Here is a 72,089-nt window from a genome sequence, read left to right as displayed (position 1 = left end):
TCTTATTTGCCACTTCTTTCAAGACCTGAATGTGAAGTTAATCCAGATTTGGGATTTGCCAAACGGCAGACTTGACAATTTGCTCAGTCCCACTTCCCTGCTGGTTATAATTTTTCTGACTTCCTCCCCCCGTCCATTTCCTGATGTGAGCAGTTTCTCGGATGTTACCTGTTTCCGCTGTGGTGAAGACTGATGAAAAATACCTGTTTAATCCACCTGTCATCTGCCTTGATCAATTTCCCAGACACACTTTCTCTCGGAACAAGCCTCACCTTTCTTATTTTAACTATCTTTCCAAGCGCTTACTATCCATCTGTTCATGTTTTTGTGTTAAACTGTTGCAATGTTTTGAGCTAATGGTGCATTCACTTCACACTCTAGACTTTAGCAGCACGGAGGCAGCTGAGATATCTGACCACAGTGGCAATTTCTAAACGTTTCTCTCCACTGCGGATTGCCATTTCTCATGTCTGTCAGTACAATGCAGCACAGAGTTTTCTCAATGAACCTTCTGCATTGCTGGGAAGGTCAGTAACATGCAGACGCCAGCTCCAGCATCACTGTCCGTTGCTCAGTTGCTGTGGAATCCGAAAACAAAAGGGTATCACAGAATCCTTTGCTGTTTAAAGCAGTTCTGTAATCACATTTCCATGTGAGATTACTGCAGTGCAAAGCAGAATGTGATCGGAATGGTAAGCGTGGTCACCGTCGTGGTTTACAAATGGAGGACTCAAATTTCCAAAAATACAAAGTCAGTTTCTAGATATCTGGAATCCAATCTCAGGATGAAACCAGGGAGGAAGATAAGTGACAGGCTCAAAAACCTCTTCATTTAGGCACTGCATTCACATTCCTGTTCCAGTCCAAATACAGAACACACTTCTAAGCAGCATTTAAATTACTCTGAAGTCATAAAATCAAACCTTTTCATTAAGTCCCTAATTGTAACAATATATTGGTCTGGATTTTCTCCCATTTTTCACCTTTACAGCAGATTTGAGAGTCCCCCCCGTCCCTTTCCCTCATATTCCCATTCCTCCCTCCCCTCCCTGAATCCCGACCCTTTCATTCTTTCCTACAGGTTACCCCCTGCAGTCTTTGATTCTTTCTGACACAATTCTTGCAGATGATGCATTGCTGCCACATCACCACATTTGCCACAGGAATGACAAACTATGGGTTGTCTGACATGAACAAAATGTGGAGATGCCGGCGTTGGACTGGGGTGGACACAATAAGAAGTCTCACAACACCAGGTTAAAGTCCAACAGGTTTATTTGTTAACAAAAGCCACTATCTTACAGAGCGCTGCCCCTTCATCAGGTGAGTGGAAGTTCTGTTCACAAACAGGGCATATAAAGACACAAACTCAATTTACAAAATAATGATTGGAAATCACATTCACTTTTCACAACAACGCGAGTGTTACCCACCAGTGGTGGGACTCCAATGGTTGCAGCCATCAACTCTTTAGGTTCTTTTTTTCAATGGTAGGAACTGAAGCCCCACAAAAGGAGAACAAACAACCACAGAGGAGCTTCCAATTCTGACAGACTAGTGGGACTGATGGTGGACAAGTCCCCGGGACCGGATGGAATGCATCCCAGGGTTCTGAAGGAAATGGCAGAAGCGATAGTGGATGCCTTAGTGATTATTTTCCAAACTTCGCTGGATTCCGGGGAAGTGCCGGAAGATTGGAAAACGGCTAATGTTACACCACTGTTTAAAAAGGGTAGCAGACAAAAGGCAGGGAATTATAGGCCGGTTAGTTTAACATCTGTTGTAGGAAAAATGCTTGAATCCATCATCAAAGAATAAATAGCAAGGCATCTTGAGAAGAATTATTTGATACAGCAGACGCAGCACGGAGTCGTTAAGGGGAAGTCGTGTCTGACGAATTTATTGGAATTCTATGAGGATGTGTCTAGTGCGGTGGACGGAGGGGAACCGGTGGATGTGGTGTTTCTCGGTTTTCAGAAGGCGTTTGATAAGGTGCCGCACAAAAGGTTGTTACAGAAGGGTCGGGGGCATAGAGTTGGGGGTAGGGTGTTAGCGTGGACAGAGGATTGGCTGTCAAATAGGAGGCAGAGAGTGGGTGTCAATGGGTGCTATTCGGATCGGCGGTTGGTGACTAGTGGAGTGCCCCAGGGATCGGTGCTGGGGCCTTAGCTGTTTACCATTTATATAGATGACCTGGAGGAGGGGGCTGAGTGTAGGGTGTCGAAATTTGCTGATGACACGAAGATGAGTGGAAAAGCAAATTGTGCGAAGGGTGTAGAAAGTCTGCAGAGGGATCTGGATAGGCTGAGCGAGTGGGCGAGGACCTGGCAGATGGAGTGCAATGTTGGCAAGTGTGAGGTTTTCCACTTTGGTAGGAATAATAGTAGGAAGGACTACTACTTAAAGAGTGAAAAGCTGCAGCATGCTACGGTGCAGAGGGACCTCGGGGTCCTTGTGCATGAGTCACAAAAACACAGCCTGAAGGTGCAGCAGGTGGTCAGGAAGGCGAATGGGATGCTGGCCTTCATAGCGAGGGGAATTGAATATAAAAGCAGAGAGGTCTTGCTGCAGCTGTATAGGGCACTGGTGAGGCCGCAGCTGGAGTACTGTGTGCAGTTTTGGTCGCCGTACTTACACAAGGATGTTTTGGCCTTGGAGGGAGTGCAGAGGAGGTTCACTAGGCTGATACCGGAGTTGAGGGGGTTGAGCTATGAGGAGAGGCTGAATAGACTGGGTTTGTACTCGTTGGAGTTTAGAAGGATGAGGGGGGATCTTATAGAGACGTATGAGATGATGAAGGGGATGGATAGGGTAGAGGTGGAGAGGCTCTTCCCGCTCAGAAAGGACAGTAGGACTAGAGGGCACAGCCTCAAGATAAAGGGGGGGCAGTTTAGAACGGAGTTGAGGAGGAACTTCTTCACTCAAAGGGTGGTGAATCTCTGGAATTCTCTGCCTGTTGAAGTGGTGGAGGCTGCCTCGCTAAACATATTTAAGACGCGGGTTGATAGGTTTTTGACAGACAAAGGGATTAAGGGTTATGGGGAGAGGGCGGGAAAGTGGAACTGATCCACTTCAGATCAGCCATGATCTTATTGAATGGCGGGGCAGGCTCGAGGGGCTAGATGGCCTACTCCTGCTCCTATTTCTTATGTTCTTATGTTCTGACGGGCAGAGCCTTCATTGTACCCTCTCTAGAAGTAAATACAACCCACCAACAGAACCCCAAATGTACACATGGCCAGGAGGAATCATAATCGCGGTCTCTCCCCCGCATTTAGCACAGATATCTAAAACATTTCCAAAACACGTATCTCGCAATCACAAACTGACTCGTCAGGAAGCTTCTGGGAAATGTGCTGCACATTCACACTGGGGTCTGTTGAATCTTGGTCTGATGCATGGATGGGAGAAGGCAAGCAAACTTTTCCAAAAATACTCTCAAAAGTAGCCTCTCCTCTAGAAAGGTTCTTTGTTTATTTACTGTGTCATCACCGCCTCCAATTGCCTTGTTCCATCATCGTCATCATCCCTTAACCTCTCCCCTAACCAATCATAGACCTTCCCTTTCATACCTGCCTCTCTCCCCACCCCCATCCCTCAGCCACTGCCTCTCTGGCCTCTGTCCAGTGTTCACTTATAAACTGTTTAATCTCAAGCTTTTCCCAGTTTTGATGAAATGTCATGAACCTGAATGTTTATTCCTGTTTCTCTCTCTATAGATACTGTCAGACCCACTGAGTTCTTCCAGCATTTTCTGTTTTTATTTTAATACTAACTTCTTCAGTTCTCTTACACTTATCTAAAGTTGACACAGTCTTCACATTGCCTGAAATTTGAACCAGCTTCACGGAGCTGCCACAATAATTCATGATGCACCTCATTATCCCATTCATACAAATCCCAAACTCGGATTCGTCCAGCTGTGTTTGTCAATTGGGATTGGCTCCTGGTAAGTGACACCCAAACCTCGGCCACCAACTGCTGATTTCAAACTGTAGCAGATTCTTCCTATCGTGTTTTAGAAGTGGAGTGCTTTGGTAATTTTACTTATTTTAATTTCCGTGTCCATTTCACCTTCAGAGATGGCAGTCAAACCTCTTTGCGAATTAAACCCTCTGCTGCCCTGCCACTAGAGGCCTCTGGAGTTCTTCCATTGGCCCCAGTGACTGGATTAGAAAACGGTTCCTCACTGCTTGTTGACAAAAATATCCAGCAAATTCTCAATGAGGTTTCACTCAATCCCTACCCCAAATGTCTGAGTGCCTTAATCCCAATCAGGCACATCTTTAATTTGCTTCATTCTCACATAAACTACAGCCACAATTTTCAAATATCCCTTCAATGTTCTCCATCCTTCCAAATTCATTAATGCAAATATCCACAACTAACTGAAAGGAATCTGCAGAGACAGGAAGTCAACAGATTTAAATATATTCCACCAAATGGAAGTGCAGTGTTTCGGTCTTCATACTGACCAATCACTCTAACTAGTTATCAGATTCAGCATCAAGATTTAATTTTTGTATCTTTGTGAAAACTGGGTGGCCAATTAAGATCCCTCATATTGATTGTTCTGTGATTGGACCAGTTGTTTCACCTCCTCCCTGTCATTGGTGAATTTTCTCCAATTCAAACTAATTGCCTAAAAACCAAATGTGCTGATTCTGAAAATTCTCAACTCACCCCATCCCAGATCCAAACAGCAAACTTTATCGTCAGCTAAAACTGTCACCAGCCAGCCTGCTGAGACCATCTTGTCAGTGCTGGTTAGCAGGGCTAAGGCTGTTTCAAATGGATAATCTGTCCACCTTGAAATGACAGAATGTTGCCTATCTGTTCTTTTCTGTCACCATAAATTATCTGAAATCAGTAGTCATAGATCAATAAATAATGAATAATAATTAATGGTCATAGATTAATAAACTCCATTTGCTGTAAATTAGTGAAATACTTGTTGTCACAGGAAGGACTGGGATATTATAGGGCTAGTCGCTGTACATTTTGCCAAATGTTTTATCACCACAATTTCTCGTGATTCTGGTGGAGGCCCAGCTGAAGATCTCTGGAATCCTCAGACAAGACACGAAAGGGGAATGAGCGCTGGTGTTCTGGAGCAATGCCATTGGCAGGGAACCTCAAGAGCTGGACTGACTTTGGAGGAAACTGTTGATGTTTAATCCATGATTGCCAATTTCTGTGTGACAGGCCTCGTGGAAAAACAAATTAAAACTGGTACAAGTCTCCCTACCTTCTGTTCCAAAACCACACAAATTTGGCTAATGATGTTAGTTTCCTGGATATTTCAAGACGAAATTCAGAATTGTGCGAATGTGGGACATGGTGCTAATGGGAATGCTGGGAATTCCCGAGCCATCCATGTGGATCCACGACAGTGAATAAGAAGGAGCTCCGGGAAATTTCTGATGTAGGTTTCCATTAAAAAAAGCTTCATCAAGTTCCAAAATAACTGTTCCAACTTACCCTTGGAATGTGCAATAGTATCAGTTGCTCTAGTGATACATCGTTAAAGTAATTCTTGAACAAGTCATGAACATAACCTCCTGAAAAATTTATGATGAGGAAGAATTTGTGGTCTTGCAAGTCAGCTTTTCAGATATTTATTTATTAATCATGTTTTTGAAGGCAGATTCAGAATCCACAACCAAGAGAAATACTCTCCGCGTTATTGACCACATAAAGACCCACAAGGAATGTTCTGAAACAAAGGTAGTTTTTAATAAGTTATATTCGTATTTTGTGAAATTTGGGCAGAAGCTTTAAGTTTAAGCTTAATTTATATTTCAGCAGTTGTGAGTTTTAGGGAAACTGGAATTTTGGTTTCATTCTAAAAGATGCCTGCATTTCAATGAGGTTTTATAACATTTAAATTAGGAAATGTATACTGTTTCTTGGAACCAGGCCCACAGAGGCAGCATAAACAGTTAGTTCAGTTTAAAAGAGTGTGACCCAGAAGGAGGCAACTTTTCACAAAACTGTCTGGGAGATAGAAAACAGAGAGTAGCAGTGGAAGGTGACTGTGACAAGCGGTGATCCACAAGGATCAGTGCCGGGGCCCCTGTTGTTTGTAATATCTATAAATGATTTGGAGGAAAATGTCGGTGGTCTGATTAGTAAATTTGAAGCTGATACAGAAATTGGGGGTGTAGCGGATAGTGAGGAAAATTGTCAGAGGATACAGCAGGATATAAACCTGCTGGAGACCTGGGCTGAAAGATGGCAGATGGAATTAGCCCAGACAAATGCGAGGTGATGTGATTTGGAAGGTCTACTGCAGATGGAAAGTATACAGTAAATGGTTTCCAAGATTATGACAGGCTTGGACGGAATGAATAGCCAGAGTATTTTTCCCAAGGTTGAAGGGTCAATTACTCAGAGGCACAGATTGAAAGTGAGAGGGGGAAGTTTAAAAGAGATCTAAGGAGCAGGCTTTTCACATAGAGGGCGGTGAATGCCTGGAACACACTGCCAGAGGAGGTGGTGGAAGTAGATTCTATAACAACGTTCAAGAGGCATCTGGACAGATAGATCACAAGACAGACAGTAGAGAGGTACGGACCACGTAGAGGCAAGAAAATATTAGATTAGTGAGGTATCTGTATCGGCACAGACTTGCTGGGCTGAAGAACCTGTTCCTGTGCTGTACTGTTCTTTGTTCTTTACCAGAACAGGTAATGGAGAGAGCAAATCCCAAATTAAAGAACAGAAAGGACCCAAACCAGGATGGAACGCTGTCCCAAGGGGGTTTTCTAGTCAAAGGGAAAGAACAGGAATCTGGGAAAAGATCCTGTTCAGTGAAGTTAAGAGTGAGGAGTGGAGGAAGATTCCAAGTTAAAAGACAAAACTACAGGAAGAAGACGTAAAGCCTTATAGGCTTGCGAGAAGCCAGAGATGCAAAGAGGCCTAAAGATTATGATGACTCCTTAGTGCAGGTTTGTGAAGCAGAGGAGTTCTGTGGGCATGGTTAGATATCTGAGAGCTTGCATGAGAGATGACACTTGAATCTATATGGTGCTCCAGGGAAGAGGAACGTCAGAAGGAGAGGTTGAAAATTGAAAAGTATGTTGTTTGAAGGCAGAGACTGTCCGTGTGGAGTTTGTACATTCTCCTTGTGTCTGCATGGGTTTCCTGCGGGTGCTCCAGTTTCCTCCCACAGTCCAAAGATGTGTGAGTTAGGTTAATAGGCCATGCTAAATTGACCCTAGTATCAGGGAGATTAGCAGCGTAAATGAGGGTTACAGGAATAGGGTCTGGGTGGGATTGATACAGACTTGATGGGCTCAATGGCCTCCTCTGTACTGTAGGGATTCTATGATTCCATGATCGGAAACCCCCACATAAAATACAGAGAATCAGACAGATCAGTCACCAAATGTCTGGGAGGAATTGATGAGAAATTCATAGATGTTAGTTTGACTGGTATTGGTCACATGGTTTCAGAGTGTGGTGTGTTTGACCACAGGTTGTCTTTTGATTTATAAAATTTGTGTACAAGCTGAGAACATTGGGTAAGGAGATAAATCTTGTAATTTGTGTGTCCTTACGAATCTGTTTTTGTCTAATGATATGCTTGGGGTGAATGAGATATGTTGTTTAATCAACGTTTTATTCTTTTGATTCCCATGACATTGTTCAGGAACGACATCCCAAATTTCTAAACAAAAATTAAAAGTTAGGATCTATTAAGAACACAAAAAATAGAAACAGGAAATGGCCACCAGATCCTTTGAGCCTGCCCCGCCATTCAATAAGGGGCTCAATCCATCACACAAACCAGTTTCCCATCCATTGATTCTGTCTACATTTCCCACTGCCTCGACAAAGCGGCTGGCATAACTAAGGACCCCACGCACCCCGGGCATTCTCCTTCCACCTTCTTCTGTAAGGAAAAAGATACAAAAGTCTGAGCGATTAGAAGATTGGGGAAGATTTAAAAATCAACAAAGAATGACTAAGAAGGTGATAAAGAAAGAAAAGATAGACTATGAAGCTAAACTAGCTCTAAATATAAAAAAAGACAGTAAAAGTTTTTACAAATATATAAAGAAGAGAAGGCTGGCTAGAGTGAATGTTGGACCCTTAGAGGATGAGAGGGGGATTTAGTGGTGGGAGATGAGGAAATGGCTGAGGCTTTAAATAAGTTTTTTGCCTCGGTCTTCACAGAGGAGGACGCGAATAGTTTGCCGGATATTAAAGATAGAAGGATGGTAGGAGTTGAGGGCCTGAATGCGATTACTGTCACTAGAGAGGTAGTGCTTGATAGACTAACGGGACTGAAGGTGGACAAGTCCCCAGGACCGGATGGAATGCATCCCAGGGTTCTGAAGGAAATGGCAGAGGTGATAGTGGATGCCTTAGTGATTATTTACCAAAATTCACTGGACTCTGGGGAAGTGCCGGAAGATTGGAAAACGGCTAATGTTACGCCGCTGTTTAAAAAAGGTAGCAGACAAAAGGCAGGGAATTATAGGCCGGTTAGTTTAACGTCTGTAGTTGGAAAAATGCTAGAATCCATCATCAAAGAAGAAATAGCGAGGCACCTAGAAAAGAATGGTTTGATTGATCAGACGCAGCACGGATTCGTTAAGGGGAAGTCGTGTTTGACGAATTTATTGGATTTCTATGAGGATGTGTCTAGTGTGGTAGACAGGGGAACCGGTGGATGTGGTGTTTTCAGATTTCCAAAAGGCGTTTGATAAGGTGCCGCACACAAGGTTGCTTCAGAAGGTCAGGGGGCATGGAGTTGGGGGTAAGGTGTTAGCGTGGATTGAGGATTGGTTGTCTAATAGGAAGCAGAGAGTTGGTATCAATGGGTGCTACTCTGGTTGGCAGTTGGTGACTAGTGGAGTGCCGCAGGGATCGGTGCTGGGGCCTCAACTGTTTACCATTTATATAGACGATCTGGAGGAGGGGGCTGAGTGTAGGGTGACGAAATTTGCTGATGACACAAAGATAAGTGGAAAAGCAAATTGTGCGGAGGGTGTGGAAAGTCTGCAGAGGGATCTGGATAGGCTGAGCAAGTGGGCGAGGACCTGGCAGATGGAGTATAATGTTAGCAAGTGTGAGGTTATCCACTTTGGCAGGAGTAATAGTAGGAGGGATTATTGTTTAAAAGGCGAAAAGCTGCAGCATGCTACGGTGCAGAGGGACCTGGGGGTCCTTGTGCACGAATCGCAAAAGCCCAAAAGCAGGTGCAGCAGGTAATCAAGAAGGTGAATGGGATGTTGGCCTTTATAGCGAGGGGGATAGAATATAAAAGCAGGGAGGTCTTGCTGCAACTGTACAGGGCACTGGTGAGGCCACAGCTGGAGTACTGTGTGCAGTTTTGGTCACCGCACTTGTGCAAGGATATTTTGGCCTTGGAGGGAGTGCAGAGGAGGTTCACCAGGCTGATACTGGAGATGAGGGGGTTAGCTTATGTGGAGAGATTGAATAGACTGGGTCTGTACTCGTTGGAGTTTAGAAGGTTGAGGGGGGATCTTATTGAGACGTATAAGATAATGAAAGGGATGGATAGGGTAGAGGTAGAGAGATTCTTCCCGCTCAGAAAGGACAGCAGGACTAGAGGGCACAGCCTCAAGATAAGCGGGGGGGGCAGTTTAGATCGGAGTTGAGGAGGAACTTCTTCACTCAAAGGGTGGTGAATCTCTGAAATTCTTTGCCTGTTGAAGTGGTGGAGGCTACCTCGTTAAATATTTTTAAGTCATGGATAGATAGGTTTCTGATAGACAAGGGAATTAAGGGTTATGGGGAGAAAGCGGGAAAGTGGAACTGATCCACTTCAGATCAGCCATGATCTTATTGAATGGTGGGGCCCACTCAAAGGGCTAGATGGCCTACTCCTGCTTCAATCTCTTATGTTCTTATGAGGTCACCTACCAATTGATTCAAGAACAGCTTCTTCCCTGCTGGTGTCAGACTTTTGAATGGACCTATCTTGCATTAAGTTGATTTTTCTCTACACCCGAGCTATGACTGTAACACTACATTCTGCACTCTCTCTTTTCCTTCTCTATGAACGGTATGCTCTGTCTGTATAGCACAAGAAACAATACTTTTCATGTATGTTCATACATGCGCCAATAATAAATCAAATCAAATCAATTAGGATCCTGGCTGATCAAAGCGGGTTCCACTCTGGGATCTGGTTTGTCCCGTGACATCATCAACTGGGATCATAACAGAAGCACACACATTCGAGAAGCTCTGAATTCCGATGTTTGTGGAGTTAGCAATTCTCTGAGTTATCAATCCAAGAGCAGGAACCTGGACCTGAGCGATACATCCAGAGTGCATCAGTGTCAGAATGGAGGTTTTGCAGAGGTGTCGTGGGCTATGGATGGAGGCTGCCAGATTCCATCACTCTTCAGAAACAAGCTGCAGGGGTTCACTTCACCCCTTCACAGGTGACCAATTTAGAAATGTTAAAATAGGACGCTGCAGTTTCTGAGGTGTAGGTACATCCAGAGTGCTGTTAGTGAGGGAGCTCAGGATTTTGACCCAGTGACAGTGAAGGAACAGAGTCAGGATGGTGAGTGATTTGGAGGGGAACCTCCACGTTGTGGTGTTCCCATGTATCTGCTGTCTTTGTCCTTTAAATGGTAGTGGTCAAAGGGAGTGCTTAGGCAGTGCCCAGGTATGACCTTCTCCTCACTGAGTGATGCACTCACCTGAGCTCCTCTCGGAGTTCTGCTTGCCAGGTGCCCGGGGTAAGGGACCATTTGGGATTGATCCTGTCTGTGTCACACTGATGTGAATGCTTTTTCTGATGGGTCAATGGGATAATTTCGGGCAAAGGGTCCTGATAATGAGATAGAACATAGAACAGTACAGCACAGAACAGGCCCTTTGGCATTCCATGTTGTGCCGAGCTATGTCCGAAGATCAGTCTATCCCACTCCCTATCATTCTGGAGTGCTCCATGTGCCTATCCAATAACCGCTTGAAAGTTCCTAAAGTGTCCGACTCCACTATCACAGCAGGCAGTGCATTCCACACCCCAACCACTCTCTGAGTGAAGAATCTACCTCGGACGTCCCTCCTATATCTCCCACCATGAACATTATAGTTATACCAAAGATCGCAATGCATTCACAAGATGCTCACAATGTGCCCATTAATGACGGACAGAGAGGCAATCATTCTGCATTTCTGTTGTATGAAATGTGATTTGAGAGTTCTTGCAGATTTTCCACTCTCATCACCAAACCGGCCGATGGGATCGGGAGCGGAAAGTCCGAGCCATTGTCACTAAACGTTTACCATAATTAACCTCAATAAAGCTCCAAAGTCAGAACAACTGTAACCAATCCCTGAACATTGAAGATAGATGTATTAAAATAATATACCATTATGAAGGAATCTCATTGGACTTGTGGAGGCGATGGCCCAGTGCTATTATTGCTGTGTGTGAGTGTGAATGTGTGTACAAGTGTGTTTGAGTATGAGTGTACATCAATGTGAATGTATGTATAAGGGGAGGTGATAGCAAGTGGTATTATCACTAGACTATTAATCTAGAAACTCAGCTAAGGTTCTGGGGACCCAGCTTCGAATCCCACCACAACTGGTGGTGGAATTTGAATTCAATCAAAAAATCTGGAATTCAGAATTGACTGACAACCATGAAACCATTGTCGATTATCGGAAACTCCATCTGGTTCAGTAATGTCCTTTAAGGAAGGAAACCTGCCGTCCTTATCCAGTCTGGCCAACACTGTAGGAAGGAACTTAAAAGGGAAATTAGGAGAGCCAGAAGGGGCCATGAGAAGACCTTGGCGGGTAAGATTAAGGAGAATCCCAAGGCCTTTTATAAATATGTGAAAGGTAAAAGGATGAGAAGAGAAGGGATAGGACCTATAAAAGGTGAAGGGGGTAAGGTCTGTGTGGAACCAGAAGAAATGGCAGGGGTGCTTAATGAGTACTTTGCCTCAGTATTCACAGTGGAAGCTGATCTGGGAGATTTTGCTACGGATTTGCAGCAGATGGGAAAGATTGAGTTTGTGGATATTAAGGTGGAGGATGTGTTAGAACTTTTGAATTCTATCAAGATTGATAAGTCGCCGGGACCAGATGGGATATACCCCAGGATACTGTGGGAGGCGAGGGAAGTGATTGCAGAGCCCCTGGCGATGATCTTTGCGTCGTCAATGGAGATGGGAGAGGTTCCGGAGGATTGGAGGATTGCGGATGTAGTTCCTATTTTCAAGAAAGGGAACAGAGATAGCCCGGGAAATTACCGACCAGTGAGTCTGACCTCAGTAGTTGGTAAGCTGATGGAGAGGCTTCTGAGGGACAAGATTTACGAACATTTGGAGAGGTTTGACATGATCAGGAATAGTCAGCATGGATTTGTCAAGGGCAGGTCGTGCCTTACAAGCCTAGTTGAGTTCTTCGATAATGTGACTGAACACATTGACGAAGGAAGTGCCGTGGACGTAGTGTACATGGACTTCAGCAAGGCGTTTGATAAGGTCCCCCATGCAAGACTTCTTGAGAAGGTGAGAGGGCATGGGATCCAAGGGCCTTTGGCCTTGTGGATCCAGAATTGGCTTGCCTGCAGAAGGCAGAGAGTGGTTGTGGATGGGGCTTTTTCTGAATGGAGGTCAGTCACCAGCGGAGTGCCTCAAGGATCTGTTCTGGGACCCTTGTTGTTTGTCATTTTCATAAATGACCTGGATGAGGAAGTGGAGGGATGGGTAAGTAAGTTCGCTGATGACACGAAGGTCGGTGGTGTTGTGGATGGTCTGGAAGGATGGCAAAAGTTGCAGCAGGACATAGATAGGATGCAGGACTGGGCGGAGAAGTGGCAGATGGACTTCAACGCAGATAAATGTGTAGTCGTCCATTTTGGCAGAACCAACGGGATGAACGAGTACACTATCAAGGGCAGAAGTCTGAGTAGTGTTGAAGAGCAGAAGGATCTTGGGGTCCGGGTCCACAGGACTCTTAAATCGGCCTCGCAGGTGGAGGAGGTGGTCAAGAAGGCGTATGGTGTACTGGCCTTCATTAATCGAGGGTTTGAGTTTAGGAGTCGGGAGGTAATGCTGCAACTTTATAAGACCCTTGTCAGGCCTCATTTAGAGTATTGTGCGCAGTTCTGGTCGCCTCACTATAGGAAAGATGTAGAAGCTATTGAGAGGGTACAGAGGAGATTTACAAGGATGTTGCCTGGACTGGGAGGCATGCCTTATGAAGTTAGGTTGAGGGAGCTGGGACTCTTTTCCCTGGAGAGACGAAGGTTGAGAGGCGACCTGATAGAAGTTTATAAAATGTTGAGAGGAATAGATAGGGTGGACTCTCAGAGGCTATTTCCCCGGGTTGAAATGGTCGCTACGAGAGGACACAGATTTAAGGTGCAAGGAGGGAAGTTCAGAAGTGATGTTAGGGGTAAGTTTTTCACTCAGAGGGTGGTGAGTGAATGGAATCGGCTGCCGTCAGTGGTGGTGGAGGCGAACTCGCTGGGGTCTTTTAAAAGACTTCTGGATGAGTATATGGGGTTTAATGAGATTGAGGGTTATAGATAGGTCTGTAGGTTGGTAGGTGTTGATGTGATCGGCGCAACTCGTGGGCCGAAGGGCCTGTTTGTGCTGTAGTGTTCTATGTTCTATGTTAACATGTGACTCCAGAGCCAATCAGTCCAAGGACAATTAGAGATGAGCAACAAATGCTATCCCAGCCAGCGACACCCATATCCTTTGAAAGAATAAAAAGACTTCTTCCATCAAAGATCAACTCCCATTTCCAGGAATTCAGTGGATCGATCCTGTCCATGTTCAGGAAGTTCTCCCATTATTGTTATGATTCAAATAATCTCAGCTTAAATTTTATCAGAAACATCTAACACAAAGTCTGAAAATTCTGGGATGTGTCAGGCTCCTGATGATTGGTTATTGTGATGTGAACAACATACTTGGCTTTGTCAAGGGCAGGTCGTGCCTTACGAGCCTGGTTGAGCTCTTTGAAAATGTGACTAAACACATTGACGGAGGAAGAGCGGTGGATGTGGTTTACACGGACTTCAGCAAGGCGTTTGATAAGGTCCCCCATGCAAGACTTCTTGAGAAAGTGAAAGGCCATGGGATCCAAGGGGCTGTTACCTTGTGGGTCCAGAACTGGCTTGCCTGCAGAAGGCAGAGAGTGGTTTTGGATGCTCTTTCTTCTGCATGGAGGTTGGTCACCAGTGGAGTGCCCCAGGGATCTGTTCTAGGACCCTTGCTGTTTGTCATTTTCATAAATGACCTGGATGAGGAAGTGGAGGGATGGGTTAGTAAGTTCACCGACGATACAAAGGTTGGTGGTGTTGTGGATGGTCTGGAGGGATGTCAGAATTTGCAGTAAGACACAGATAGGATGCAAGACTGGGCTGAGAAGTGGCAGATGGACTTCAACACGGATAAATGTGTAGTGGTCCATTTTGGCAGGACCAATGAGATGTAGGAGTACAATATCAAGGGTAGGAGTCTTAGCAGTGTGGAGGAGCAGAAGGATCTTGGGGTCCGGGTCCACAGGACTCTTAAATCGGCCTTGCAGGTGGAGGATGTGGTCAAGAAGGCGTATGGTGTACTGGCCTTCATTAATCGAGGGATTGAGTTTAGGAGTCGGGAGGTAATGCTGCAACTTTATAGGACCCTTGTCAGACCCCACTTGGAGTACTGTGCGCAGTACTGGTCGCCTCACTACAGAAATGATATGGAAGCTATTGAGAGGGTGCAGAGGAGATTTACAAGGATGTTGCCTGGATTGGGAGGCATGCCTTATGAGGATAGGTTGAGGGAGCTAGGTCTCTTCTCCCTGGAGAGACGAAGGTTGAGAGGCGACCTGATAGAGGTTTATAAAATGTTGAGAGGAATAGATAGGGTGGATTCTCGGAGGCTATTTCCCAGGGCTGAAATGGTCGCTACAAGAGGGCACAGGTTTAAGGTGCTGGGGAGCAGGTACAGAGGAGATGTCAGGGGTAAGTTTTTCACTCAGAGGGTGGTGAGTGAGTGGAATCGGCTGCCGTCGGTGGTGGTGGAGGCGAACTCGCTGGGGTCTTTTAAGACACTTCTGGATGAGTACATGGGATTTAATGGGATTGAGGGTTATAGATAGGCCTGGTAGATAGGGATATGTTCGGTGCAACTTGTGGGCCGAAGGGCCTGTTTGTGCTGTAACGTTCTATGTTCTATATCAATGCCACAAGAGTTCTGAATCCCAGAGGAAGCAGTGAGCACAACAGCTAGAGAAAACTGGCAAATTCCCATCATCCCAAAGGACTGGGTGTGTAACAGGGGGCCACCCAGAAGATTATCCTGCAGCTGGAATCATGCAGCCAAGGTCTACATCCTTGCCTAAACTGTGCAGCCCAACCACACCAAAGTGTTGGATTAATTGAGCGTGAGGCAAGATTGAAATCACAGAATCCAATTAGCAAACAAAAATGGAGTTATGAAGACTCAGCTGATTTGGAAGATTGTCACCATGGACACACAATTAGCTTAATCAAATTGTAAGAATTGTCTGCCCGTATATTCCTGTCTCTATTAACAATTTCTATCAGAGACCAATTTGTATTTGAACCAGAGCATGCCATCTGTTCCATTAAAATCAGCTCATTGTTATATTGGTCAAGATGCTCCAGGGTATTTATCTCATGCTGTTCTCGGAGGAATTCCAAGGTCAATTTCATGAAACATCTGTTTGCATTTTATTGCACCTGGACTCATAGTTCCATTTTATGATTGGTACAGACAGTACCTAATGGGATCTGGTCAGTGATTTTGGTAAGCTTGTGCCCAGGTGTACGAAGTGACTGGACAGTTAACTGGAGTGTTTGGCTCCTCAGTGAATCTACTTGTGACTCACGGCCACTCCCTTTTCCCACAGCAACCCTCACATTTCCATTTAAATGTTTTTGGAATCTTCTAACAACCCATTTGGCCAGATGCTGTGAAGACAGAGGCAAGTTCATTTGTTGATGTATCTCTAGTGCCTGCCTATCCAATGTCTCTGGAAACCCACCCTTGTGAAACTATTGAGGGAATGTTACCCAGACATTCATTCCCTCAACTGCCTCTTGGCTTCTTCAGCTGCAGAGTTGACCAGTCTGAACTGCTAACAAGGTGGATCTTTTATTCACTGAACAATTCTAGGCTGTGGACTATCCCCCTGAACAGGACGTATCAGGGACGTCGATATGTCCCCTCGCCTCAGTGGCAGTATTGGCTTTCTGCTAAGGATCAGGAATGACAACGTTTGTTCCTGGAGGTTTCCACCACAAAAACAGAACTTGTTCATTGTCTTTTCCCAATAGGATCACAATCAAAATCCAATTTTGGGGCTAATACTGAGAAGATGCTCAAAGATATCAGTGAGAATCTCACATCCTACAAAATCCTGTAACAGAGAGAAGCTCCAGATTTCATTCTCTTCACTCAGAAATGATCAACTTCTGCCGTGAGAATCAATCTGCAGAGTAAGGGTCACATGACTCTGATTGGGAGCCAATCAGAAAGCAGGGTGTGGGATCACCCTGGTGATCTGAAGGTTCCAGAACCTTCTCGGGAGCTGGCGGTGAGACTGTAAACCTCTCCATCACCTTCACCTGGGAATAAATGTTGCTGTTTTTCCCCAAACTGATGAACAAGAATTATTACAACCTCTCAGCAGTTATTGTTCACTGAGAGGCAATTTACCTTTTTTATAAATAATTTCCAACAGTGTGAAGGTGATGTTAAAGAACTTGATCCCAGATAATATCAGCTCACTTTCTCCTGCCTCATTGAGGTAGCAACTCGGTACAGAGAAATTGTTGACTAATCTCTTTATCGAAGAAAATGAATAAACTAATTGTACACACAAACCGGTATTCATATCAGAACCCCAATGATTCCTGGCATTGGATACGGATTAAAGCCCAATGTAAACCCCATCATGGGGTAAAGAGACGGCTGAATAACAGCTAGTCAATTATAATGCATTCCTGCCACATTCTCCTTCCATTATAGGATATCGATCAGTTGGAGACTTGGGCGGAGAGATGGCAGATGAAGTTTAATCCAGACAAATGTGATGTAATGCATTTTGGAAGGTCTAATACAGAATGGAAATATACAGTAAATGGCAGAACCCTTAGAGGTATTGATAGGCAGAGGGATCTGGGTGTACAGGTACACAGGTCACTGAAAGTGACAATGCAGGTGGAGAAGGTAGTCAGGAAGGTATACGGCATGCTTACCTTCATTGGCTGGGGCATTGAGTTTAAAAATTGGCAAGTCATGTTGCAGCTTTATAGAACCTTAGTGCGGCTGCACTTGGAATATAGTGTTCAATTCTGTTCACCACACTACCAGAAGGATGTGGAGGGTTTGGAGAGGGGACAGAAAAGATTTACCAGGATGTTGCCTGGTATGGAGAGCATTGGCTATGAGGAGAGAGTGGAGAAACTTGATTTGTTCCCATTACAATGATGGATGTTGAGGAGTGACCTGATAGAAGTCTACAAGATTATGAGAGGCACGGACAGAGTGGATAGTCAGAAGCTTTTTCCCAGGGCGGAAGAGTCAATTACTCGGGGGCACAGGTTTAAGGTGCGAGGGGCAAGGTTTAAAGGAGATGTACGAGGCAGATTTTTTACACAGAGGGTGGTGGGTGCCTGGAACTCGCTGCCGGGGGGAGGTAGCGAAAGCAGATACATAGCGAGTTTTAAGGAGCGTCTTGACAAATACATGAATAAGATGGGAATAGAGGGATATGGTGCCGGAAGGGTAGGGGGCAGCATGGTCGGTGCAGGCTTGGAGGGCCGAAGGGCCTGTTCCTGTGCTGGAATTTTCTTTGTTCTTTGTATCACTGTTTTATTAGAATTGCGTTTTCAACTATGTAGAGGCTTTGTTAATATTTAAATATCAGGTTCAAAACATCTAATTAGGATTCCACAGGGAGAGTAATGCTGAGAATGTCCAACAAGGTGACAGCAACTGAGCAAGAGACAGAGAGAGCGCATTTGAAAAGAGAGAAAGTATCAGTGAGAGGAAAGTGGTTAAGAGGTTTGGTGATTAATTCTCTTTGTGAATGACTGGGAGTTGCACCCAGCCGGTGTACTGTCTCCGTGGGGAGAGAGTAAAGGATGTGATGGAGAAGGTGCAGAATATTCTGCAGGGAGGAGATACCAGTAACATAATAGAATAGATATTGTGGTCCTAACATCAGCTTTTCAGGAGCTAGAAAGGATGTTAAAAATAAAGCCTCAAAGGTTTATTTGTCGCAAACACCACAAGCTTTCAGAACAGGCTCCATTCCAAAAGCTTGTGGTGTTGGCTACAAATAAACCTGTTGGACTTTAAGCTGGTGTTGTGAAACTTCTGTTATTCCCAGTGCCAACGCTGGTCAGAATTGAGATAGGAAAATGGGAGGGTCAATGTGTAGCTTGAAACGAGGGTCAGGAGAGGTTCTTCAGCACAGCGATCGGTCCTCGGACTTGGGGCACCTGTTCAGATGGAATGTGTTGGACCTCTGTGGGACGGGGAGGGAGATTCTCTGGTGTAGTTGGGGAGGGTTTAAACGAATCAGGTAGGGGAATGGACACTGGGATATCGCAGTAGAAAATGTAAGAAGATGCATAATTGGATGAGAATTTTGAATAATTCTGGAAAGGGAATTAGAAGAGATTGGACAGGATCAGATCAAACAGCGGTGAAGAGGGAGAAACTGGGCTGAGAGTCTGAGGACAGACTGATCCCAGAGACAATACTGCAATTAGAAAGACATGGGTAATAAAATTAAGAACATAAGAAATAAGAACAGGAGTAGGCCATCTAGCCCCTCGAGCCTGCCCCAGCATTCAGTAAGATCATGGCTGATCTGATAGTGGTTTACTTCCATTTACCTGCCTGCTCCCCATAACCCTTAATTCCCTTATTGATCAGAAATCTATCTACCTGTGACTTAAACACATTTAATGAGGTAGCCCCCACTGCTTCAACGGACAGAGAATCCCAGAGATTCACTACCCTCTGGGAGAAGAAGTTCCTCCTCAACTCTGTTCTAAACTGACTCCCCCTTATTTTGAGGCTGTGTCCTCTAGTTCTTGTTTCCTTTCTAAGTGGAAAGAATCTCTCTGCTCCTACCCTGTCTAACCCCTTCATTAGAAACGACCCCTTCAGAAGCTGGAGCCCCGAAATAGCCCTTTGCCGACACGTCTGTTTGTGCTGAATCTGGACACGTTATCGCGGTGGTGAAGGGGAAATGCTGGGTGGGCAGCAACTCTCAGGCCTTGGTAAAGTGACCATCAGCACAGGCGCCGATCACACTAATCACCCTCACAGCCGACTTTACCAAGTCTCTGTGCCCGAAAATGGGTGCCATGGAATCGGGCCCACAGACAGACACACACTCACACTCACACACAGACTGCACACACACACACACACACACACACAGACTGCACACACACACACACACTCACACACAGACTGCACACACACACACACACTCACACACAGACTGCACACACACACACACACACACACACACACAGACTGCACACACACACACACACACTCACACACAGACTGCACACACACACACACACTCACACACAGACTGCACACACACACACACACACACTCACACACAGACTGCACACACACACACACGCAGACTGCACACACACTCACACACACACACTCACACACTCACACACACACACAGACTGCACACACACACACACACACAGCACACACTCACACAGACTGCACACACACACACACCACACACACACAGACTGCACACACACACACACAGACTGCACGTGCACACACACACAGACTGCACACACACACACTCACACACACACACAGACTGCACACACACACACACAGACTGCACGTGCACACACACACAGACTGCACACACACACACTCACACACACACAGACTGCACACACACACACTCACACACACACAGACTGCACATGCACACACACAGACACACACACACACACAAACTGCACACACACACACACACACACACAGACTGCACACACACACACTCACACACACAGACTGCACGTGCACACACACACACACACTGCACACACACACACTCACACACACAGACTGCACACACACACAATCACACACACAGACTGCACACGCGCACACACACACACAGACTGCACGTGCACACACACAGACACACACACACACACACAGACTGCACCCGCACACACACACACACACTCACACACACAGACTGCACACGCGCACACGCACACACAGACTGCACGTGCACACACACAGACACACACACACACACACACACACAGACTGCACCCGCACACACACACAAACTGCACACACAGACTGCACCCGCACACACACACAAACTGCACACACAGACTGCACACACGCACACACACACAGACTGCATGTGCGCACACACACACACACACACACAGACTGCACACGCGCACACACGCACAGACTGCACGTGCACACACACAGACACACACACACAGACTGCACCTGCACACACACACAAACTGCACACATACACACACACACACACACACGGACTGCACACACTGACTGCACACGCACGTACAGACTGCACACCCACACACACAGACTGCACAAGCACACACAGACACACATACAGACTGCATATACACACGCAGACTGCACACTGTACACACAGACTACACATACACACACACACAGACAGCACACGAACACACAGACTGCGCACACACACACAACAGGAAAATAGTGAACACACTCGCATGTGATTCACACAAACAGACAATCCTCACTCTGGAGGATTTTAGTTACAATCTGTGTTAGCTTTGGCATCTGTGCTAATTGCACATTTTCAGTTGGTAGTTTTGTGACTTGATCTTGTTCTGACAGGTGAAATTAGTATTTGTCCATGGTCCTGAATTGGATTTATTTTTGATTCTATTCCTGGGAGTTGGGCATGGCTGGCTGGGCGAGCATCCCTGGAAGGGGCAGTTAGGCGTCAATCACATTGCTGTGGGTCAGGTTTCCTTCTCTAAAGTGCATTAACGAACCTTAAACAACCGACAATGGTTTCATGGTCATTATTTGACTTTTAGTTCCAGATTTTTATTGAATTTGAGTTTCACAATCTGCCATGGTGAGATTGGAACTCAGCTCCCCAAAGCTGAGTCCAGTGACAATATCATTATGCCACTGCCTCCCCATTTGTTCTGGGAACAAATCTTTCTTTAAAGAATAAGATTACCTAATATTAATGTGAGCTTTCTCTGAACACATTGGCCAACACTTTCTCTAAATTGCAACACAGATTACACCTTGAAAGCTCTTCATCCTGTAAAGGGTTTTGGAGGCTCTTGAAGACATGAAAGACACTATAGAAATCTTTCATCTCGACCCTATCACAAAAAGACATCTTCCTTTTAAGACTGGAACTAAAACATCAAAAGGGAGTGTGTGAGTTTCAGTTCTAAGGAGAGCAAAGTATCTCTGGGTAATATTGTGGAGCAGTGTGGCAATCTGATGCCTTGTGAACTGCCAACACATTTCGGGTGCTTGAGGACATTGTGCCCAGACAGTTTGAAAATTATCCACCTAAATTAATCAGTTTTTGTTGAAGACTTAGCCTGAAGTTTGCTCCTCTTCACTTTGGTGGATGAGGGATTTAAAATTAGCTTCACTCAGTGAAATCATTTCCCAGTTTAATTTGTTAAGTTATTGTAGCAATGATTTGCTTGGTTAACCGAGTTGTTTGCAGGAGGAGCCAGGTTATTTAGCGTGAGCACAATGGGCTATGAGATTTGGCCAAATGCAAGTGTTTTTGGCAACTTATTGAACTGAACAGATGGTTATTTAAATTCAGCTTCCTTCCAGTGAATCAATTTGGGCTTTTCACAAAAGAAAGGGAACAGAAAGAAAAGTTTCTGATTTCTCAAACACTTTTCCATTTCCCCAGGATGTCCCAAAGGGTTTCATTATCAAGGAGTTCTGTTTGGAAATGATTTCACTGTTAGGCAGATTCAACAGCCACTGCCCTGAATGCAAATGAATAAGTCATCAGTTAATTTGTTTTTGAGGTTGTTCGAGATGGAACTTCTTGAAACACTGCCGTGTTGGGATTATTTTGATCAGGAACTGAAAACAGATGCACAGTAGGTGCTGTGCAGATAAATGTGTCTGTTTTATAATCTGAGTTTAATAGTCTTGGCCGTAATGGCTGATCAACATAATTTCACAGAAAGCTGCAGGTTTTATACTCAAACACTGATCAGATGCAACTTTCATTGAGCAGAATCTGGACTCTAACATTGGCTGCCTTGAAACTGCAGATTTTGGGATGACTCTGAGCATTGCCTCACCTTCTCTCTCCCTCGAACCCACAGCAGCTGTCACTGCTCTGCCTGCCCCCCTCACACCCACCCTGCAGACCCCTGGTGATATTCATCACCAAGTTCACCCTGTCCCTGCTAAATCCAATAAGATGGATCAGAGCAGGAATTACTCCTTTTAGGTGAAGCCCTGAGAGACTTCCCAACATAAATATGGATGGTGCCTTTGTGATTCCTAGGCAAAACCTTTGAGAAACCTCATTGATGTTTTTTAGAGGCCCTCCTCACAGTTCTAGCAACAATGATCATGAAAAGGAGAACAGGACTTTAAGGAGCATTTGAAATTTACATCGATGCCTATTTATCCCTGTTCAGTGGGTCATTATTAGAACGAGACTTTAGATTGAATGCCAGACGCCAAGTGGCAAGAACTATAATTCTATTAGTTTTAAGATAGCTATGGAGAATGATAGGTCAGGCCCAAAAGTTAAAATTCTAAATTGGGCCAAGGCCAATTTTGATGGTATCAGGCAGGAACTTTCAAAAGTCAATTGGGGGAGTGTGTGGGAAGGCAAAGGTACGTCTGGTAAGTGCCGCGCTTTCAAAAGTGTGTTAACCTAGGGTTCAGGGTAAACACATTCCTCTTAGAGTGAAGAGCAAGGCTGGCAGAAGTAGGGAACCCTGGATGACTCGGGATATTGAGACCCTGGTCAAGAAGAAGAAAGAGGCACATGACATGCACAGGCAGCTGGGATCAAGTGAATTCCTTGAAGAGTATAGGGGGTGTAGGAGTAGAGTTAAGAGAGAAATCAGGAGGGCAATACGGGGACACGAGATTGTTTTGGCAGATAAGGCAAAGGAGAATCCAAAGAGCTTCTACAAATACATAAAGGGCAAAAGAGTAACAAGGGAGAGAGTAGGGCCTCTTAAGGATCAACAGGTCATTTATGTGCAGATCCACAAGAGATGGGTGAGATCCTAAATGAATACTCATCAATATTTACTGTTGAGAAAAGCATGGATGTTAGGGAACTTGGAGAAATAATTAGTGATGTCCTGAGGAGTGTACATATTACAGAGAAGGAGGTGCTGGAAGTCTTAAAGTGCATCAAGGTAGATAAATCCCCGGGACCTGATGAAGTGCATCCCAGGACGTTCTGGGAGGCTAGGGAGGAAATTGCGGATCCCCTAGCCGAGATACTTGAATCATCGATAGTCACGGATGAGGTGCCTGAAGATTGGAGGGTGGCAAATGTTGTGTGTTTGTTTAAAAAGGGCTGCAGGGGAAAAGCCTGGGAACCTCACCTGTGGAGGATAAATTATTGGAAGGTATTTTGAGAGACAGGATCTACAGACATTTAGAGACACAAGGACTGATTAGGAACAGTCAGCATGGCTTTGTGAGTGGAAAATCATGTCTCACAAATTTAACTGAGTCTTTTAAAGGGGTAATCAAGAAGGTAGATGAGGGCAGTGCAGTTGATGTTGTCTACATGGACTTTAGCAAGGCCTTTGACAAGGTACCACATGGCAGGTTGTTGCATAAAGTTAAATCTCACGGGATCCAGGGTGAGGTATCTAAATGGATACAAAATTGGCTTCTTGATAGAGGTTTATAAGATGTTGAGAGGAATAGATAGGGTGGATTCTCGGAGGCTATTTGCCAGGGCTGAAATGGTCGCTACAAGAGGGCACAGGTTTAAGGTGCTGGGGAGCAGGTACAGAGGAGATGTCAGGGGTAAGTTTTTCACTCAGAGGGTGGTGAGTGAATGGAATCGGCTGCCATCGGTGGTGGTAGAGGCGAACTTGCTGGGGTCTTTTAAAAGACTTCTGGATGAGTACATGGGATGTAATGGGATTGGGGGTTATAGATAGGTCTATGGCTTAGTAGGTATAGAAGTGATCGACGCAACTAGTGGGCCGAAGGGCCTGTTTGTGCTGTAGTGTTCTATGTTCTATGTTCTATATGTTCTTGACAGATGCCAGAGAGTGATTGTAGAGAGTTGTTTTTCAATCTGGAGGCCTGTGACTAGTAGTGTGCCTCAGGGATCAGTGCTGGGCCCACTGTTATTTGTCATTTATATTAATGATTTGGTTGAGAATATAGGAGGCATGATTAGTAGATGACACTAAGATTGGTGGCATAATGGACAGTGAAGAAAGTTATCTCTGATTGCAATAGGATCTTAATCAGTAGGCTGATAAATGGCAGATGGAGTTTAATTTAGATAAATGCAATGTTATGCATTTTGGTAGATTGGCAGGACTTACTCAGTTAATAGTAGGGCATTGGGGAGAGTTACAGAACAAAGAGATTTCGGGGTATATGTTCATAGCTCCTTGAAAGTGGAGTCACAGGTGGACAGAGTGGTGAAGAAGGCATTCGGCATGCTTGGTTTCATAGGTCAGAACATTGAATACAGGAGTTGGGACGTCTTGTTGAAGTTGTACAAGACATTGGTAAGGCCACACTTGGAATACTGTGTACAATTCTGGTCACCTATTATAGAAAGGATGTTATTGAACTAGAAAGAGTGCAGAAAAGATTTACTAGGATGCTACTGGGACTTGATGGATTGAGTTATAAGGAGAGGCTGGATAGACTGGGACTTTTTTCTGTGGAGTGTAGGAGGCTGACGGGTGATTTTATTGAGGTCTGTAAAATAATGAGGGGCATAGATCAGCGAGATAGTCAATAATTTTTCCCAAAGGTAGGGGAGTCTAAAACTAGAGGACATATGTTTAAGGTGAGGGGGAAGAGATACAAAACGGTCCAAGGGGCAGTTTTTTCACACAGAGGGTGGTGAGTGTCTGGAACAAGCTGCCAGAGGCAGTAGTAGAGGTGGGTACAATTTTGTCTTTTAAAAAGCATTTAGCTAATTACATGGGTATGATGGGTATAGAGGGATATGGGCCAAATCCGGGCAATTGGGATTAGCTTAGGGGTTTTAAAAAAAGGGTAGTATGGACAAGTTGGGCCGAAGGGCCTGTTTCCATTCGGTAAACCTCTATGACTCTAAGCTTAAACATCCAAGTGCCAATCTGCAGTTAATCTCCAGTCAGCCATTCCCAGCAAGTTACAACTCCTTTACCAAGATGGCACCTTGCACTAAACACAGGCTGAATTTTCATTTCAGCTGATCTGGGCAGCCTGTAAGGATGTTAGCACCTCAATGTATTTGAGGAAAATTGTCCCCTTTTCATTTGTATCAGCTGTGTAAACAATTGCCCCCTTCAAAAGACAGCAACATTGGCAGTGCAGAGCTTGGTCACTCTTTCAAATGTCACCATGGACAATGGCAGTGGATTTGGAATGGAAAGACAACTGGAAATGGAAAATGTATCCTTCAGTAAACCTGAAAAAGCTGCAGATTGTTAGTTTAACCTCATATTGCTGCAACCACTGAGAAAGTATAAAGAAGTGTATTGTATAAAAATTATTCGAATTTATCTTGGCATATATTTTTTTTTCTGAATGCTATAACATGTTACACTATTAGAATGAATAAGCATCGGGTGGTTTTCCCAGACTGTTGGGACTTATCATTTGTGTGCAGAAACTGTTGCTCTGTTGCAAATCCCTGTTTGGTAGCTGTGGTTCCAAGTGCATCCTTGGGCAGTGCAGCAAACCAATGAACATGACCAACTTTTCAATCCAAGTTACACTTGCCAGACAGATGAGCATTGGAATTTATTGCAAAGGGACTGGACTATAAAAGTAGAGAAGTGATGCTGCAATTGTACAGCCTGTTGGTGAGACCACATCTGGAGTATTGGGTCCAGTTTTAGTCTCCTTATTTGAGAAAGGATGTGGTGGCATTGGAGGCAGTTCAGAGGAGGTTCACCAGATTGATCCCGGGGCTAGAAGAGAGATTACACAGTTTGAGCTTGTACCCGTTGGAGATTAGAAGGATGAGAGGGGATCTGATTGACCTGTATAAAATTCTAAAAGAGATTCAAAGAGTAAACATAAACCAAATGTTTCCCGGGTGGAACAAGAGGTCCCAGGTAGAGGCTGAGAGCCAGCAGATTTAAAACTGAGATGAGGAGGAGCTACTTCTTGCAGAGGGGGGTGAATTTGTGGAACTCACTGTCCCATAGCGCAGTGGAGCCTGAATCATTGAACAGTTTCAAGAAGGAGATAGATATATTTCTATTAAAAAAGGGGTTTTGGGGAACAGGTGGGGAGGTGGATTTGAAACCAGGGAGAGATCAGCCATGATCTGATTGAGTGGCAGAGCAGGTTCGAAAGGCTGAACTTGCCAGCTGCTGCTCCTAATTCCTATTTTTAAAGTTTATTTACTAGTGTCACAAGTAGGCTTACATCAACAGTCAATGAAGTTACGTGAAAACTCTCAGTCACCTGTTTGGGTACACTGAGGGAGAATTTAGCACAGCCAATGCACCTAATCAGCACACCTTCAGACTGCGGGAAGAAATTGGAGTACCCAGAGGAAACCCACACAAACATGGGGAGAACATGACAGTGACCCAAGGCGGGGATCGAACCCAGGTCCCTGGCACTATGAGGCAGCAATGCTAACCCACCATGTCACCCTTCCTATGTTCCTTTGCCTTAGCTCATTATGAGTTCCACTAAAGCTAGTTTTTGTTCAGTGACTATCTGTACGTTATGTACCAGAATCAAATCCTCAGAAGATCAAAGCCAATTCCTTCCAACAGGAGATGAAGAAAGGATGTAATTCATCATACAACACAGGAGGACAGGGTAGAGAACCTCATTTAAACATCTAGACATGGAGTTAAAAAGGTGACACTGATTACCACTAAGCTAACCAATACATTGATGAGAATTTCTTTCGATATGTTTAGTACATAATCATGTCCATTTAACTCTGTACAACAATAACATGCTGAGACTGGAGTCGGTGTACATCGTTCTGTGTTCTTCTTTCATTTGTAATGGAGGCTGCCTCTGGGCTATAATGGAACAACAGCATTAACCGCACTTGTGTCATTCATAATCCCCTCATGAGTCTAAGGCCTCATATATTGATAGAATCATAGAATAATTGAATGATAGAATGGTTACAACACCACAACAGGCTTTTTGGCCGAGCGTGTCTGTGCTAGTCTCTGAATGAACAAATCACTGTGTGACATTCCCATCACTCCCCCCATAACACAATACTTCTTCCTTTTCAGGAACTGATTCAATTCCCTTTTCAAAGTTCCCATTGATCCCACGTTTCTCGAATACTCAGGCAGTGTATTCCCAATCTCACCACTTGCTGTGAAAAAGCATTTTCTGCAGTGCTTTTGCCTCTTTGAGCAATTACTTGAAATCTTTGTCCTCTTGTTACCAATGGGAACAATTTCCCCTCCCTACTCTATCCACACCTCTTATAATTTTCAATTCCTCAATCAAATCTCCTCGCAACCTTCTTTTCTCCATGAGAAATGATGGTAAATTTTCCATAGCTGAAGTTCCTCACTCTCAGAATCTTCTCTGCAATCTCTCCTATTCCTTCCCATCTTTTCTAAAGTGCAGTGCCCAGAACTGGGCTCCACACTGCAGCTGAGTCTGAGTTAGAGTTGTGTAAATGTTCAATATAAGCTGCTGTGTTCTAAGCCTTGATGCAGCACAGGAACAGGCCCTTCAGCCCAACAAACCCACCTCGTTTAGACTGACTACTTATTGCCCAAACGCAGTTCCTGTCCCTCTGGCCATCTCTCATTCGTGTGTCCAGGCTTCGAACATTGCTAATATGCCAGATTCCACCGGCAGTGCGTTCCAGGCATCCATCACTCTCTGTGTGAAAAACTTTCCCCAAGAATCTCCCCTAAACTTTCCTCCTCTCAACTTGAACCTAGGCCTTCTTGTACTTGACCTTTCCACTTTGGGAGAAAACTGCAAGTATCCACCCTGTCTATACCCCTCACACCTTTGTAGACCTCTACCTGGTCTCCCCTCAGCCTCCGTCTTTCCAATGAAAGGGATCTGAGTTTATTCAATCTCTGCTCCCCCTCCCCGATTCTCACTCCTATGAACAAATAAAGGATATAGAGAAGCTATTTTATCCAGTGGAGGAGTTCCGAACAAGGAGACACAACTGGTATTAAGCTCATCATTTGGCCCTTCAGGGAGAAATCAGGAAGCAGATTTTCACACAGAGAGTGGGGGAACTCTGGAATTTTCTCTCCAAAGAAGCTGTGGAGGCAGTGAGACAATTGGAGTCTCCAGAACTGAGGGTAATGAAACATCAAGGGATTTCAAAAGTGGGTTGCTGAAATTGAATATAGATCAGCCATGATCGAATAGAATGGTGCTCTCATTCGCACGTTCATACATATCCACACTCACACTCAAACACACTCACTTTTTAAATTTTTTTATATATTAATTTGTGGGACGTGGGTGCCGCTGGCTGGCCAGCATTTATTGCCCTTCCCTAGTTGCCTGAGGGCAGTTGAGGTTCAACCACATTGTTGTACCTCTGGAGTCACATGTAGGCCAGACCAAGTAAGGATGGCAGATTTCCTTCCCTAAAGCACATTAGTGAATTCGATGAGTTTGTCTGATAATTGACATGGTTTCATGGTCATCAGTGAATTCTTAATTTCAGATAATTTTTATTGAATTCAAATTCCACCATCTGCCATGGTGGGATTTGAACTCAGATCCCCAGGACATTAATAGTCTAGCGGTAATATCACTAAGCCATTGCCTTCCATTCTACACACACACACACACACTGACATACACACACTCGTACTCATGCTCACACTGACACACATGTTCACACATACTTGCACACACTCATATTCATACACCGACATGTACGTAAACACTCACTTACTTTAATTACTAAACAGCCCAGTAAGAGCTAAACAAATTATTTGCATAAAAGGTGTTGATTTGATTCAAGGGGGAAGTTGGAGGACGATAAGGGAAGATTGGACTAAACCAGGATTGATGGCAGCTGATATAGATGATGTGTGAAACATTCCATCACATTTCTACACTTAAAACTAAGACAGCCTATTTGCTTTGATGAGTAAATCAATAGCTGAGAGTTATTGTCCTGCCTGTACTTCCCTGATTTAACATTGAATGACACAGCTAACACTTCACCACATAACTCAAACTGTTAGCTACACAATGGAACCGTTTGGACAGTACCTCATCAATAATTAATCTCTCAATCAGGGCCCAAATTATCATCTTTTCCGAAGAGAGCAGTCATTGGGCAGGATTGACTTGTTGAAATCTAGGTTTCACTGTGATCTGAGCGATGGTCAGTTTGGTAAATATTGCGGCATGAGGCGGCAAACATGGAACTTGCTGGGGAGAAATGAGGAGGAAGAATCAGGTGACAACATCACTGTGGCAAAGACAAAGTGTTCTCGAAAAGTGGGACATGAAAATGCACATATTTTTCCATTTATTTTAAAAGTGCTCTTTATGATTTATAAGGAAATGTAAACGATGTGATGATATATCTTGAAGCATTTGGAATGGTCAACTCCTTTGTTAAATAGTTTTAATTAAATGTTGAAAACGACCTGTGCAGCTAGTAAAACCGTTGCCTAGCAACTCTTGCCTTAAAGATTCATCCATCACAATTAGGATTTATTGAGAGTGAGCTTGTACAGGACTAAATATTCCAATCAACAAGGCACCATTCTCTATATTTCACGGATTCTCATTCTGTTTGAAAAATAAACATTAACTCACTCCTAATAAATCCAAAAAGCTATTGACACAAATTCACTTGAGTAAAGTTCAATGAGTCCAATTCCAGTTTCAGGCAGAACATTCCAAATCCTTGGCTGAGGAACTTGGTTGAAGATACAGCAAAGTATTCTGGGGATTAGCCTACATTGAGGGTAAAACATTGGCTTCTTTCTGGAGGGTCGTCTTGGGGAGAGATGTTGGTGAGAGATAGGGTGCTGCCAATGCTGAGGTTGTGCTCCTTGGAGCAGGGAGACTGAAAGGGGATTTTAGATAGGGTTAGATTCATGAAAAGTTTAAATAGAGGTTCTTAAGGCTAAAGGATTAAGAATCAGAGGCGACACTGATTAAAGGTGAGTTGTCAAAGATATCAGAGGCGACATGAGGCGAACCTTGTAATACAATGATTGGTTGGCATTTGTAATTTGCCGCCTAATGGAGGAGTCTACCTTAATTCAATAGTAACTTTCAAGAAAGGAATTGAATAAAGACTTGAAGATGAAAAATGTTCTTGGGATTTAGGGAAAAAGTGGAAGACTGGAACCAACTGGATTGTTCTTCAAAAGAGCCAATGTAGACTCAAATGGACTTTTACTGCCTCGCTTGCCCGGGGATTAGAACATCCCATCTGAGGCCAACAGAGAATGCCAGTCTCACCCGCCCCGATTCTGGATGCCAGTCTCACCCGCCCCGATTCTGGATGCCAGTCTCACCCGCCCCGATTCTGGATGCCAGTCTCACCCGCCCCGATTCTGGATGCCAGTCTCACCCGCCCCGATTCTGGAATCAGGGTGGACGTGCTGATAAAATTCCAGCAAATGGATGGGATTTTCCAGTCACTCCAGAAGCAGAAAATCCTGCCCGAGGGTCATCGGACATTTGTCTGGTTTGATTCCCGTGGCAGGCGGGACGGAATAACTCTGCCCAGTGGGCCGAATGGTCTCTTTCAGTGTTATTTAATACTTTTTAATATTTCTCTCCTGACTGAGAAATCTTGTGTGGGTGAATTATAATTGCCTTTGTGGTCTTGGGGCAGTTGGCTGAGTTACATTGAAATCTAGGTTCATATTTAACTGGTGTTATTTAGTACACCATTTGTGAAAACCACTCCAGATTAGTACTCCAGATTGTTTATAACAGGGAATGAAAGAATCATAATGAATAGAATTAGTTTACACGACAATGTCTCCCTTTGTTAACCTGCCCTCGATTCCCTTCAGCCTCTGATTTGCTCTCTGTGAATGGTGTGCACCTTGTATTTATCTGATATTTTTCATTTTGCCTCTTATTGTCTCACCCTAATATCGTGCCTGTCAATTAACCAAATGTTACATTTCTCTCATCCTTCTTCATGGTATAGATAACTAGAGATATACAGAAATTCTTGTGCATCGTGTTACAAACATTTGACAATAACTTTCAGCAAAGAATATTCTGGATCGTTCTGGTTAGATGTATTTCTGTTTGTGGTGTTGAAAGGTTCCCAGTGATTCACACATCTTTCTCTGTCAAATTCTAAAAGTTCCTGATATCACTCCAATCATACACTGATTGGCTAAGCTTCATCCAACACAATGTGAAAACTGCTCCCATGAGGGAACTTGTTTGAGTTTCGTCTGGTGAGTATCGTCTGGTGAGTATCGTCTGGTGAGTATCGACTGGTGAGTATCGTCTGGTGAGTATCGGTTGAGAGTATCAACTGGTGAGTATCATCTGGTGAGTATCGTCTGGTGAGTATTGGCTGGTGAGTATCGACTGGTGAGTATCGTCTGGTGAGTATCGCCTGGTGAGTATCAGCTGGTGAGTATCGTCTGGTGAGTATCGTCTGGTGAGTATCGACTGGTGAGTATCGTCTGGTGAGTATCGTCTGGTGAGTATCGACTGGTGAGTATCGTCTGGTGAGTATCGACTGGTGAGTATCGACTGGTGAGTATCGTCTGGTGAGTATCGACTGGTGAGTATCGCCTGGTGAGTATCGGTTGAGAGTATCAACTGGTGAGTATCATCTAGTGAGTATCGTCTGGTGAGTATTGGCTGGTGAGTATTGACTGGTGAGTATCGTCTGGTGAGTATCGTCTGGTGAGTATCAGCTGGTGAGTATCGTCTGGTGAGTATCGTCTGGTGAGTATCGTCTGGTGAGTATCAGCTGGTGAGTATCGGCTGGTGAGTATCGTCTGGTGAGTGTCGTCTGGTGAGTATCGTCTGGTGAGTATCAACTGGTGAGTATCGTCTGGTGAGTATCATCTGGTGAGTATCGTCTGGTGAGTATCGGCTGGTGAGTATCGGCTGGTGAGTATCAGTTGGTGAGTATCGGCTGGTGAGTATCGTCTGGTGAGTATCGTCTGGTGAGTATCAGCTGGTGAGTATCGGCTGGTGAGTATCGTCTGGTGAGTATCGTCTTGTGAGTATCGTCTGGTGAGTATCGGCTGAGAGTATCAACTGGTGAGTATCGACTGGTGAGTATCAGCTGGTGAGTATCAGCTGGTGAGTATCAGTTGACACAATATGTGGATAAGCCGACAAGAGGTGGGGCCACATTGGACTTGGTACTGGGTAATGAACTGGGCCAAGTGTTAGATTTGTTTGTGGGAGAGCACTTTGGAGATAGTGACCACAATTCAGTGTCCTTCATTATTGCAATGGAGAGGGATAGGGTCACACAGCAGGGCAAGGTTTATAATTGGGGCAGGGGTAATTATCATGCAATTAGGCAAGAATTAGGGAACATAAGATAGGAGCAGAAACTGTCAGGTATGGGCACAAACGAAAAGTGGAACTTGTTCAAGGAACAAATACTGTGTGTCCTTAATAGGTATGTCCCTGTCAGGCAGGGAGGAAATGGCCAGGTGAGGGAACCATGGTTCATAAAGGAGGTTGAATGTCTTGCCAAGAGGAAAAAGGAAGCGTATGTAAGGATGAAAAAACAAGGCTCTTAAACTCAAACCCCCTGTTAATAAACGCTAACACACTATAAACCTTCTTCATGGCTCTATCCACTAGAGTGGCACCCTTCAGAGATCTGTGTATATGAACCTCAAGATCTCTCTATTCCTCCACATTCCTCAGAACCCTGTCGTTGACCCTGTAATCCGCATTCAAGTTTGTCCTACCAAAATGAATCACCTCACACTTATCAGGGTTAAACTCCATCTGCCACTTTTCAGCCCAGCTCTGCATCCTATCAATGTCTCTTTGCAGCCTGCAAGAGCCCTCCACCTCATCCACTACTCCACCAATCTTGGTGTCATCAGTAAATTTACTGACCCACCCTTCAGCCCCCTCTTCCAAGTCATTGATAAAAATCACAAATAGCAGAGAACCCAGCACTGACCCCTGTGATACACCGCTGGTAACTGGCCTCCAGTCTGAAAATTTTCCCTCCACCGCCACCCTCTGTCTTCTATGAGTTACGATGTGGAGATGCCGGCATTGGACTGGGGTAAACACAGTGAGTGGACCTCTCCACTCACCTGACAAAGGGGCAGAGGCCTGAAAGCTAGTGGCGTTTACTATCAAACAAACCCATTGGACCTTAATTTGGTGTCGTGAGACTTCTTTCTATGAGATAGCCAGTTATTTATCCAATCAGCCAAATTTGCCTCTATCCCACACTTCCTTACTTTCTTCATCAGCCTACCATGGGGAACTTTATCAAACGCTTTACTAAAATCCATGTATACGACATCAACTGCTCTACCTTCATCTACACACTTAGTTACCTCCTTAAAGAATTCAATCAAATTTGTGAGGCAAGACTTACCCCTCATGAATCCGTGCTGACTATCCCGGATTAAGCTGCATCTTTCCAAATGGTCATAAATCCTATCCCTCAGGACCTTTTCCATTAACTTACTGACCACCAAAGTAAGACTAACTGGCCTATAATTACCAGGGTCATTCCTATTTCCTTTTATGAACAAAAGAGCAACATTTGCCATTCTCCAGTCCTCTGGCACTATCCCCATGGACAGTGAGGACCCAAAGATCAAAGCTAAAGTCTCTACATTCTCATCTCTTGCCGCCCAAAGTATCCTAGGATGTATCCCATCTGGCCCAGGGGATTTATCAACCCTCAGGTTTTTCAAAATTGCTAATACATTTTCCCTCAGAACATCTATGCCCTCCATCCTATCAGCCTGTATCACGCTCTCATCCTCAAACACATGGCCCCTCTCCTTAGTGAACACTGAAGAAAAGTATTCATTCAACGCCTCACCTGTCTCTTCTGACTCCATGCACAAGTTCCCACTACTATCCTCGACTGGCCCTAACCTCACCCTGGTCATTCTTTTATTTCTCACATAAGAGTAAAAAGCCTTGGGGTTTTCCTTGATCCAACCCACCAAGGACTTCTCATGCCCCCTCCTAGCTCTCCTAAGCCCTTTCTTTAACTCATTGCTAGCTACCTTGGAACCCTCAACTTGAATGCGGATTACAGGGTCAACGGCAGGGTTCTGAGAATGTGGAGGAACAGAGAGATCTTGGGGTTCATATCCACAGATCTCTGAAGGTTGCCACTCAAGTGGATAGAGCCATGAAGAAGGCCAATAGTGTGTTAGTGTTTATTAACAAGGGGTTTGAGTTTAAGAGCCGTGGGGTTATACTGCAACTATACAGGACATTGGTGAGGCCACATTTGGAATATTGTGTTCAGTTCTGGTCACCTCACTATAAGAAGGATGTGGAAGCATTGGAGAGAGTGCAGAGGAGATTTACCAGGATGCTGCCTGGTTTGGAGGGTTGGTCTGATGAGGAAAGGTTGAGGGAGCTGGGGCTTTTCTCTTCAGAGCGGAGGAGGATGAGAGGCGACTTAATAGAGGTTTATAAGATGATGAGGGGGATAGAGTGCACGTGCAGAGACTCACCATTTTGAAACCCAGTGACCCGTAATCCATTTATGAGGAAACGGGTCTAAAAGCACAGAAAATGTGGGTAAACTACACGGAACCTTCCAGAGTTTCATGGTGCACAATCATCAGTTTCTTAATAAATTAAATGTTTATTGACAAGGAGAAGCTTTTTAAAGCTGGTTTCCATGGAGACCTGGCACAATTGAAACACTTTCTACAGCAAACACTGGAAAATCTGGCAACTCTAATGAGGCAGGCGGCTCGTTCCGGGAGCCATGCCTGATTCGGGAAAATTGAACTTTGAACCGTGGCTTTCAGTACAATTTGCTCACATTTTAAACTGAGATCTTTGAGAATGTGAGTAAGAGTAAAGGAAGGACTGATTACGAGGAAGGTTGTGATCGCACTGGAGGAGATCCCTCAGGATTCTGCCTGGGATGGAGCTTTTGAGCTTTAAGGAGAGATTGGATAGGCTTGGAGCAGAGAAGGCTGAGGGGACATGATTGAGTGTATAAGATTATGCTGGGTATGGACTGAATGAGTAGGAGGCAGCTGTTTCCGTGGTTGAGGGGTCAATCATGAGGGGGCGTAGATTCATAGAATCACAGAATCCCTACAGTGCAGAACAGGCCATTCAGTCCATTGAGTGTCTTACCCTGGCCTTCTTCCCCACTCTACCCCCATTACCCCACACATTCACCACGGCTAATTCATCTAACCTGCATATCTTTGGACTATGGGAGGAATAGAGGAAGAGGCTGGAGATTCAGCGGGCATTTCAGAAAAAAAATCATTCTGAGGTGGTGGGAACCTGGAATGCATTTCCTGGGAAGGTAGTCATAGAAACACAGAACCATAGATTGCAGAAGAGGCCCTTCGGCCCATTAATACATTAGAGGCCTGAACTCTCACCCAATCCCACCTCCCAGCACTTGGCCCAGAGCCCTGAATGTTATGACGTGTCAAGTGCTCATCCAGATAATTTTTAAAGGATGTGAGGCATCCCACCTCTGCCACCCTCCCAGGCAGAGCATTCCAGACCATCACCACCCTCTGGGTAAAAAGATTTTTCCTCAAATCCCTCCTAAACCTCCTGCTCCTCACCTTGAACCTGTGTCCCCCTCTTGACTGACCCTTCAGCTAAGGGGAACAGCTGCTCCTTATCCACTCTGTCCGTGTCCTTCAGAATCTTGTACATCTCGATCAGGTCACCCCTCAGTCTTCTCTACCCCAACTAAACAACCCAAATCTATCCAACTTCAATGTTCCACCCCAGGCAGCATCCTGGTGAATCTCCTCTGCACCCCCTCCAGTGTAATCACATCCTTCCTATAATGTGGTGACCAGAACTGCACTCAGTGCTCCAGCTGTGGCCTCATCAGAGTTCTACACAACTTCAATATGACTTCCCTGCTTTGTAGTCTGTGCCTCAACTAATAAAGGTAAGTGTCCTGTTTATTATTTCACCACCTTACTAACATACCCTTCAACCTTCAGACATCTGTGGACAAACACGCCAAGGACCCTTTCTTCCACAGAACTTCCTGTGTCCTACCATTCATTGTACACTTCCTCATCAAATTACTCCTTCCAAAGTCTATCACCTCACACTTTTCAGGGTTAAATTCTATCTGCCATTTATCCGCCCATTTGACCATTCTGTCTTTATCTTCTTGTAGTCCGAGACATTCCACCTCACTGTTAACCACCCGACCAATTTTTGTGGCATCAGCAAACTCACTAATCCTACACCTCACATAGTCATCAATGTCATTTATATAAATGACAAAGTCACTAAAGCAGCCCCTGTCATCACCCTCTGTCTCTGACAACTGAGCCATTTTGAATCCACTTTATTAAATTACCCTGTAACCCAGGTGAATTTACCTTCTTTACCCATCTCCCATGTGGGACCTTGTCAACGGCTTTGCTGAAATCCATATAAACTACATCAACTGCACTACCCTCGTCTACACACCTGGTCACCTTCTCAAAAAAATCAGTCAAATTTATTAGGCGTGACCTCCCTCTGACAAAGCTATGCTGACTGTGTCTGATCAAGTCTTGTCCCTCCAAGTGGAGATAGGAAGGTAGTTTCCCTATCACTGATGTGTGATTCACTGGTCTGTCGTTCCTTGGTTTATCTCCACAATTAAATTCCACATTACATAAATGTGAGGTGATGCATTTTGGTAGATTGAACCAGGGCAGGACTTACTCAGTTAATGGTAGGGCATTGGGCAGAGTTACAGAACAAAGAGATCTAAGGGTACAGGTTCATAACTCCTTGAAAATGGAGTCACAGGTGGACAGAGTGGTGAAGAAGGCATTCAGCATGCTAGGTTTCATTGATCAGAACTTGGAATACTGTGTACCGTTTTGGTCACCCTATTATAGAAAGGACATTATTAAACTAGAAAGAGATCAGAAAAGATTTACTAGGATGCTACCAGGACTTGATGGATTGAGTTATAAGGAGAGGCTGGATAGACTGGGACTTTTATCTCTGGAGCATAGGAGGCTGAGGGGTGATCTTATAGAGATCTATAAAATAATGAGGGGCATTGACAAGGTCGATAGACAATATCTTTTCCCCAAAGGTACGGGAGTTAAAACTAGAGGAAATAGGTTTAAGGTGAGAGGGAAGAGATACAAAAGTGTCCAGAGGGGCAATTTTTTCATAAAGAGGGTGGTGAGTGTCTGGAACAAGCTGCCAGAGGCAGTAATAGAGGCAGGTACAATTTTGTCATTTAAAAAGCATTTAGATAGTTATATGGGTATGATGGATATAGAGGGATATGGGCCAAATGCGGGCAATTGGGACTAGCTTAAGGGTTTAAAAAAAAGGGTGGCTTAGAGAAGTTGGGCCGAAGGGCCTGCTTCCATGCTGTAAACTCTATGACTCTGTGACTCTATAACACTCTATGACTCTATGACTCTATGACACTATGACACTCTATTCTATGACACACTATGACACTGTGACTCTATAACCCTTCTTAAATAGCTGAACCACATTAGCTGTTCTCCAGTCGTCTGGCACCTATCCTGTGGCCAGAGAGAATATAAGAAGTAGGAGCAGGAGTAGGCCATCTAGCGCCTCGAGCCTGAGGAAGTGAAAATTTGGGTCAGAGCCTCTGAAATCCTCCCTTGCCTCCCGCATCACAATTCATCCAGAGCTGGCATGAAGGCCAGAAGCCTTACAACCAATAAAAAACATTTGGATAAGCACTTGAAATGTCAAAACATTCAAAGATATGGGACAAGAATGGGAAGATGGGATTCACGTGACTTTAGTGGTAGTTAATGTTGGTGCAGACTCAGTGGGCTGGAAGGCCTTTTCTGTGCTAATGTGCCTCCTAATTTCTTGCAATTCTGCCCAATGCCTCCTCCTACCATTGGTTAATAAGAGTTTGTTAAAAAAATTTCCCTATTGCTCAAGAGTAAATAATTGTCAGAGAAGATTCCACATTAAAAACTAAAAATGGGATTGTCCTTTTGCTTGCAACATCAGTAACTTTAATAAGTACTTTTAATAATTGCTTTTGACAATGTAGAACTGTTTGTTTTTCTCTGAAGCATCCAAATTGTACCATTGCAGCAGACTGTCCATTTTGACAGGTAAATTCTGACAAAGTCTGACTTTAATTATAGCAAAGCAATAATATTAATCATTCCCCTAGTCACAGATTATTAATTACCTTATCTTCTCTCTAACTCACAAAATGTGCATTCAGATAATGTTCCTTTAATCTAAATGATTCCAAATGCATCATTCTCTTTAAAATGCAGCATGGGGGAAACTCAATCCAAGAATTAAATTGTTTATGTTACGGAATCGTATTAAAATGTCATTCAAGTCCACTTGCAACTTAATTTTCACACCCCTCATGAAATGTCATTTTAAAAAGGCCTTGGTCAAAACAGGATCTCCTTCCGAATCCTCGCTGACTTCTCTCTGAAGTTATTACTGGACAGAAAATCTGCAGCTTTGTTCTAGATAAATGATCCCATTGTTGTACGAGGGATCGCAGTGAAGCTGATGACCTGGACTTGTCTGTTTTCTCTTTTTATGAAATTGTTTTTTCTGGTGCACTGCTCTGCAGATTTCTCAGTTCCAATACTGATCTCTCCAATCCCCCCCACCAGAGCTCCAAAAGACTTGAATTCTTTACTATAAATGCCATGAAGTGACAGATCGATCCGTGCCCTAATCCTAACCCTAATTTCCATGTAGAAAAGACTTTTTAACTCAGATTCTGACAAATACCTTCCAGTGGTTTATCATCACTTCCTGCTGACACCGATGTTGTCAGCTTCATTCTGGGTTGCATTGACACCATCGAGGGTATCAGATTTGGGAGAAATTCAATGTGATATTCTCCTCTTCCCTCTACAAACTCTACCTAATGTCTGAAATGTATCAAGAAATCCTCATTTCACTCTTTCAAATAAAAATTCCACCTTCAGGAATTATTCAAAACTCTTGTTCAATTTTCATCTTCCAGGACTGTGCAGCAGGAGATAAACACAGCTCAACATCAGAGAAAGGCAACCATCAGATGCTGGTGTCGGACTAGGGTGGACACAACAAGAACTCTCACAACATTGGGGTAAAATTCAACAGACCAACTCGGAATGTTGTTCCTTCATCAGGACTCACCTGATGTAAGTGCATCAGGTGTGAGACTCCTTACTAAGGAATGGCAAGACTTTACAGAGCTGGCCCTCAGACGCTCTGGAACTAACTCACAAGTATCTACCCAATGGCGCAGAGGCTAACGTGTGCCACAGAGGGTCCTGTAAGGTGGTGCCACAGGATCAGAGTGAGAGGATTGAGATTTACTATCCGTCTGTCAGGAAACTTGGAGTGTCGAGTTCTCTGGGGCGGTGTTTATAAACACTATGTTTCTGCTGTGTCCCTGTGTCAGAGTCGCTGTGGTTCAGGTGAAGGATCCAGAGGAATTTCACTGGCAGCATTTCTCACTGTCACAATACAACATGTCACAGCTCCAGGGGCATTGCTAAGCAGAGATGTCAGTCAGAACTATAGAGGACCAGCCTGGCAAGAACCGTCTCCTCTGGCATCAGCTGGATTCAGTGAAAAGTCTGACAACACCAGGTTTTAGTCCAACCTATTTATTTGATAATATACTCACAAGCTTTTGGGGATAGCCCCTTCGTCAGGTGAATGGAGAGTTCTGGCCTCAGACAGAGCATATAAAGCACAGACAGTTTAGAGATTACTGATCAGAATGCGAATCCTTACACCTAACCTGCTGTTCAAGACCTGAAGTGGCTGATAATGTGAGTGGAAGGAGCACTGATCACAGTTTAAAGAGATGTGTATTGTCTCCAGACAGTACAGTAAGTGAGGTTTTGCAAACCCAGGCAAGTCACGGGGGTTACAGATAGTGCGACATGAACCCAAGATCCCTGTTGTAACCCCCTGACTTGCCTGGGTTTGCAAAACCTCACTTACTGTACTGTCTGGAGACAATACACATCTCTTTAAACTGTGATCAGTGCTCCTTCCACTCACATTATCAGCCACTTCAGGTCTTGAACAGCAGGTTAGGTGTAAGGATTCGCATTCTAATCAGTAATCTCTAAACTGTCTGTGCTTTATATGCTCTGTCTGAGGCCAGAACTCTCCATTCACCTGACGAAGGGGCTAACCCCAAAAGCTTGTGAGTATATTATCAAATAAATAGGTTGGACTAAAACCTGGTGTTGTCAGACTTTTCACTGTGTTTACGCCAGTCCAACACTGGCATACCCACATCAGCTGGATTAACAGCTTTTTACAGAGAAGCTGTGAGCCGAGATCTCCCTGATGTCATTGTGAATGTTATTCTGTATGCTTCCCAGAGCCGCTGCTGGGAGTTTGTGGTAAAGCTGAATCTAGATAAAGATTGCTGTATCTTCCAGAATTTCATCACAGGATCTTCTGTCAACTCCACCCCATATCCTCCCACGTAACAGAGAAAGAAAATTCCTAAACTGCCCATTCATTAGCACAAAAACTACAAACTGCAGCCAATCACACTCAGGACATTGAATCAAAAACAGTCTCATCCCCTAAAGATTGCAAACAGCCAATCAGCGCCTAGCACTCAGGCGGCACCGTGACACAGTGGGTTAACACTGCTGTCTCACAGCGCCAGGGACCCGGGTTCGATTCACCGGCAGCACAGTGACACAGTGGGTTAACACTGCTGTCTCACAGCGCCAGGGACCCGGGTTCGATTCCCGGGGGCACGGTGACACAATGGGTTAGCACTGCTGTCTCACAGCGCCAGGGACCCGGGTTCGATTCCCGGGGGCACGGTGACACAGTGGGTTAACACTGCTGTCTCACAGTGCCAGGGACCCGGGTTCGATTCCCCGGGGGCACCGTGACACAGTGGGTTAGCACTGCTGTCTCACAGCGCCAGGGACCCGGGTTCGATTCCCCGGGGGCACCGTGACACAGTGGGTTAACACTGCTGCCTCACAGCGCCAGGGACCCAGGTTCGATTTCCCGGGGACACGGTGACACAGTGGGTTAGCACTGCTGTCTCACAGCGCCAGGGACCCGGGTTCGATTGCCCGGGGGCACCGTGACACAGTGGGTTAGCACTGCTGTCTCACAGCGCCAGGGACCCGGGTTCGATTCCCGGGGGGGGCACGGTGACACAGTGGGTTAGCACTGCTGCCTCAGAGCGCCAGGGACCCGGGTTCGATTGCCCGGGGGCACCGTGACACAGTGGGTTAGCGCTGCTGTCTCACAGCGCCAGGGACCCGGGTTCGATTCCCGGGGGGGGCACGGTGACACAGTGGGTTAGCACTGCTGCCTCAGAGCGCCAGGGACCCGGGTTCGATTGCCCGGGGGCACCGTGACACAGTGGGTTAACACTGCTGCCTCACAGCGCCAGGGACCCAGGTTCGATTCCCGGGGGCATGGTGACTCAGTGGGTTAGCGCCGCTGTCTCACAGCGCCAGGGACCCGGGTTCGATTCCCGGGGGCACGGTGACACAGTGGGTTAGCACTGCTGTCTCACAGCGCCAGGGACCCGGGTTCGATTCCCCGGGGGGCACGGTGACACAGTGGGTTAGCACTGCTGCCTCACAGCACCAGGGACCCGGGTTCGATTCCCCGGGGGGCACGGTGACACAGTGGGTTAACACTGCTGTCTCACAGCGCCAGGGACCCGGGTTCGATTCCCCGGGGGCACGGTGACACAGTGGGTTAGCACTGCTGCCTCACAGCGCCAGGGACCTGGGTTCGATTGCCCTGGGGCACCGTGACACAGTGGGTTAACACTGCTGCCTCACAGCGCCAGGGACCCGGGTTCGATTCCCAGGGGGGCACGGTGACACAGTGGGTTAGCACTGCTGTCTCACAGCGCCAGGGACCCGGGTTCGATTCCCCGGGGGCACGGTGACACAGTGGGTTAACACTGCTGCCATACAGCGCCAGGGACCCGGGTTCGATTCCCGGGGGGCACCGTGACACAGTGGGTTAGCACTGCTGTCTCACAGCGCCAGGGACCCGGGTCCAATTCCCCAGGGGGCACAGTGACACAGTGGGTTAGCTCTGCTGTCTCACAGCGCCAGGGACCCGGGTTCGATTCCCGGGGGCACGGTGACACAGTGGGTTAGCACTGCTGCCTCACAGCGCCAGGGACCCGGGTTCGATTCCCCGGGGGGCACGGTGACACAGTGGGTTAGCACTGCTGTCTCACAGCGCCAGGGACCCGGGTTCGATTCCCCGGGGGGCACGGTGACACAGTGGGTTAGCACTGCTGTCTCACAGCGCCAGGGACCCGGGTTTGATTCCCGGGGACACGGTGACACAGTGGGTTAGCACTGCTGTCTCACAGCGCCAGGGACCCGGGTTCGATTCCCCGGGGGGCACGGTGACACAGTGGGTTAACACTGCTGCCTCACAGCACCAGGGACCCGGGTTCGATTCCCCGGGGGGCACGGTGACACAGTGGGTTAACACTGCTGTCTCACAGCGCCAGGGACCCGGGTTCGATTCCCCGGGGGCACGGTGACACAGTGGGTTAGCACTGCTGTCTCACAGCGCCAGGGACCCGGGTTCGATTCCCCGGGGGGCACGGTGACACAGTGGGTTAACACTGCTGCCTCACAGCACCAGGGACCCGGGTTCGATTCCCCGGGGGGCACGGTGACACAGTGGGTTAACACTGCTGTCTCACAGCGCCAGGGACCCGGGTTCGATTCCCCGGGGGCACGGTGACACAGTGGGTTAGCACTGCTGTCTCACAGCGCCAGGGACCCAGGTTCGATTCCCGGGGGCACGGTGACACAGTGGGTTAGCACTGCTGTCTCACAGCGCCAGGGACCCGGGTTCGATTCCCCGGGGGCACGGTGACACAGTGGGTTAGCACTGCTGTCTCACAGCGCCAGGGACCCGGGTTCGATTCCCCGGGGGCACGGTGACACAGTGGGTTAGCACTGCTGTCTCACAGCGCCAGGGACCTGGGTTCGATTGCCCGGGGGCACCGTGACACAGTGGGTTAACACTGCTGCCTCACAGCGCCAGGGACCCGGGTTCGATTCCCAGGGGGGCACGGTGACACAGTGGGTTAACACTGCTGCCATACAGCGCCAGGGACCCGGGTTCGATTCCCCGGGGGCACGGTGACACAGTGGGTTAGCACTGCTGCCTCACAGCGCCAGGGACCCGGGTTCGATTCCCGGGGGGGGGGCACGGTGACACAGTGGGTTAGCACTGCTGCCTTACAGCGCCAGGGACCCGGGTTCGATTCCCCGGCAGCACGGTGACACAGTGGGTTAGCACTGCTGCCATACAGCGCCAGGGACCCGGGTTCGATTCCCCGGGGGGCACGGTGACACAGTGGGTTAGCTCTGCTGCCTCACAGCGCCAGGGACCCGGGTTCGATTCCCGGGGGCACGGTGGCACAGTGGGTTAGCACTGCTGTCTCACAGCACCAGGAACCTGGGTTCGATTCCCGTGGGGCACGGTGACACAGTGGGTTAGCACTGTTGCCTTTCAGCGCCAGGGACCCAGGTTCGATTCACGGGGGGCACGGTGACACAGTGGGTTAGCACTGTTGCCTTACAGCGCCAGGGACCCGGGTTCGATTCCCGGGGGGCACGGTGACACAGTGGGTTAGCACTGCTGTCTCACAGCGCCAGGTACCCGGGTTCGATTCCCAGGGGCACGGTGACACAGTGGGTTAGCACTGCTGTCTCACAGCGCCTGGGACCCGGGTTCGATTCCCGGGGGGCACGGTGACACAGTGGGTTAGCACTGCTGCCTCACAGCGCCAGGGACCCGGGTTCGATTCCCGGGGGGGGGCACGGTGACACAGTTGGTTAGCTCTGCTGTCTCACAGCGCCAGGGACCCGGGTTCGATTCCCGGGGGCACAGTGACACAGTGGGTTAGCACTGCTGTCTCACAGCGCCAGGGACCCGGGTTCGATTCCCCGGGGGCACGGTGACACAGTGGGTTAGCACTGCTGTCTCACAGCGCCAGGTACCCGGGTTCGATTCCCCGGGGGCACGGTGACACAGTGGGTTAACACTGCTGCCTCACAGCGCCAGGGACCCGGGTTCGATACCCGGGGGCACGGTGACACAGTGGGTTAACACTGCTGCCTCACAGCGCCAGGGACCCAGGTTCGATTCCCCGGGGGGCACGGTGACACAGTGGGTTAGCACTGCTGCCTCACAGCACCAGGGATCCAGGTTCGATTCCCCGGGGACACGGTGAGACAGTGGGTTAACACTGCTGTCTCACAGCGCCAGGGACCGGGGTTCGATTCCTGGGGGCACAGTGACACAGTGGGTTAGCACTGCTGCCTCACAGCACCAGGGATCCAGGTTCGATTCCCCGGGGACACGGTGAGACAGTGGGTTAGCACTGCTGCCTCACAGCACCAGGGATCCAGGTTCGATTCCCCGGGGACACGGTGACACAGTGGGTTAGCACTGCTGCCTCACAGCGCCAGGGACCCGGGTTTGATTCTGGCCTCGGGTCACTCTCTGTGTGGAGTCTGCATACTCTCCCCATGTCAGCGTAGGTTTCCTCTGGGAGTTCTAGTTTCCTCCCACAGTCCAAAGATGTGCAGGTTAAGCGCACTGGTCGTGCTAAATTGCCCCTTAGTGCCTGATTTTACCATTTTGATTCAAAGTGCTGGGTGGACTTGAAACTGGGAGTGTTTCAGATCTGACTTTTAGACCCATTTTCTGACACCCCCATACACACTCTGCCTGAAAAAATAGCAGTGAATTCGGAAGCCTGTGGCTGGAGCTTAACACATCTGAAACTCTGCAGCTCCAATCGGAGCCGCCAACTGTGCACGCACAGTAAAAAAAATAGAAAATCTCTCCCCTGCCACATCGCTCCCCGGCCAGGTAATGCCTCCCCATTGTCCCCACAGACATTGCCCCACTCCCTCAACATTACTGGCCCCCTTATCCCCCCACTCCCCCCACTCCCCAGACCCATCATGACCCTCTGCCTGCTTTCCCCCCAATGATTGCACGCAGGGAGGCGGCGGACCCCCCTTCCCCTCACAACTTCCCCTACCTTCCTACCTCCTAATCTGAGTCAGAGAGCTACCTGACCCGCCTCCTCCCCCCCAACCCTTGGTAAAGGGGGAACCAGCACAAAGGCAGGCGCGCAAATTACGCTACTTACCTCATGCCCGACTTTACCAAGTTTTCACACCCAGAAATGGGCACAACTTGATGGTAAAATCAGATTGTTAGTGTCCCGAGATATATAGATTAGGGTGATTAGTGGGGTACGTTTGTGTGATTATTGGGGTCGGTAAGATGCTCTTTCAGAGAATTGGTGCAGATTCGATGGGCCAAATGGCCTCCTTCTGCACTGTTGGGATGCTATGATCACCTTGTGAGGGAGCACAAGGTTCAAGTGAACATTTCACACATCACACATGAACATCTTAGAAGCACAATTTGAGAAACCACACAAATAACCACACACAATAAACACACAAATAAACACACAAATAAACACACAAATAACCACACAAATAAACACACAAAGAACCACACAAATAAACACACAAAGAACCACACACAATAAACACACAAATAAACACACAAATAAACACACAAATAACCACACACAATAAACACACAAATAAACACACAAATAAACACACAAATAACCACACACAATAAACACACAAATAAACACACAAATAAACACACAAATAACCACACACAATAAACACACAAATAAACACACAAATAAACACACAAATAACCACACACAATAAACACACAAATAAACACACAAATAAACACACAAATAACCACACAAATAAACACACAAATAAACACACAAATAACCACACACAATAAACACACAAATAAACACACAAATAAACACACAAATAACCACACACAATAAACACACAAATAAACACACAAATAAACACACAAATAAACACACAAATAAACACACAAATAACCACACACAATAAACACACAAATAAACACACAAATAAACACACAAATAACCACACACAATAAACACACAAATAAACACACAAATAACCACACAAATAAACACACAAATAACCACACACAATAAACACACAAATAACCACACAAATAACCACACACAAATAACCACACAAATAACCACAAAATAACCACACAAATAAAAACACAAATAACCACACAAATAACCACAAAATAACCACACAAATAACCACACAAATAACCACACAAATAAACACACAAATAACCACACAAATAACCACACAAATAAACACACAAATAACCACAAAATAACCACACAAATAAACACAGAAATAACCACACAAATAAACACACAAATAAACACACAAATAAACACACAAATAACCACACAAATAAACACACAAATAAACACACAAATAACCACACAAATAAACACACAAATAAACACACAAATAAACACACAAATAAACACACAAATAAACACACAAATAACCACACAAATAAACACACAAATAAACACACAAATAACCACACAAATAAACATACAAATAAACACACAAATAACCACACAAATAAACACACAAATAACCACACAAATAACCACACAAATAAACACACAAATAAACACACAAATAAACACACACAATAAGCAAACACACAAATAACCACACAAATAAACACACAAATAACCACACACAATAAACACACAAATAACCATACAAATAAACACACAAATAACCACACAAATAAACACACAAATAACCACACAAATAAACACACAAATAAACACACAAATAACCACACAAATAAACATACAAATAAACACACACAATAAACACACAAATAACCACGCAAATAAACACGCAAATAAACACGCAAATAACCACACAAATAACAACACAAATAAACACACAAATAAACACACAAATAACCACACAAATAAACATACAAATAAACACACACAATAAACACACAAATAACCACGCAAATAAACACGCAAATAAACACGCAAATAACCACACAAATAAACATACAAACACACACAATAAACACACAAATAAGCACACAAATAAACACACAAATAACCACAAAATAACCACACAAATAAACACACAAATAAACACAAATAACCACACAAATAAACATACAAATAACCACACAAATAAACACAAATAAACACACAAATAACCACACAAATAAACACAGAAATAAACACACAAATAAGTTAACAATAGAATGATGTAATCATTAAATTTTGCTGGAATGATCTAAGGGCCAATATCATCAGTTTTCATGAATTGTTGCTCTCAGAGAAAGAGCCACAGTCACAGGAAGTGAAAGGTTAGAAACGGGTTTAAATATAAATGCCATGGAAAAGTTTTCTAAATATGATTCACACAAATGTAACGCTTAGTCTCTCACTATTGCCCTGGCCAACATTGCACCCCACTCCACCCCACCCCTCCAAGCCCCAACATACTCCTTCCCCACCTTCCCACCATCCTCCACCTCTCCCACACCACCCACCAACACCCCCTACACCCCCACCCCTACCCTCTGCCCCAACCCCCACAACCCCCACCATACTCCTACCCACACTTCTACCCCCCCACCACCCCAACCTCCACTCCACCCCTCCACACCCCCCTACCTACACCCCTATCCACACCCCAACCCCACAACCCCCCACCCTCCCACCCCCATGCCCCACCCACACTCCCACCTCCAGTGGCACTGCCTGTTTACATGTGGTTTTGTGAATTATTATTTTTATGAAGGGCTCCAGAAACATTGAGAGTTATTTTAAAATAACAAATTGCTTTTATATCAGAATTTAAATCTGAAATAAAAGCTTCAGATCAGCTGTGGGGCTGTGAACAATTTGGAACCCAGAGGGGGAAAGCTGAGGCGACAGAGTGAATCCACAAAGTTATTGTTCATTTCCTGAGTTTTGCCATCCCTGGGACTGGGTGCACATGGCATTCATTGAATAACTGTGACATTTGAGAACACATTGCAACAAGGATGATGGGGAGGTTCAGAGAAACACAGCATTACCGCGAGAACCCAAGCATTGCTGGATGGATTGGCTAATTATTGACAGCTACAATCTAAGGGAGTAGAAACCTGTCTGTGAATCTTCGTGTCACAGTGAGCATAACAAGTGTTGTATTTTACTAACTGATGCTTTTTCACCAACTGCTTCTCTCCTACACAAAGAATTTATACAATCTTCACAGTATTTGTCAATCTAGAAAAACTTATCCCTGCATGTAATTGTTGACATGTAACTGTTTGATTCAACCAGTTACAGCCAAATAGTTCCAGCTTTCCAATGATGTTATCTCTTAGCAAGAAACAAACACAGGTCTGAAGTAAAAGTTCCAGTGGGATTGCTGATATTCGGTAAATACAGGGATACATCTATAGGCATAACATTCTGGCTTACAATTCGAACAACAGAAATTCTACCCCAGGATAAAAATGACCAGACACACTCGCTGCTGCCTGAGAGATTTACCCTGAGCGCATCATTACTATCAGCTACAGGATAGTAACAAGCCAAACACAGACTTAGCAGCAAACCTGGAAGCTTTTGGTTGATAAAGGCTGGGCTCTGACCTCCAATGCTGCATTTTAACAAAAGGTTTGTTTTAGCACCCAGAATATTGTCATTCTAAAGAACAAGCAGATAAAGGAGAGGCAGAGCTGTGATGATTCTTCAGCCTTGCTCCTTCATTATTTAGTTTACAGGAAATTAGAAGCATTTATTAGATCATTACATCTTTGGAAGAGGAGCCAATCATTTGCCTTTTTCATCAGTGGCAACCTTAGACTTCAATGTGAAGGATATTGTGCATTGCTTTTACAGAATTCCCAAGTGCCTTGTACTGGCTCTGCACAGAACCTGTTGTCATAGCAACGGCACTTGTACCTTTACTGGGAGTTTGGTTCAGGGTTGATTATAAATGCAGTACTTGTTAAATTTTAGAGCTTCTCTGTTCTAATACAATAATGTTATGATGTCCAACTGGAGTAGGCACTGGAGATTTTGAATAAAATGTCTGGCTGGATGTAATCTGTTCATTTGGGTAATTTCTATCAAATTTTGCTCTGTACTACAACAGATTCAGCACTTTATTATTTAAATGTTCTTACTAAAATATTCTGTGATGACATTTCACAGAATATCAAATTTCTCACTAATTAGTGATTGAGTGAGGCAGTGGGTGTGAACACTATTCTCTGGGAGTGTAGCGTAGGATTATGTGTCAAATGAAACAAGATGCTGTTAACCAAATGCTTCAATGTTATGGAACGAGGAACAGAGTAAATTGCATTGAGCGTAGCTCGCTGTATAATTGGAAATCATACTTAGCCAACCAAACAAAAACAAACCCCAACAAACCTCTGAATTGGAGCGACTCAATATTTTGAACAGATTTCTATAAACTGATGATAAAATCATCGAACAAAAACCTAGATAAATATTTAATTACAAATTGAATCAAGGGCTCCGCCAATCGGAATGCAGCCGGGTGATGAGTGGCTATGGCCAAGGAAAAGGCTGAGGAACAAGGCCAGCGGTGACAGCTGTTCCCACGTCGCTGTGAATGCGACTCAAAGGTGATATAATGGAACTAGATAGAAACTTGAGGCACAAACACATAGAGGAGCATGGGAGGCCATTCAGCCCCTTAAGACTGTTCTGTTACTTGGTTAGATCTTGGCTGATTTGCATCTTAACTTTGTTTGCTGGCCTTAGGTCTATTTCCTCAATAATAATCAAAAATCCATCAACCTTGCTTTAGAAATTGAAATTCATCTTTGCATGTCCTGATAGGCTGAGGTCTACATTATCGAAAAACCCACCAGCTTTAACTGCACAGGCACATGACAATGGGGGTGGGGGAGGTGGGGGTGGGGATGTGGGTGGGGGTGGGGGTGGGGGTGCGGGTGGGGGTGGGGATGGGGGTGGGGGTGGGCATGCGGGTGGGGGTGGGAAGAAGGGGTCAGGATGGGTGAGATGGGGGCAGGTGGGCAGACCCTCAGCCCATTGGAGGCCTGAGCCCCTTCAGGATTGTCCACACACGCCCCACCCACAAACTCTTCCCTTTGGCTTCTTGAATACAGCCCCTATCCCCGTCTCTGTCTCTGAGCTCCCAGCCCCTATCCCTGTCTCTGAGCTCCCAGCCCCTATTCCCCGTCTCTGTCTCTGAGCTCCCAGCCCCTATCCCTGTCTCTGAGCTCCCAGCCCCTATCCCTGTCTCTGTCTCTGAGCTCCCAGCCCCTATCCCTGTCTCTGAGCTCCCAGCCCCTATCCCTGTCTCTGTCTCTGAGCTCCCAGCCCCTATCCCTGTCTCTGAGCTCCCAGCCCCTATCCCTGTCTCTGTCTCTGAGCTCCCAGCCCCTATCCCTGTCTCTGAGCTCCCAGCCCCTATCCCCCGTCTCTGAGCTCCCAGCCCCTATCCCTGTCTCTGAGCTCCCAGCCCCTATCCCTGTCTCTGAGCTCCCAGCCCCTATCCCTGTCTCTGTCTCTGAGCTCCCAGCCCCTATCCCTGTCTCTGTCTCTGAGCTCCCAGCCCCTATCCCCGTCTCTGAGCTCCCAGCCCCTATCCCTGTCTCTGAGCTCCCAGCCCCTATCCCCGTCTCTGAGCTCCCAGCCCCTATCCCTGTCTCTGTCTCTGAGCTCCCAGCCCCTATCCCTGTCTCTGTCTCTGAGCTCCCAGCCCCTATCCCCGTCTCTGTCTCTGAGCTCCCAGCCCCTATCCCTGTCTCTGAGCTCCCAGCCCCTATCCCCGTCTCTGTCTCTGAGCTCCCAGCCCCTATCCCTGTCTCTGAGCTCCCAGCCCCTATCCCTGTCTCTGTCTCTGAGCTCTCAGCCCCTATCCCTGTCTCTGAGCTCCCAGCCCCTATCCCTGTCTCTGAGCTCCCAGCCCCTATCCCTGTCTCTGTCTCTGAGCTCCCAGCCCCTATCCCTGTCTCTGAGCTCCCAGCCCCTATCCCTGTCTCTGAGCTCCCAGCCCCTATCCCTGTCTCTGTCTCTGAGCTCCCAGCCCCTATCCCTGTCTCTGAGCTCCCAGCCCCTATCCCTGTCTCTGTCTCTGAGCTCCCAGCCCCTATCCCTGTCTCTGTCTCTGAGCTCCCAGCCCCTATCCCTGTCTCTGAGCTCCCAGCCCCTATCCCTGTCTCTGTCTCTGAGCTCCCAGCCCCTATCCCTGTCTCTGTCTCTGAGCTCCCAGCCCCTATCCCTGTCTCTGTCTCTGAGCTCCCAGCCCCTATCCCTGTCTCTGAGCTCCCAGCCCCTATCCCTGTCTCTGAGCTCCCAGCCCCTATCCCCGTCTCTGAGCTCCCAGCCCCTATCCCTGTCTCTGAGCTCCCAGCCCCTATCCCTGTCTCTGAGCTCCCAGCACCTATCCCCGTCTCTGAGCTCCCAGCCCCTATCCCTGTCTCTGAGCTCCCAGCACCTATCCCCGTCTCTGAGCTCCCAGCCTCTATCCCTGTCTCTGTCTCTGAGCTCCCAGCCCCTATCCCTGTCTCTGAGCTCCCAGCCCCTATCCCTGTCTCTGAGCTCCCAGCCCCTATCCCCGTCTCTGAGCTCCCAGCCCCTATCCCTGTCTCTGTCTCTGAGCTCCCAGCCCCTATCCCTGTCTCTGTCTCTGAGCTCCCAGCCCCTATCCCCGTCTCTGTCTCTGAGCTCCCAGCCCCTATCCCTGTCTCTGAGCTCCCAGCCCCTATCCCCGTCTCTGTCTCTGAGCTCCCAGCCCCTATCCCTGTCTCTGAGCTCCCAGCCCCTATCCCTGTCTCTGTCTCTGAGCTCTCAGCCCCTATCCCTGTCTCTGAGCTCCCAGCCCCTATCCCTGTCTCTGAGCTCCCAGCCCCTATCCCTGTCTCTGTCTCTGAGCTCCCAGCCCCTATCCCTGTCTCTGAGCTCCCAGCCCCTATCCCTGTCTCTGAGCTCCCAGCCCCTATCCCTGTCTCTGTCTCTGAGCTCCCAGCCCCTATCCCTGTCTCTGAGCTCCCAGCCCCTATCCCTGTCTCTGTCTCTGAGCTCCCAGCCCCTATCCCTGTCTCTGTCTCTGAGCTCCCAGCCCCTATCCCTGTCTCTGAGCTCCCAGCCCCTATCCCTGTCTCTGTCTCTGAGCTCCCAGCCCCTATCCCTGTCTCTGTCTCTGAGCTCCCAGCCCCTATCCCTGTCTCTGTCTCTGAGCTCCCAGCCCCTATCCCTGTCTCTGAGCTCCCAGCCCCTATCCCTGTCTCTGAGCTCCCAGCCCCTATCCCCGTCTCTGAGCTCCCAGCCCCTATCCCTGTCTCTGAGCTCCCAGCCCCTATCCCTGTCTCTGAGCTCCCAGCACCTATCCCCGTCTCTGAGCTCCCAGCCCCTATCCCTGTCTCTGAGCTCCCAGCACCTATCCCCGTCTCTGAGCTCCCAGCCTCTATCCCTGTCTCTGTCTCTGAGCTCCCAGCCCCTATCCCTGTCTCTGAGCTCCCAGCCCCTATCCCTGTCTCTGAGCTCCCAGCCCCTATCCCTGTCTCCTTTCCGAGCTTCCAGACCGAGGCTCAGCTGGACTCCTCACCATTGCTGGGATGGCCTGTAGTTCCAACAATGACCACTTCTCCCAGTGGGGCTGCTGAGGCTGGAGCTGCTGGGAAATCTGATTTGCCGGCAGCTCCCTGAGGCAGGACTCTGAGGTTTTACAGAGGTTTCCCTTACAGCCATTCCTTTAAATTGATGTGGGATAGCTGTCAGGATCGTGGGTGGTATTCCCCTTCCCCCAGATGTGCTATCCAGAGGTGTGGGTACTGTCCTGTAAGGTCCAGCTCATTAAATATCAATGAGAAAAATATTGGGATGTTAAAATGAAAATTCTATTGCCAGGACCACACTGAGACCACCCTGTGTACCCTCCAGAATGTGTATCTTCATCCATTGTGATCCGCTCTGTTTTGTGTTACTGGGAGGAGGAAGAGGAAAGGAAGGTGACTAAAGGAAGCTGTTCCATTACTATTACATTATCCAACAGCAGCACCCACTCAATAAATCCCTGCCCTGCCCAAACCCTCCTCAATATATCATTTGGAGAAAGGTCATCCTAAATAAGCACTCCAAACAAACTACATCAAACAAACTATTCAATGTTTCCTAGTTCACCAATCTGTATTTCCGTGTCTGCCTCTATTGTTCCTTTACCTGTTTGTGTGTTCAGACACAGTTCCAGTCCAGAACTGCCACTTGGCTGCTGGAAGGCAGTTCACATTCATGAGGCAAAACTGCAGCTGGTCTTCCAGGATGACCTGGAGTAACCCTGGGCCTGGAGTAACTCTGGGTCTGGAGTAACTCTGGGCGTGGAGTAACTCTGGGCCTGGAGTAACTCTGGGTCTGGAGTAACTCTGGGCCTGGAGTAACTCTGGGTCTGGAGTAACTCTGGGCCTGGAGTAACTCTGGGCCTGGAGTAACTCTGGGTCTGGAGTAACTCTGGGCCTGGAGTAACTCTGGGCCTGGAGTAACTCTGGGCCTGGAGTAACTCTGGGCCTGGAGTAACTCTGAGCCTGGAGTAACTCTGAGCCTGGAGTAACTCTGGGTCTGGAGTAACTCTGGGCCTGGAGTATCTCTGGGTCTGGAGTAACTCTGGGCCTGGAGTAACTCTGGGCCTGGAGTAACTCTGGGTCTGGAGTAACTCTGGGCCTGGAGTAACTCTGGGCCTGGAGTAACTCTGGGTCTGGAGTAACTCTGGGTCTGGAGTAACTCTGGGCCTGGAGTAACTCTGGGTCTGGAGTAACTCTGGGCCTGGAGTAACTCTGGGTCTGGAGTAACTCTGGGTCTGGAGTAACTCTGGGTCTGGAGTAACCCTGGGCCTGGAGTAACTCTGGGTCTGGAGTAACTCTGGGCCTGGAGTAACTCTGAGCCTGGAGTAACTCTGGGTCTGGAGTAACTCTGGGTACTCGGCTGCACCAGCCCAGTTGGTTATCTGATAGGCAGGAACAAAGACACTGTAGGAATGGTTGGAAGAGAAATATTGTTATCCTGATGTGAAGATGCCGCTGTGGGACTGGGCCGGGAACAGTGAGAACTCTCACAACACAAGGTTAAAGTCCAACAGATTTATTTGGTAGCACGAGCTTACTGAGTGCTGCTCCTTCTTCATCAGGTGAGTCCTACTGCTGTTATCCTGAGGGGAGAAAATGAATTCCACAGATCCAGAATCATTGCTTGCAGGGACCACCTCCGCATTCTGAGTAATCTGTTGGAGCAAAGCTCACTGACTGCTGGCAAAGTCCAGCCTCAGACTGTGCTGCAATGGAAGGTGAGACATTGACCATAAAACATAGCATCAGACCTGGGCCTGCTCAGGGAGACGGCTGCCATATCCACCGGGAGTCCTGTGTAAGGCTGGAGTTGCTCTCTCCATTCTCCTTCATACAGACAGCAGGGACCGAGACTCAAAATAAGGGCAGATTTAGGACTGAGTTGAGGAGGAACTTCTTCACACAAAGGGTTGTGAATCTGTGGAATTCCCTGCCCAGTGAAGCAGTTGAGCCTCACTGAATGTTTTTAAGGCAAGGATAGATAGATTTTTGAACAGTAAAGGAATTAAGGGTTATGGTGAGCGGGTGGGTAAGTGGAGCTGAGTCCATGAAAAGATCAGCCATGATCTTATTGAATGGCGGAGCAGGCTCGAGGGGACAGATGGCCGACTCCTGCTCCTAGTTCTTATGTTCAGCCACTGTATGAAGCGTTTGTGTGTGCTGGACCACCAGCCCGTTCCTGTACATGTGTGTGTGCTGGACCACCAGCCCGTTCCTGTACATGTATGTGCTGGACCACCAGCCCGTTCCTGTACATGTGTATGTGCTGGACCACCAGCCCGTTCCTGTACATGTATGTGCTGGACCACCAACCCGTTCCTGTACATGTATGTGCTGGACCACCAGCCCGTTCCTGTACATGTATGTGCTGGACCACCAACCCGTTCCTGTACATGTATGTGCTGGACCACCAGCCCGTTCCTGTACATGTATGTGCTGGACCACCAGCCCGTTCCTGTACATGTATGTGCTGGACCACCAGCCCGTTCCTGTACATGTATGTGCTGGACCACCAGCCCGTTCCTGTACATGTGTGTGTGCTGGACCACCAGCCCGTTCCTGTACATGTATGTGCTGGACCACCAGCCCGTTCCTGTACATGTATGTGCTGGACCACCAGCCCATTTCTGTACATGTATGTGCTGGACCACCAGCCCATTCCTGTACGTGTGTGTGTGCTGGACCACCAGCCCGTTCCTGTACATGTATGTGCTGGACCACCAGCCCGTTCCTGTACATGTATGTGCTGGACCACCAGCCCGTTCCTGTACATGTATGTGCTGGACCACCAGCCCGTTCCTGTACATGTATGTGCTGGACCACCAGCCCGTTCCTGTACATGTATGTGCTGGACCACCAGCCCGTTCCTGTACGTCCCCAGCAGCTGGACCACCAGCCCGTTCCTGTACGTGTGTGTGTGCTGGACCACCAGCCCGTTCCTGTACATGTATGTGCTGGACCACCAGCCCGTTCCTGTACATGTGTATGTGCTGGACCACCAGCCCGTTCCTGTACATGTATGTGCTGGACCACCAGCCCGTTCCTGTACATGTGTATGTGCTGGACCACCAGCCCGTTCCTGTACATGTGCATGTGCTGGACCACCAGCCCGTTCCTGTACATGTATGTGCTGGACCACCAGCCCGTTCCTGTGCATGTGTATGTGCTGGACCACCAGCCCGTTCCTGTACATGTATGTGCTGGACCACCAGACCATTCCTGTACATGTGTGTGTGCTGGACCACCAGCCCGTTCCTGTACGTGTATGTGCTGGACCACCAGCCCGTTCCTGTACATGTATGTGCTGGACCACCAGCCCGTTCCTGTACATGTATGTGCTGGACCACCAGCCCGTTTCTGTACATGTATGTGCTGGACCACCAGCCCGTTTCTGTACATGTATGTGCTGGACCACCAGCCCGTTCCTGTACATGTATGTGCTGGACCACCAGCCCGTTCCTGTACATGTATGTGCTGGACCACCAGCCCGTTCCTGTACATGTGTATGTGCTGGACCACCAGCCCGTTCCTGTACATGTGTATGTGCTGGACCACCAGCCCGTTCCTGTACATGTATGTGCTGGACCACCAGCCCGTTCCTGTACATGTGTATGTGCTGGACCACCAGCCCGTTCCTGTACATGTGTATGTGCTGGACCACCAGCCCGTTCCTGTACATGTGTATGTGCTGGACCACCAGCCCGTTCCTGTACATGTATGTGCTGGACCACCAGACCATTCCTGTACATGTGTGTGTGCTGGACCACCAGCCCGTTCCTGTACGTGTATGTGCTGGACCACCAGCCCGTTCCTGTACATGTATGTGCTGGACCACCAGCCCGTTCCTGTACATGTGTATGTGCTGGACCACCAGCCCGTTCCTGTGCATGTGTATGTGCTGGACCACCAGCCCGTTCCTGTACATGTATGTGCTGGACCACCAGACCATTCCTGTACATGTGTGTGTGCTGGACCACCAGCCCATTCCTGTACATGTGTGTGTGCTGGACCACCAGCCCGTTCCTGTACGTCCCCAGCAGCTGGACTCATGTTGCCTTCTGGGAAACAGGTACCTGCACCATCCTTTCCCCCGGGGTCAGTCTAGATGCTTGACTAGGTCCAAAGATGTGCGGGTTAGGTTGATTGGCCATGTTAAGAAATTGCCCCTTAGTGTCCAGGGATGCGTAGGATTAGTGGGTATAATGTGTAGGGATATGGGGGTAGGGCCTGGGTGGGATTGTGTTCAGTGCAGACTCGATGGGCCAAATGGCCTCTTTCTGCACTGTAGTGTTTCTATGGTTTCTATGATTCTATAATAGGTGTTGAAATAATCTTTGAACTATCTTCTAACAAACTTAATATTTGATTTTACAGCCTCACTCGTCCCCAAACTGAAAAATCCTGCCTAAGTTTAATGGACCTTTCCAAATCCTGCCCCTCGCTCACTCCGATTCCCGTGCTGGGAGGGACGGTAAAATTCCATTCAATTAATTAAATTAGAGTCAGTATCTGATCGTTAATGTGTGAGATTGAGTAAAACTATCTCTTCATGGTCAGTTTGTTTTTCCTCAGCCGTTTCTTGCTTCTGCTCCTTTGCCCCTCGCAGCTTTTGATGATCTGAAAGGAGACAGGCTGAGGTTGGGAGTGTTGGAGAGGGAGGCTGGCCTGTTTCCCTGCTGGATATGTGATGGAATTGTGTTGGAGGTGCTGCTTTCTCATATGGTGAATGTGGCAGCTTCACGACTGTGTCAAACCGTAACCCCGAGCTGCCTTATTGGCCGGAAATTTACCACCAGGCCTGCCCCAGAATTACAGTAGGCACAGCTGAGAGGACAGGAGGAATCCTCCTTGGGCCTCAGGGTGGATTGTACCAGCCTTGCCCGGGCAAGGTTGTAAAATACCAGCCATTGTCTTTGATGAAATGTGGGAAGGGGAGAGTGCTGGAAGCCACGTCTGTTAGTTCTCACTAACTGGCAGCAAATAAGAATTCATCACACCTTTCAGAAAATTCCCGTCAGCTGACTGGCCTTCAGCACACATTGAAATTGGACAAGATTAATGTAACACATTAATACTGCAAGAACTTGGGAATATCGCTGACTTCCCCATGAACAACCCTGTTACACATCATTTAAATGTAAAATGGATCTTCACATGTTCCTGGGTAGATGTGGCGTTGGGTGAAGGGGTTAATTGGTCGATAGTGAAACAGAAATCTCTTTTATATCTATGACTTTTATTGTTATTGGAGTCAATCACCACAATTAGCTGTGAAAGGGCAGGATCCTGACAGCATCGAGGGAATATAATCCCAAACTTACAGCTTTCCAGCTTCTGTCAAACCAAAGTGGGACGTTCCAGACTAGGGTTCAATAGTTTCTAAGCAAGGTATTTTTATAACAATGAGTAAATCTGTGTTCTGGGTCTTTTAAATGGAAACGTGCTTGTTTTTCAATTTGTGCTGTTCCTGTGTGAGTGGAATCGCATAATATAAAATCCAATGGATTTCGGAAAAGCAGGAGTTATCATGGATACAGCAGAACTTCCCGATGAAAAGAATTGTTTTATTGTTCTCAATTCTGGATTTTCCTGGAATTTCCAGATTTCTAATGCACCAGAAATTGAACCTCTCAATATCTTAACTCAAAACTCAGCTGGTTGACAAATTGACTTTTGGAATTGGTTTTCAGCCAATCAAGACGCATTTCTTTGTTCTTTTCTAGTAGTCAGGAGGCAGGATATAAAAAAAGTCATTTATTTTCACTCACAATTTTGTAAATCTTTAGAAAATACCATCTGTTTTCTGTGAAATCAGCAATATTCATGATGGTGGCCTCGAATAGGAACTTCCAGCTGGTCCTCCATAAGTGATACTATCACAAAGGAATAATATTTTAAATAATTGTAACTTCCTCATAATTAAGAATGATTAACTTGAGAGATGATTGCTGAATTGTTCTGGGGCTGATGTATTTTGATGCCACTGAAACTTGAAATAGAAGATTCAAAAGACCTTAGAGGATTAAAAGGGGTATTTATTTCCAATGTATTCCCATGGTAATAACTTCAGCAATGTCAGAACATAAAATATTTCTCAGTGTGTTAGGAAAATAAACTTAGTTTTAAGGGATTTATAATTTGTTATGGTGAACATTAGAGATAGGATATCGTTTTAGGTGGGTTTTTGTGCCTGGAGTGGAATTCATACTGGACAAAAGAGTTTGTATGTGCGGGGGTTGATTAAATTCCAACTGTGTTTCTATTGTGCTTAGAGAGGGCTATAGCATGAAGAAAAAATAAACTATCAGGACATTGCATAACAACAGAAAGTGACTTCCCAGAGAGAGTCTTCCATTGTTCTTAGTTTAACTGGAAACCAGAGCATTTGGAGATGGGAGAAAGTGAGAAGGTAGCTCCCACAGCAATATTATAAGCAATTGGCTCCAAAAGCTGGAGAGGGGAATACCACTCTCAGCTTTACTATAAGACAAGCTATATTCTAAGGTAACAGTTATCTAAACAGCAGCATCTAAAGGTAACAAGAACAATGAAGAGGAGTCTTCAAGAAGCCTGGAGTTAACGGAACAGAGGAAACTGGGAACCAGAAACCCTTTACTGTTCAGTAAAGTCACAGAGTTATAAAGGCATTGATTGGATTGTGAGAGGCCAGATAGATACCTGCAGTAATGCTAATGTTTGTGAGAAATTACTACAATTTGGGAGATCTTGTTTGAATAATAGTGGAAATTGCTGGCTGGACCTGGAATGGAAATCCAAAAGGAGTTAGTGCAAAACCTGGAGTGAATTCATTGGTAGAATTGGAGCAGAATCTCTCTCTTTTCAAGTGAATCCTTTGCAAATCGTGGAGTGGAATTCACAATGCAAACTGCTAATGGAATAGTTTATTATGAGAGAAGGAATTGAGTTTAGGAGTCGGGAGATAATGCTGCAACTTTATAAGACCCTTGTCAGATCCCACTTGGAGTAATGTTCACAGTTCTGGTCACCTGATTACAGGAGGGATGTGGAAGCTATTGAGAGGGTGCAGAGGAGATTTACAAGGATGTTGCCTGGATTGGGTGGCATGCCTTACGAGGATAGGCTGAGGGAGCTCGGTCTCTTCTCCCTGGAGAGACAAAGGATGAGAGGCGACCTGATAGAGGTGTATAAGATGTTGAGAGGTATAGATCGGGTGGATTCTCAGAGGCTTTTTCCCAGGGCTGAAATGGTCACTACGAGAGGACACAGGTTTAAGATGCTGGGGAGTAGGTACAGAGGAGATGTCAGGGGTAAGTTTATCACTCAGAGGGTGGTGGGTGCGTGGAATCGGCTGCCATCAGTGGTGGTGGAGGCGAATTCGTTGGGGTGTTTTAAGAGACTTTTGGATGAGTACATGGGATTTAATAGGATTGAGGGTTATAGGTAAACCTAGTAGGTAGAGATAAGATTGGTGCAACTTGTGGGCCAAAGGGCCTGTTTGTGCTGTAAGAAGGAAAAGGTTTTAAAGCATGATTTTGGAAACTCTCATGTGGTTATAGTCTGGAGGGATCCTGAGAAAAAATCCACAGATAATAATTTGTGTTCAATGCAGAGTGTGTGTGTTTGACCACAGTCATCTTGTGTGCTAAAAAAAGGAAGTTTGTTCTTAATGAGATTACAAAGTACGCTGAAGGCATATTTTGTAATCTATACTAATCTTAACATTTCTGTGTAATTGTTAAGGTAAGGGGTGGGGGGTAATGGTGCTTTGTATTATAATCCTTTTTTCATGTTTATTTCATGTTTTTGTCTTGTTTTTAAAGCTAATTACCAGTCCAGTGTACAATGTCCTAACTTTGTTAGGGGTTGGAGGTTTTAAACAAAAAGAAAAAGATGTGGTTTGCACACATAGATCCAAACTAGTAACATTTATTCTCGGAGCTGTTGTCTGCACAGAGTAGAAAATGGAACTAAAACAGCAGCCTGTGAAACACCCAATCACATCACCTCACACCATGTCACTGGATCTGAAAACAATCCTGCAACCATTTAAATATAACAGCCTGTCTTTGTTCAGAAAACATCAGAGTCCTTTGAGCCAGGATTCCATTTGGGCATCTTCCTGTCCAGTTATAACACCAACTGGCATCATAACATGTGATATAATATACCTAGTAAGGACAGTAAGATCATAAAGATTATTGGAATCAGGACTATAAAAAATGGGTTTCTTTCATTGCTTTCAACCGCATCCCTCACAATAGATGGAAAGCTTACATGAAAAGCACTGTTTCAGGGTAAGAGTGTTTTCTGTGAATGAGGTATTCTTACAGCGACTATCAACATGACTTGGAGTAATCCAAACTTACATGTGCATCTATGTGTGTGTGTGCATGTATGAATGTGAAAGCCTGGTCATATGTTTGTATGTGTGTTCATGCTTGAGTGTGTGCATTTGTGTGTACATGTATGTTTGTTTGTGTATATATGCACATATGTGCATTAGTATGTTTATATGTTTGTATGTGTTTCTGTTTGTGTGTGAGAGTGTGTGTTTGTACGTGCATATCTGTTTATTTGCATGTGTCCGTGTGATTGTGTGTATGTGTATAAGTGTGTATGTATTTGTGTGTGTGGGTGTTTGTGTGTATTTGTGCATGTTTGTATGTGTTTGTGTGGTGTGTATGCATTTTTTGTGTATATGTGTTTGTGTGTGTTTGTATGCAGGTATGTGTGTTTCTGAGTGTTTATGTGTGTGTGCATTTGTGCATGTATGTGTTTGTATGTGTGTCTGTGAGTGTCTATGTGTGCATATGTTTGTGTGTGTTTGTGTATGTGTCTGTGGCTCTTGTGTGTGTGTGTCTGTATGTGTTTGTGTGTGTGTATGGTCTTAAACCATCGTAGACTTGGTGACAGGTCTGGTCAGAGCCTCCATGAATTTTGAGTGGTTTCCTTTCCAGTTTTGGAGTTTGAATGTGGAGGCTGGGGATACTGACAAAGACATTCCACACAACATCACTGGGTTCATGTATTCTGTTCAGTCTGGTTTCAAAGTCAGTGTCACGTTGTGTCAGTGCCCTGCATTAGCATTTTAAAGATACATTGACGAAATGAAACAGCTTTCTCTCAGGCTCAGAGTATAGCTGAGATTTAAAATCTCAGTCACGTTCTAAACATCTCCACTAGCTTCACATCGACGGGGTTCCAGATCCAGCCTGAGACTTGGTTGCTGATAACGATGGGTGAGATCCGAAATGAATATTTCTGATCAGTATTTACTGCTGAGAAAAGCATGGATGTTAGGGAACTTGGGGAAATAAATAGTGATGTCTTGAGGAGTGTACATATTACAGAGAAGGAGGTGCTGGAAGTCTTAAAGTGCATCAAGGTAGATAAGAACATAAGAACATAAGAAATAGGAGCAGGAGTAGGCCATCTAGCCCTTCGAGCCTGCCCCGCCATTCAATAAGATCATGGCTGATCTGAAGTGGATCAGTTCCACTTTCCCACTTTCTCCCCGTAACCCTTAATTCCCTTGTCTGTCAAAAACCTATCTACCCGTGTCTTAAATATATTTAGCGAGGCAGCCTCCACCACTTCAACGGGCAGAGAATTCCAGAGATTCACCACCCTTTGGGTGAAGAAGTTCCTCCTCAACTCCGACCTAAACTGCACCCCCCCCCTTTATCTTGAGGCTGTGCCCTCTAGTCCTGCTGTCCTTTCTAAGCGGGAAGAATCTCTCTACCTCTATCCTATCCAACTCCTTCATTATCTTATACGTCTCTATAAGATCCCCCCTCATCCTTCTAAACTCCAACGAGTACAGACCCAGTCTATTTAGTCTCTCTTCATAGTCCAACCCCCTCATCTCCGGTGTCAGCCTAGTGAACCTCCTCTGCACTCCCTCCAAGGCCAAAATATCCTTGCGTAAGTGCGGCGACCAAAACTGCACACAGTACTCCAGCTGCAGCCTCACCAATGCCCTGTACAGTTGCAGCAAGACCTTCCTGCTTTTATATTCAATCCCCCTCGCTATAAAGGCCAGCATCCCATTCGCCTTCTTGATCACCTGCTGCACCTGCAGGCTGGGTTTTTGCGACTCATGCACAAGGACCCCCAGGTCCCTCTGCACCACAGCATGCTGCAGCTTTTCGCCCTTTAAATAGTAATCCCTCCTACTATTATTTCTGCCAAAGTGGATAACCTCACACTTGCTAACATTGTACTCCATCTGCCAGGTCCTCGCCCACTCACTCAGCCTATCCAGATCCCTCTGCAGACTTTCTACACCCTCCGCACAATTTGCTTTTCCACTCATCTTCGTGTCATCAGCAAATTTTGTTACCCTACACTCAGCCCCCTCCTCCAAATCATCTATATAAATGGTAAATAGTTGAGGCCCCAGCACCGATCCCTGCGGCACTCCACTAGTTACCAACCGCCAATCCGAATAGCACCCATTGATACCAACTCTCTGCCTATTAGACAGCCAATCCTCTATCCACGCTAGATAAATCCCTGGGACCTGATGAAGTTTATCCCAGGACATTGTGGGAGGCTAGGGAGGAAATTTCGGGTTCCCTAACCGAGATATTTGAATCATTGATAGTCACGGGTGAGGTGCCTGAAGATTGGAGAGTGGCAAATTTTGTACCTTTGTTTGAAAAGGCCTGCAGGGAAAAGCCTGGGAACTACAGGCCAGTGAGACTCACATCTGTGGTGGGTAAATTGTTGGAAGGTATTTTGAGAGACAGGATCTACAGGCATTTAGAGACACAAGGACTGATTAGGGACAGTCAGCATGGCTTTGTGAGTGGAAAATCATGTCTCACAAATTTGAGTTTTTTGAAGGGGTAACCAAGAAGGTAGGTGAGGGCAGTGCAGGTGATGTTGTCTACATGGACTTTAGCAAGGCCTTTGACAAGGTACCACATGGTAGATTGTTGCATAAAGTTAAATCTCACAGGATCCAGGGGGAGGTATCTAAATGGATACAAAATTGACTTAATGACAGAAGACAGAGAGTGACTTTAGAGGATTGTTTTTCAAACTGGAGGCCTGTGACCAGCAGTGTGCCTCAGGGATCAGTGCTGGGCCCACTGTTATTTGTCATTTATATTAATGATTTGGATGAGAATATAGGAGGCAGGGTTAGTAAGTTTGCAGATGACACCAAGATTGGTGGCATAGTGGACAGTGAAGAAAGTTACCTCCAATTGCATCAGGATCTTGATCAATTGGGCCAGTGGGCTGACAAATGGCAGATGGAGTTTAATTTAGACAAATGCAAGGTGATGCATTTTGGTCGATTGAACCAGGGCAGGACTTACTCAGTTAATGGTAGGGCGTTGGGGAGAGTTACAGAACAAGGAGATCTAGGGGTACATGTTCATAGCTCCTTGAAAGTGGAGTCACAGATGGACAGAGTGGTGAAGAAGGCATTCGGCATGCTTGGTTTCATTGGTCAGAACATTGAATACAGGAGTTGGGATGTCTTGTTGAAGTTGTACAAGACATTGGTAAGGCCACACTTGGAATACTGTGTGCAATTCTGGTCACCCTATTATAGAAAGGACGTTATTAAACAAAAAAAAACCACAGAGAAGGTTTACGAGGATGCTACCGGGATTTGATGGTTTGGGTTATAAAGGGAGGTTGGATAGACTGGGACTTTTGTCTCTGGAGCGTAGGAGGCTGAGGGGTGATCGTATAGAGGTCTATAAAATAATGAGGGGCACAGATCAGCTAGATAGTCAATATCTTTTCCCAAGGTAGGGGAGTCTAAAATTGGAGGGCATAAGTTTAAGATGAGGGGAGAGATACAAAAGTATCCAGAGCAGCAATGTTTTCACACAGAGGGTGGTGAGTGTCTGGAACAAGCTGCCAGAGGTTGTAGTAGAGGTGGGTACAATTTTGTCTTTCAAAAAACATTTAGACAGTTACATGGGTAAGATGGATATAGAGGGATATGGGCCAAATGCAGGAAATTGGGATTAGATTAGTAAAAAAGGATAAGTTGGGCCGAAGGGCCTGTTTCCATGCTGTAAACCGCTATGACTTTACAATAGTGATCACAGTTTAAGGAAAAGATTGAGAACTTGTGAAAGGATATCTAGTCATAGTAGTTGAGTCAGTAGTTTAAGTAGTTTAGTCCAGATAGGTTCAGGAGTTCTCATAGAGGAGATAGTTTAGTTTATCCTTTTCATTGAGGTGAATGTTTTTGCCTCTATAACCTTTCAGGCAGTGAGTTCCAGACCCCCACAACCCACTGGCTGAACATTTTTTTCCTCATCTCCACACTAATCTTTCTACCAATCACTTTAATTTATTCCCCAGTCACTGAACTTTCTGCTATAGTAAAAAACAGGCCCTTCCCATCCACTCCATCCAGCCCCTCACAATCGCAATCTAATCTTCCCTCAGCCTCCTCTGTTCCAAGGAGAACACCCCCAGCCTTCCCAATTTTTCCTCATTGCTGCAATTTTCCAGTTCTGGCAACATTTTCCTCAATCTCCTCTGTTGCCTCTCTAATACAATTACATCTAAAATGCATTTAAGTGAGTCAGACATGACCTTCTCCTGATAGTCTTTGATTAATCCATGTCTTTCTCAGTGGGGGCAGTTTGTCCTGTCTCTGAGTTGATTCCAATACTTTATCTGCTGCTGGGGTTAGACTGACTGATCTGTAATTATTCAAACTAATCATTGCTCCATTTCTAAGCAAAAGTACAATATTAGCAATCCTCAATCATCTGGGATCTCACCTACATCCAGTGAGGATTAGAAAATGAGGGTCTGACACTCTGCACTTCCCTCCCTGGCTTCTCTTAACAGCCTGAGGTACATTTCATCTGTCCTTTGTTGTTTATTCACTTTTAAGGAAACTAACTCCTTAATACTTTGCCTCTCCCTGTGTTTATCACATCCAATGCTTCCTGCTCCTCAACTAGAATGCCTGCATTGTCACCCTCTTTGTGAAGACAAGTGCAGAGTATTCATTAAGAGCCATACATTCTCTGCCTCCTCACCTAAGTTGTCCTTTTTTTGGGCTCTACTCGTTCCTTAGTTATCCTCTCACTCTTCATGTATTGCTAAAATATCTGTGAGTTTTCATTTTCCTTGTCAATATTCTTTCATGACCTCTGTTTGATTTGCTCATCTTTACTATATACCTCTTGGTTTTCTGTAGTATTGAATTCTCAGTGTTTGAGGTAAGCTTTCCTCTTCTGCCTTATCTTACCATGTAAGCTCCTTGACATCTGAGGCTCTAGAATTGGGCATTCCATCCTTTTCCTTTGTGGGAACATGTTTAGTCTGAACCCTTTGAATCTCTCCTTTATCTGCCATCGCTGTGACACTGATTTACCTTCAAGTCGCTGTATCCAGACCATTTTGGGAAAATTATTCCCCAGTTTTGTAAAATTGGCCTTGCCCCAATTTAAAACATTAACCTTGTTCTTTTCCATAATTATATTAAAACTAATCAAATTGTGATCATTATCACCAACACGCTCTCCCATTATCACCAACACGCTCTCCCATTATCACCAACACGCTCTCCCATTATCACCAACACGCTCTCCCATTATCACCAACACGCTCTCCCATTATCAGCCCTTTCAGCTGTCCAGCTTCAGTCTCTAAAGCTAAGATTAAAACCGCACCTTCTCTTGTTGGACTTGCTAGATACAAGCCAAAAAAGTTCCCCTGGCTGCAGACTAAGAATTCTGTTCTATCCTTACTTTTCCCAGTAAAATTATCACAGTTAATATTGGGGTAGTTAAAATTCCTACTATTACTGCCCTCATGTTTTTGCATTTCTCAGAGGTTTGCCTACATATTTTCCTATTTTCAAGAAAGGGAACAGGGATAGCCCGGGAAATTACCGCCCGGTGAGTCTGACCTCAGTGGTTGGTAAGTTGATGGAGAGGATCCTGAGGGACAAGATTTATGAGCATTTAGAGAAGTTTAGTATGCTCAAAAGTAGTCAGCACAGCTTTGTCAAGGGCAGGTCGTGCCTTACGAGCCTGGTTGAGTTATTTGAAAATGTGACTAAACACATTGACAAAGGAAGAGCGGTGGATGTGGTTTACATGGACTTCAGCAAGGCGTTCGATAAGGTCCCCCATGCAAGACTTCTTGAGAAAGTGAGAGGTCATGGGATCCAAGGTGCTTTTGCCTTGTGGATCCAGAACTGGCTTGCCTGCAGAAGGCAGAGAGTGGTTGTGGATGGGTCTTTTTCTGCATGGAGGTTGGTCACCAGTGGAGTGCCCCAGGGATCTGTTCTAGGACCCTTGCTGTTTGTCATTTTCATAAATGACCTGGATGAGGAAATGGAGGGATGGGTTAGTAAGTTTGCCAACGACACGAAGGTTGGTGGTGTTGTGGATAGTCTGGAGGGGTGTCAGAAGTTGCAGCGTGACATAGATAGGATGCAAGACTGGGCGGAGAAGTGGCAGATGGACTTCAACACGGATAAATGTGTAGTGGTCCATTTTAGTAGGTCCAATGAGATGAAGGAGTACAATATCAAGGGTAGGAGTCTTAGCCGTGTAGAGGATCAGAAGGACCTGGGGGTCCGGGTCCATAGGACTCTTACATCGGCCTCGCAGGTGGAGGATGTGGTCAAGAAGGCGTATGGTGTACTGGCCTTCATTAATCGAGGGATTGAGTTTAGGAGTCGGGAGATAATGCTGCAACTTTATAAGACCCTTGTCAGACCCCACTTGGAGTACTGTGCGCAGGTCTGGTCGCCTCACTATAGGAAGGATGTGGAAGCTATTGAGAGGGTGCAGAGGAGATTTACAAGGATGTTGCCTGGATTGGGAGGCATGCCTTATGAAGACAGGTTGAGGGAGCTAGGTCTCTTCTCCCTGGAGAGACGAAGGTTGAGAGGCGACCTGATAGAGGTTTATAAAATGTTGAGAGGTATAGATAGGGTGGATTCTCGGAGGCTATTTCCCAGGGCTGAAATGGTCGCTACGAGAGGACACAGGTTTAAGGTGCTGGGGAGTAGGTACAGAGGAGATGTCAGGGGTAAGTTTTTCACTCAGAGGGTGGTGAGTGAGTGGAATCGGCTGCCATCGGTGGTGGTGGAGGCGAACTTGCTGGGGTCTTTTAAGAGACTTCTGGATGAGTACATGGGATTTAATAGGATTGAGGGTTATAGATAGGCCTGGTAGGGAGGGATATGATCAGCGCAACTTGTGGGCCGAAGGGCCTGTTTGTGCTGTAGTGTTCTCTGTTCTAATGTTTGTTCTTCTGTCACTCCTCTGGTTGTTAGTGGTTCTGTAGTGCACTCCCTTGTGATCATCCCTTTATTAGCTGCCATCCCAGTCCCTCTTTAAGTCATGTTTCTGCAGTAGCTATGGGACCATATTGCCACATATCTACCTCAATTCATCTGCTTTATTTACTGTGCTCCTTGCATTGCAGCAACTGCCTGTGAGTACTGCCAAATGTTAACTTATTTTCTAACCTTTGTTTCCTCTGCCTTTCAGACTCAGTCACTAACTTTCTGCCATCCATTTCCCCTGAGAAACCTATTTAAACTTTTTCCCAACAGCCCGAGCAAATTTCCCAGCAAGAATCCTGATCCCAGTCCCATTGAGGCGTAACCCATCTGACTTGTACAGGTTCCATCTCCCAGAACTGGTCACAGTGCCCCAAGAATCTGAAATCCTTCCTCCGACACCATTTCTCCAGCCACATGTTCATCAACCCGAACCTTCTATTTTTCTGCTCACTGACACGTGGCACTGGGAATAATCTGAGAGTAATTATTACTTCGGAGGTCCCACTTTTTAATGTCTTTCTTAGCTCTCTGAAATCTTCATCCGTCTTTTAACCTATGGCGTTGGCAACAATATAAACCATGACCTCTGGCTCTTCATCCGCTCCCTTAAGAATGTCCTCCAGCCACTTTGTGGCATTCTTGACCCTAGCACCAAGGAGGCAGTACCACAGCCTGGAGTCACATGTATGGCCGCAGGAACTCCTGTCTGTTTAATGATCTAATCACAGTTGCTCTTTCACTCTTTTTCCTTCCTTCCCACTTCATAGCTGAGCTATCCATGGCACCCTGACTTTAACTCTTGCTGCACTTCCCTGAGGAATCATTGCTTTCATTGACATCCAAATGGAAAACCGGTTCTTGACTGAGATAAACTCAAAGGACTCCTGCAGTCCTGGTCTGCTCCGCCTAAACTTTCTGATTGCCACTCATTCCTTTTCTGCCCACATGCTCCTACGTAACTCCCAGCATCGTGAATGTGCCAGTGTCTCCAACCAGCGCACAAGTTCCAAAATCCAGAGTTCATGTTTCTGCAGCTGGTGACTCTCTCTGCAGATGTGTACGTCAAGGCCACATGAAGCAAACGCTCCTTCTCAGATTCCACAGGAGATATACTCCGCACAGGGTAATGTTCAACAGTAGATCACATTCAGTTGAAAGTTCCTGCATTAGCAGAGGCTTTCTCTCCATTCCTTTAAGTTGCTGTTCCTGTTGCTTGGGACAATATCGGTAGGAATTTATCCTGTCAGCCAATGGGCTGCATTCAAACCAAGTCCAGAAACGGGCCTCTGGAAATGACAGGTAATCTGGTCGATCAAATGGGCAGGAATCCAATCGAAACTCCAGGCACAGAGCCCTGCTAATTTCCTCATTGAAAATCTGTCTCTAATCTTGTGGAAGGTGAGGGATAGAAACAGGCAGCAGATGGAGAACTGCAGGTCGCTGCAGCAGTGAGTGGTAGTTTGACAAATAGCGTCATGTACTTTTTATTTTAGTATTTTAATGCCTCACTGGTAGGAACTGAAAAGAAATGCACAGGTTAAAGCTTATTACTCAATCTGCTATATATTGAAAATTATAAATAATGGAAATAGAATTAAGGAAATACAATTGGACAATATCTTGACTTGCAAACCTTGAATTGTTCTGTTGCAGGAAGGGCTTTGACAGAACATGTAAAGTTTGATACTGTGAATCTTAAATTATTCCCACTAATATGTTGAGAAACCAATCTGTTATTCATTAGCTTCAAGCAGCGAGAGAAAATACTCAAACTCCAGCAGCCTATCGAAACTGAAATCAGCTTCTGGCATAAAACACAACTTTGTCACAATGAACTGTAGCTCCCACAAGCAGCATTCCTCCGAAAATTCAGATCCGGCAGAGCTGGAGGCGCATTGGGCAACAGGTGGGAAAGAGTTGTTTTAAGAGTCCTTGACATCAACTCCAGACCCCATGAAGTCTCATGGATCAGGTCAAACCTCCTGCTGATTACCATTTACTGTGGTATGAACTAATCAGTACCCTTCCATGCTGAACAACACTTGGAGGAAGCACTGAGGGTGACAAGGACACAAAATGTACTCTGGGTAGAGGACTGCAATGTCCATCACCAAGAGTGTCTTGATAACACCATTACAGACCAAACTACCTGAGATCTAAAGAGCATCGCTATTAAACAGACAATAAATGCTGGTCCGGCCAACGATGCTCACATCCCACGAGCGAATAAATAAATAAAAAGGAACTAAGACTGGGACAGTTGGTCACAGAGTTTCTGGGATAATACTAACTGGGTCCTGCTTTATGCTCCTGCGAAACAGCTGCAGAGCACAATACACTGGCACCCGTCAGTCTCCTGGCATTCCCTGCCAGGCAACCAGCTAAACAGAAATCAGCAGTCAACACCTTCAGGACAGGAGCAGAAATTAAAATTGGAAAATAAAAAGACAGCAACATTTGGACAACAGCTAAGCTGCTTGGGTTTTCTCTGTGTTGCTCCTGAAGACTTCTCTCTTCAAATAACAACTGCATTACAAAAGACAGTCTACGAGAAGGTGATGTGGTTTATATAATTTTCTGGAAGTTCGGGGGAATTTTATTTGAAAATGTAACTATTCATTTCTCAGTGTATTTCTCAGGATGTGGATGTCACTGGAAAGCCAGGGTTTTATTGTCTCAGACTTGGCTTTTCCCTCGGATCTCTGCAAGCTGCCACTTTGAACATAGAACATAGAACATAGAACATTACAGCGCGGAACAGGCCCTTCGGCCCACAATGTTGCGCCGACCAGTCCTATTTTTAAAAAAAAACATTGACCCACTAATCTAAACCACTCCTTTTTCGTCCATAAACCTATCCACCAATCTCTTAAACGCCCCCAAACTAGGCGCATTTACAACTGCAGCAGGCAGGGCATTCCAGTCCCTCACCACCCTCTGGGTAAAGAACCTACCCCTGACATCCGTCCTATAACTACCCCCCCTTAATTTAAAGCCATGCCCCCTCGTGCTAGATTTCTCCATCCGAGGAAACAGGCTATCACCATCCACCCTATCTAAACCTCTAATCATCTTATATGTTTCTATAAGATCCCCTCTTAGCCGCCTTCTTTCCAGTGAAAACAACCCCAAATCCCTCAGTCTCTCCTCATAGGACCTCCCCTGCATACCAGGCAACATCCTGGTAAACCTCCTCTGCACCCTCTCCAAAGCCTCCACATCCTTCCTGTAATGTGGGGACCAGAACTGCACACAGTACTCCAAGTGCGGCCGCACCAGAGTTGTGTACAGTTGCAACATGATGCTGCGACTCCTAAATTCAATCCCCCTACCAATAAACGCCAAGACACCGTATGCCTTCTTAACAACCTTATCTACTTGATTCCCAACTTTCAGGGATCTATGTACACATACACCTAGATCCCTCTGCTCCTCCACTCTATTCAAAGTCCTCCCGTTAGCCCTATACTCAACACATCTGTTATTCCTACCGAAATGGATTACCTCACACTTCTCCGCATTAAACTCCATCCGCCACCTCGCGGCCCAGCTCTGCAACCTGTCCAAGTCACCCTGCAAACTTCGACACCCTTCCTCACAATCTACCACACCTCCGACTTTGGTGTCATCAGCAAACTTACTAATCCACCCAACTATACCCTCATCCAGATCATTAATAAAGATTACGAACAGCAGTGGCCCCAAAACAGATCCCTGAGGCACACCACTCGTAACCGAACTCCATGATGAATAATTACCATCAACCACCACCCTCTGTCTCCTATCTGCTAACCAATTCCTGATCCAAGTACCTAAATTACCACCAATCCCATACATCTGCATTT

This window comes from Carcharhinus amblyrhynchos, chromosome 30 (genome assembly GCF_965287045.1).
Source record: "Carcharhinus amblyrhynchos chromosome 30, sCarAmb.v2.hapA, whole genome shotgun sequence".
In the NCBI taxonomy this organism is placed as follows: domain Eukaryota; kingdom Metazoa; phylum Chordata; class Chondrichthyes; order Carcharhiniformes; family Carcharhinidae; genus Carcharhinus; species Carcharhinus amblyrhynchos.
This window is presented reverse-complemented; position numbering follows the sequence as displayed.